At 48.3% G+C, this 72,089-nt stretch overlaps 1 protein-coding gene across 1 annotated transcript; it reads right to left on the bottom strand.

Moving 5' to 3' along the window:
- Positions 1-14,992: 14,992 nt before the first annotated feature.
- RNF126 (ring finger protein 126) lies at positions 14,993-69,651 on the bottom strand. The gene is made up of 9 exons (XM_069216691.1): positions 69,481-69,651; positions 33,022-33,080; positions 30,829-30,892; positions 30,036-30,280; positions 28,733-28,801; positions 28,568-28,637; positions 24,512-24,605; positions 18,703-18,818; positions 14,993-16,135 (listed from the first exon to the last, which is right to left on the bottom strand). The coding sequence occupies exons 1-9, from the start codon at positions 69,553-69,555 to the stop codon at positions 15,986-15,988; spliced, it is 942 nt and encodes a 313-aa protein (XP_069072792.1). The 5' UTR covers positions 69,556-69,651; the 3' UTR covers positions 14,993-15,985.
- Positions 69,652-72,089: the final 2,438 nt, after the last annotated feature.

The raw sequence follows: 72,089 nt of genomic DNA, 5'->3' as shown, positions 1-72,089 counted from the left end.
ATTTCATCTGCCAGCAATGCCAGCACAAAACATAGCTGCACTTTGATGGTAGGCAGTAAACGTATAAAGAAAGTCTTTCAAAACTCAGCTTTTTGAGACACAGCCAAGATGGTAGAGGAGATGGAGTCTCTCCACTGTGCTCCGGCGTCCACCCTTGGAACCAGCCGGAGACATTGAAGGGCTCCCCTCCCATCTATATAAAAGGGAAGTGGCAGCCACACATCTCGCACAAGGGGGCGGGGAGATGGAGTGAAGCGTAAGACACTAAAGGAGTAAACTCAGCTGTGCCAGACTGCCGATGACATGGTGACCTACCGATAAGGAGTGCTGGTGCTGACTCACTGAGGTGCATGGGAGAAGCTATCTGGCAAGAAACATTTACCTATAAAGGAGAAGGCAGACCCTGCAATGGAAGGAGATACGTGTCCAAGGATCGCAAGGAAGGTGTGAGATTTGCGGCAGCCTCCCCAGGACACATGTGAGGGGAGGACGCAGTGAGATCACGAAGCCACCGCAAGGCATGGTGTCAGAACAGCCTGGAAGCAGTGAGAAGGTCCAGATACGGCGAAAGGTGGAAGATGGAGACGAGGCCAGCAAAGACAGGAGGGTAACTGCACAGATGCTCGCACCAGTGGGGTAGTCACTGTCTGAAGAGGTAAACTGAAAGCCGGAAGGGTACACTGGTAGCTGAGAAGCTGTTTAAGGAGTCAGTCCTCAGTGGCATTAAACCTTCCAACAGATCTTTCAATGGGGAGGGAGCCCAGGCCCAGCACTGGCTTAAGAAATCACTAATAAAACTAACAGAGTCTGACAACACTCACTGGTAAGACTGATTGACAAAAAATGAGCACCAAATCAGAAACTGCAAAAGATAGTGGGCACCTGCTTCTCCCACTCTGCCATAACTCCTTGGAAAAACAGAACAGGCCATGTCAGCAGTTACAAGAAACCTGCTTCCACAGTGTCGAATCAGAGAGCATCCTTGGCAATGTAAGGATTCCTGCACCCGGCTGCACTTGGCAGGGACACAGAGGATACTACATAGATAGAAACAGAAGAGTAAAGCAGAGTCATGAAAACTTATCAGACAAGCCAGAAAAAGACACAAAAGAGCACAGCACAGTAGTATCTGGGGTTACTGAGGGTAAATGAGGGCATTATCCACAGAGAAAAAGGAAGCATCAGTAAAAGAGGTTCTCGCACACTCCTGCACCTTGAAAAAAGAATCAACACAGACGTAGCCGACACCTCACCAACCCCCGGCTATACGGAGGCAGAAGCCTCTACAGCCCAGAAGAACGAGTTACTTACCTTCGGTAACGACTTTTCTGGTGGATACATTAGCTACCTGTGGATTCCTCACCTAATGAATACTCCCATGGCGCCAGCATTCAACGGAAATCTTCTTCCTAGTCTCTGCACGTCGACGAGGACGTTACTCCAGCCCACGCGACGCCGTCTGACGTCATACAGGCAATAAGAGGTCCTCGCCGACGTCAGTACCAACATTTTTTACGTGCATGAGAACAACAACCCAATGCAATGAAAGAGCAAGGCAACATCCCATAACATTGTGAAATACACAACATTGCAATAAAATGGCTGTAAATTTAATATAACTCCTTTTTTTTTTTTAAACCAACAAATATATGCAAATCATGTATATACACAAAGATATATACATATATATATATACATATAAATATATACAAGTATCCATATATACATCTATTGCAACCTTGAAGACCAAGAGGAGCGCACTCAAGGATTACTTGGTAAGACCAGAAAGGCAACGGGGAGGCGGGTGGGGCCGTGAGGAATCCACAGGTAGCTAATGTATCCACCAGAAAAGTCGTTACCGAAGGTAAGTAACTCGTTCTTCTGATGGATACAACTACCTGTGGATTCCTCACCTAATGAATAGAGTCCCCAAGCAGTACCACTCCCGGTGGTGGGTGCCGAAATGGTCAAACCAAGAAATCCTGCAGCACTGACCGTGCAAAATGGCCGTCCCTTCTGACCTCAGAGTCCAAACAGTAATGTTTCGCAAAAGTGTGAAGGGACGACCAAGTTGCGGCCTTGCAGATGTCGACCACAAGAACACCCCTGGCCAAGGCCGTAGTGGCCGACTTAGCTCTGGTGGAATGAGCTCTAATGCCATCAGGAGGATCCTTCTTTGCCAAAGAGTAACAGATTTTAATGCAAAGAACAACCCACCTGGAGAGTGTTCTCTTGTGGGCTGCCTTTCCTCTCCTCTTGCCCACGTATCCGATGAACAGCTGATCCTCCAGCCTGAAGTCCTTCGTTCTATCAATGTAGAAGCTTAACGCCCTCTTTGGGTCCAATCGATGTAGTCTCTCTTCCTCCTTTGAAGGATGAGGCGGAGGATAGAACGTGGACAAAGTAATTGTCTGGGCCAAATGGAAGGGTGAAACAACCTTCGGGAGGAAAGCAGCCTTGGTCCTCAACACCACCTTATCCCCATAAAAAGTTGTATAAGGGGGTTTTACCGATAAGGCTTGCAACTCACTCACTCTCCTTGCAGATGTTATAGCTACCAGGAAGACTGTTTTAATAACCAAATACCTTAAGGGGCAAGAATGCATAGGCTCAAAAGGGGACCCCATAAGGAAAGTGAGGACCAAGGACAAATCCCATTGAGGCATAACAAATGGTTTTGGAGGATATTTATTTAGAAGACCTTTCAAGAATCTGAGAACAATAGGGGATTTAAATAACGATGGTTGATCTGGAAGACAAATGAAGGCTGACAGGGCAGACAAATAACCTTTAATGGTAGCCACTGCACAACCTTTCTGCGCTAGAGACAGAGCAAAAGACAAAACATCTGACAGATGAGCATGTAAGGGATCAATCTGTCTCTCTCCACACCACATAACAAATTTAGACCACCTATTAGCGTAAATAGATTTAGTGGAGTGTCGCCTGGCCGCTAATATAACATCCACTACATCAGGCGGGAGAGAGAAGGAACTCAGGTTGCCCCGTTCAATCTCCAGGCATGTAGGTGTAGACTCTGGAGGTCGGGGTGTAAAACCTGCCCCTGCGACTGCGAGAGGAGGTCTGCCCTGAGAGAGAGACGGAGCGGAGGGCACAGCGAGAGTTGGAGAAGGTCGGAGTACCACACCCTCCTTGGCCAATCCGGAGCTATTAAGATGACTTGGGCCCGGTCTTGGCGAATCTTCCTCAACACTCGAGGAATCAAGGGTATGGGGGGAAACGCGTAAAGCAACTGGTCGCACCAGGTTATCAGAAACGCGTCCCCCAATGCTCCCTGCACCGGATACTGGAGGCTGCAGAATAACAGACAATGCGCGTTCTCCCGAGTGGCAAACAGATCTATCTGAGGAAACCCCCACATCTGGAAGATTAAACGGACTTGATCTGGATGGAGACGCCACTCGTGGTCGGCCGAGAATTGGCGACTGAGACTGTCCGCACGTACATTCAAGACCCCGGCCAAATGATTTGCTACCAAGCAAATCTGATGGTCCTTTGCCCAGGACCATAGTCGAAGAGCTTCTCTGCAGAGAAGGTACGACCCTACTCCTCCCTGTTTGTTTATGTACCACATCGTGGTAGTATTGTAAGTCAGGACCTGTACCGACTGACCACGAAGGGAAGGGAGGAAGGCCTTGAGAGCCAGACGTACAGCCTGTAACTCTAACAGATTGATATGAAACATCTGTTCCTCTGGAGACCAAAGTCCTTTGATCTCCAGATCCCCCAGATGAGCTCCCCACCCTAGAGTGGAAGCATCCGTTATGACCGTGGCCACTGGTGGCGACTGCGCGAACGGCTTCCCTTGCGAAAGATTGTTGCTCGCAATCCACCACTTCAAGTCCACAGCAGCATCTCTGGAGATCTTGACCGCACCTTCTAGATCTCCCTTGTGTTGAGACCACTGCCTTCGGAGGCACCACTGAAGAGCCCTCATGTGCCAGCGAGCATGCGTGACCAACAGTATGCAGGAGGCAAACAGACCGATCAGACGAAGGACCTTGAGGACTGGAACTACCGCTCCATTTCGAAACATTGGAACCAATCCCTGAATATCTTGAACCCGCTGAGGCGGAGGAAAGGCTCGATTCAATGTTGTATCCAGTACTGCCCCTATGAACAGGAGGCGCTGAGAGGGCTCCAGGTGAGATTTGGGCACGTTCACCGAAAAGCCCAGGTCGAACAACAACTGGGTTGTTGACTGCAGATGATACGACACAAGCTCCAGGGACTTGGCTTTGATCAACCAGTCGTCCAAGTAAGGGAATACTGCTATCTCCTTCCTTCTGAGCTCTGCCGCAACCACTGACATCACCTTCGTGAAGACTCGAGGTGCTGAAGTAAGACCAAACGGGAGGACCGCAAACTGATAGTGCTGCGACCCTACCACAAACCGAAGATACTTCCTGTGCGACTTGAGTATCGGGATATGAAAATAAGCATCCTGCAAGTCGACAGACACCATCCAATCTTCTTTGTTCAACGCCAAAAGCACCTGTGCTAGGGTCAGCATCTTGAACTTTTCCTGATTGAGGAACCAATTCAAGATCCTCAGATCCAGGATCGGTCTCAACCGACCATCTTTCTTGGGAATCAGGAAGTACCTTGAGTAACAACCTCGACCCCTTTCCTGCTCTGGAACCAACTCCACCGCGCCCTTTGAAAGGAGGACTTGAACCTCCTGTTCTAGCAACAGGAGGTGCTCTTCTGAACAATAAGATGGGCGGGGCGGGAGGGGGGGCGGAAACTCACGAAAGGGAAGGGTGTAGCCTTTCTCCACAATACTGATAACCCAAGTGTCCGTTGTAATAGTCTCCCACTTGTGGAGAAAATGCCGTAATCTTCCCCCTACAGGAGAGGAGTGAGTGGGAAATGGTGGAAGCCTAAGGCTGCTTTCCCTGCTGCACCCCTCCAGAGGACGAGGAAGAGGCAGAGTGCTGCTGAGAGGCTCCTCTGGTGCGGGCCCTACCTCTCCCTCTAAATGATCTATAGGGGTGAGAAGAGGCGAGTTGCTGGAATTTCCCCCGAAAGAAAGAGGAGGAAGAGCCACGTCCAAATCCATGAAACCTCCTGAAAAATCTGGAGGAGGTAGAAGGGGCTTGTAGTCCTAATGATTTGGCTGTGGCCCTGCTTTCTTTGAACCTCTCCAGGGCCGAATCCGCCTTGGCCCCAAACAGTTTGTCCCCATCAAACGGGAGGTCCAACAGGGTCGACTGCACGTCCGCAGAGAACCCTGAGTTGCGAAGCCAAGCCTGTCTCCTCGCAACCACAGCCGTGCCCATTGCCCTAGCCACTGAGTCAGTCGTATCCAACCCAGATAGGATAACCTGGGTTGCAGCAGCCTGGGCATCGGAGACGATATTCAAAAGCCCTTGGGGAAGCTCCGTATGTGAAGATGTTATTTCGTCCATAAGAGCATAGATGTACGTCCCCAAGATACATGACGCGCTGGTGGACTTCAACCCCATGCTGCAGGATGAGAATATTTTCTTGGACTGTGAGTCCAACTTCTTGGAGTCTCTATCCCCCGGCACCGTCGGAAAAGATCCAGGTGCGGATCTAGAAGAACAGGAGGCCTGGACCACCAAGCTCTCCAGCGTAGGGTGTCTGGACAGAAAGCCAGGGTCAGATGGTGCAGCCCGATACCTCCTGGCCACAGCCCTATGAACTGCCGAGGAAGATACCGGCTTCTTCCACACCTCCAACACCAGATCAAGCAAAGCCTCATTGAATGGTAAAAGAGGCTCCGCTGCAGTAGAGGCCGGATGCAGGATCTCAGTCAACAAATTCTGCTTCGCCTCCGCTACCGGCAAAGGCAATTCAAGAAAGTTAGCTGCCTTTCTTACCACAGTGTGAAAAGTGGCTGCCTCCTCAGTATACTCCCCTGGAGATGACAAGTCCCACTCAGGGGAAGTATCCAGCCCACTAGCTGTATCCAGTCCATGAAGACCCTCGCCAGAATCCTCTCTCTCTCCTTCCTCCAAGACCCGTTGGTATTCCTGCTCCTCTAAGAGACGGAGAGCACGCCTCCTAGAATGTAGCCTCTCTTCAATACGCGGCGTCGACATGGCATCCGCCGAATTCAAGGAACGACGCCGATCGCCGGATCCATCTGACGCTATGTCCGACACCACAGGCAGCTTCGACGCCGAGGTAGGAGCCGGATGCAGAGAGGCGCGTCTCGGAGCCTCCGATGGTCCTGTCGGAGTCACTGGTCGAAACCCCGAAGTAGACGGGATGGAAACCTCCGGGGCTGAAACCTCTGGGGCCACCGGAGTCGACACCGGCGCCGAGCCCACATTCCCTAAGGGGAGAAAGGGCATGAAGGGTGCTGGCAGTAGCGGCGCCGGAGCACCCAAGGTGAAAGCCAATGGCCCCGAAGGACCAGTTGGAACACCTCCTGGAGCCATCTGCTGAAAGATGGTATACATCGCATTCAAAAATGCGGTATTATCGGCTCCAGCGGCAGGAAAAGCCGGATACTGGGGTGCCTGGATCGAAGGCGACCCCGACGCCAGCCTCGACATCTGCGACGCCGGAGAGAACACCTGAGGCTGCGTCACTTCAATCACTGAAGATGTCTGCCCAGGCGAAGTCGGCGAAGCCGGAGAAGGCAACGGCGTCGATGGATGTGGAGTGACTGTGGGACTGACCTCCCAAGTCTTACGACGCCGAGCCGAAGGCGACCTCGATCGAGACCTCTGGCTGGAATGGCGCCGTGAATCCCTACGGCGCCGGGAATCCCGATGAGTCTTCGGCGAGGAGGACTTCCTATGATGCTTCTTCTCCTTCCTCTTCGACTTCGCCATGAAGAGTTTAGCCTCTCGCTCTTTTAGGGCCTTGGGATTCATGTGTTGGCATGAATCACATGTTGCGACGTCGTGGTCGGAGCTTAAGCACCATAAACAGTCCGAGTGTGGGTCCGTAACGGACATCTTGCCCCCACACTCCCGACAGGGCGTGAAACCAGACTTCCTCTGAGACATAGTAACTCTCAGATAAAAATCACGCAGCAGAAAAACACACTGTAACTTCGAAAGCAACAGTAGCTCCCTCGAAGATAACCGTTTCGAATGCACGGAAAAAAGGGACCTGACGTCGGCGAGGACCTCTTATTGCCTGTATGACGTCAGACGGCGTCGCGTGGGCTGGAGTGACGTCCTCGTCGACGTGCAGAGGCTAGGAAGAAGATTTCCGTTGAATGCTGGCGCAATGGGAGTATTCATTAGGTGAGGAATCCACAGGTAGTTGTATCCATCAGAAATAGTCATCCGGGGGACATGCAGGACTTCATGGCGTGCCTAGAATAGCTTTTTCAGGGCCCAAGGAAACAACGGACAATACTTACAGAAGAACTGGTTAAGGACCTTCAAGTGAGATCCAATATTTGGGTGAGAGGGTGAATCTTTTTAGAAGAGCTCACAGACAACAGTCGGAGTACAATTTCGGGAAGACAAATGTAATAGCACTGTAAGAACAGACCATCACTGTTCCAGAGAAGGTGAAGGACCTCAAGAAACAAGAGATTAGAGTTGGACAGGCTGTATAGAGCAGTGGATGTGAGGCAGCCGGCCCCAGACATCTTCATTAACTACACTACAGTGCACAACTTTAAAATGAAAGCCTGGCTGCAGCTGGAGATCAGTTTTTCCCCTATTTGAAGGCTTTAAAGTCACTCCCTAAAAAGATCTCTTGCCCGTTACAGTACTGGAGTGAAGAATCTTCTGCCCTGTCACTGACTCCATGCACATAGATGGAGCCGCCTACTTTGTATCACCTTTAAGTGAAATAATCAGCAACTTCAGGTCAAATCACTCAGAACAGCCAAGAAAAATCTTAACATTGAAGATGGTTCCCAGAAGGGGAAACAATGTCCGGCATTACGACACTATCAGTAGGAGAGAAGGATGTAGAGAAATAGGACAGGTACCAAATATCAGGCAAGGACAGTCTGTCTTTCCTCGTAGGGAGGAGATCTTGAAGACCACGAACCATCAGCTGGAACAAGTGACTGACCAAGAGGTCCCAATGTCAGAAAAACCCCAAACAATTTCCTGAGTTAATGTCCAAGTTTTAGGTTTCTCACTGATAGGAGAAAAGACAGAAAACTGCAATTTGAAGACACTGGTTTATCATTTGGAACTGGGGGTGTAAGAAAGACTGGGAATTAGTACGGGAGTGACATACTTCACAAACCAAAATATATTCCAGCAACCAGGAAATCGTTAGGCCCCAATACATTTAAACTCAACTTTGAGGATGGAGAAGATTTCCCACAATATATTGAGCAGAAAACAGATCAGTGAGGGATCCTGCTGGACCTGTTTGCACAAGAGGTCAGATCTCTTACCTGTCTGAGAACTTTGAGGGCGCCTCAGATTATTCCACATGAGCATACTATGCATAATCACTCAAGAAAACATGCTCACCGGTATTTAATATCCGCCATCCTCCCCCCAGTCTGTACAACCCTGACATTCTTCAGTATCTAGCCACATATAAGCCCTACCCATGCGCGCTGACAGTTATCTGAAGAACTCTTTCATCCTCGGACATGGAGCCCATCGGTAAGTTAAACGAGCCAGTGTGCAAATTACTACATAGGGATCTTTTTAGAAGGAAAAGACCGTACCACAGAACAGGGAGGTGGGACAGTCGTGAGTAATGGGAGGGTCCCTACCAGAAACAGTGCTACGGATGGTAATTAACATGTTCTTTTGATGAATACTCCTAACCGCAAACTCCTCACCTTGTGAATAGATACCAAGCAGTACCCTCCTAAGGTGATGGATATGGCTCAGACTAAAGATTCCTCCTGTAGGACTTAACGGGCAAAATGCTCATCAGGTCTGATCTGGTTGTCAAGTAGTGCTTCATGGCTGTGCAGTGATGCCCATGTAGCTGCCTGAGGGACATCAAGGACAGGCACAGTGGTAGCAGCATGGCTCTTTTGGGAAGGGCCCTTTATTTTTCTGAAGGCTGCTTGTTGGTTAGTGTGTAGCAGATCTTAATGCAGAGAACTATCCATCAAGACATGGTCCATTTCAGAACTGCTCGGCCCCTCTTTACCCCAGAGAATCCCACAAACATCTGATCGTCCATCGGACATTCTCCGATATGATCGATGTAAAAACTGAGTGCCATTTTCAGAGTCCAAACAATGGAGTCTCTATTCTTCTCTCAAGGAAAGAGGAAAAGCATAACAAGGCCAGCAGTGTGATATCTTGCTAACATGGAAAGGTGATGCCACCTTTGGTAGGAAGGCAGCTCAAGTCATTACAATCAGTTTGACTGGTGGAAGATGGACCAAAAGGGCCTGAGTTAACTCACCACTCATGCAGATGTCATCACAACTAGGAAGACCATTTTAAGGGCGAGTAGGAGCAACGGACAACTGTGCATTGGTTCGAAAAGGGGTGCACATTACAAACGCAAGAAACAGACTTAAGTCCCACTGTGACATCACAAAGGGTTTAAGTGGAAACATGTTATGTGCATACCTTTTAGAAAACACATCACAACCAGGAGTTTGATAAATGCAGTTGGTTAAGCAAACATAAAAAAGGTCAAAAGGCCCAACAGGTAACCTTTAAGTGTGCCTCAAGAAAGTTCTTGCCAGGCTAAAAAGAAAGCAAACATCACATTCAACAATTTTGCCTGTAGCGACTCCAACTGACAGGCACCGCCAAGCCACAAACATATCTCAGCATCCAACATACAGACTTCACTGAATAATGCTGGGGTGGCGAAGTGACATTACCTAAGGAGGGAGGGAGGGATCAACTGCCGCTGCTCAACCTTTACACAAGGAGGGGCCAGTTCCGAAGGCTCGAGTGCAGGGACCCACCCTGCTGTTTCAGGCTATCCTCCCAAAGAGGCAGCCCGATCAGAGGATGGATGCTCAAGCGCAGAAACTCCAGGTACCACACACTGTGCACAATCTAGCACCAGCCCAGTCATCCAGTTCATTTTCAGGACTCTGGGAAAGAATGATAGAGGCAGGAAGGGCTGTAGGAGTCCTGAGCGCCACACAAGATACAATAGGTCTCTGAGCGAGCGCTTTCATGGGAACTCCAGCACGGACATTGTGCATTCTCAGCAGTGGTGAAGAGATCAATCCAGAGCTCTCCCCATTCTTGGAAGATACCTGGGCCACATCTGGCTGTAACTATCATTTATGATTAGCCTGGTGCCGCCAGCTGACTTTTTTCACCCGATGTTAAAGAGCTGCAAGGTGGGGTATCACTACAGAGATTCCATATTGATTCAGCCAGAGGGGAAGAGCCTCTAGGCACACAACCTAGAAACCAGAACTCCATGTTGCCTTGTTTGTTGAAGTACCACTTGGCGGTGGTGTTGTACATGAGAACCTAGACCAATTGTTTCTTTATGGAGGGGAGGAAGGCCGTCAGCACAAAGAAAACTGCCTGCAACTCCAGTAACCTGATGTAGAGGCGGGATTCTGCTGAAAACCTGAGTCCTCTGATCTCTCCTCTCCCAGATAGCTCCCCAATGCATCAGTCACCACAGTCAACTTTGTATGGGGCAGGGAGAGGCGTCTGCTGCTGGTCCAAATGCAGCTGAGCAGCCACCACTGCAGGTATTTTGCGGTCTCCTCCAAAACCTGGATGAAATCCGACGGGTTCCCTTGATGCTGGGCCCAGTCAGACTTCAGGTCCTGCAGTTAAGGTTGCATGTGCCACCTGGCATGGCCAGCAAGTAGGCCCAGAAACCTCAAAGACATCCTTACTGAGACCCAGGACAGAGAATGAAACATCAGGATAATCGCCCGAATATCCTGGGTTTGTTAGCCCATTGGGAAAGCTCGAGAGCCACCACATACAGCATGCCTCTGATAAAGCAGGGCTTCTGCGAAGGAGTGCAGTGTTGCTTCGGAAGGTTACTTGAGAAGCCCACAGATGTAAAGAAGTTTTCAGTCATCTGGAGGTGCTCCGCAACTATCTGTGATGAGCATGCCTTTAACAGCCACTGGCTGCTGCAGAAAGGCTGGAACCCTCGAACTTCGAAGATGCAAAGCAACCAGTGCCATCACCTTTGTGAACACGAGAGGCCCTGGTGAGAACAAAAAGAAGCACAGCAAACAAAGTGCTCGTGGCACAGAGTGAACTGCAGGTAGCATCTGCGGGTGCGCAGGATGGGGATGTGACAAGCATCCTGCAGGCCCAATGCCACCATCCAGGATCCAAGGCAAAGAGAACCGAGGCCAGGATGAGTATTCCGAAGGTGTGCTTGGGCAGAAAGGTACTGAAAGGACAAGGATCTCGTATCAGTCCTTCTTCGGCACAAGGAAGCAGCAGGTATAACATCCAAACTATTTCTGGGGCCGACACACACTCTTATGGCTCCTTTGGCCGAAAGAGACCATGCTTCCAGGCCTAAAAAAGATGTGATTCTCCAAGAGGTGGTCTGAAACAAGTGGCAAAGGTGGTGGGGGTCAGAAAGGAATGGCAGGGTGTAGCCCCACTGGACAATCTGTCTGACCCGTTTGTTAGATTCAATTTGTTGTCAACCTCGGAAGGATGTGGCTGATCCTCCCTCCTACTGGAGAAGAAGTGCACTGGTAAGGGTGCAGTAAATGGGCTTGTGTTACCAGAGGGGCAGAAAATTGGAATGAACACGGTCTCTGGTGGACAGGTTGCTCTGTTGGGCCAATGGAAAGATCTCAAAAGGGCTGGGAAGCCTGTTGTGTATCCGGAGGATTCCAATATTATCAACACACCAGGCCACTGACATATCCCCGAAAAGGATGACATTGTTTGGTTGGGGGGGGGGGGGAGGGGAATGACTGTATGGAGCTGGAAGGTCCAAGGAGTCTGCCGTGGCCCAGCTCTCACTTTAGACTTGAATGTGCATTCTCAGTCAGGAGGCATGGAAAGGCATGCCCAAAGACACCTGGACATTTCCTGAGAATTCACTGGACCTCATCAAAACTCCATCTTGGTTCCCATAGCCCTGCCTAGAAAGTCTATTGTGTGCAGGCCAGAGCCGATAATAAATTTGGTCCCATTCACACCATCTCGAATAGTTTGGGCAAGAGAGGCCTGTAAGCCTTCCCAGGACCGCAGGCAAGATCTCACCCACCTTTGCTAACTGACTTCAAGGCGAGGCTGGCTGCAGAGAAAACACTTTCCAAATGTGTCCACTCATTTTGACTCTCCCTATGCATGTCTGGAATGGCTTTGCGGTTCTCGCTGACACCTGTACCACCAGACTTTCAAGTTTTGGATGCTGTGTGAGGAAAATCTGTGTCGCCTGAAGCAGGTGTATGGCAGTGGGCGACCTGTTGGCTGACTGGGTGGCCAGAGCATGATTTGTAGGTGCATGATTTGTAGGGAGCAGTGTGTCAGTGAGGGCTTCACTGAAGGGTAGCAGGGATTTGTTCAGTGCCTGACCAGGCTGCAGGACCTCTGTCAGTACTTTTTTTTTCTTTTTTACCTCTAGTGGGGAGGGTCAAGCATCTCAACCACCCTCCTTAAAACGTGGCAAATGAAGAGCTTTCCTAAGCTGGTGGCCCAGGTGGAGGAAACGTTTCCAATACCAGGTGGGGTGTCCAGCCTGCTGGCATCCTTCAGCTCCATATACCAGTTATCATCATACAATGAGGAAAATCCTTCCCTATTCTCAACACTGTCTCCATAAGGTAGCTCATAAAGCTGGTGTAATGTCCTGCACAACTGCACTGCAAGGTAATAGTGTGCGAGACTGATGGGTTAGGCATGGGCTGTGGAACATCAAGATTTGGACAAGGCCATTTTCTAGGTGATGCAAGCTCGGGGTTGGACACCACCAAACGCTGCGGTTCTTCCTCTGGCAGCAAAGGTGTCACAGGTTGCATCAACACTCGAGAAGCCGGAGCAGATTTCTGCACCAGTCCCAACGCCAGCACTGAACTTGAAACAAGTTCATGAGGCCCAGACAGCACAGAGGGCGAACCCGCCAACTGTAACCAGAGTAGGAGTAACTGCGGAAACCTTGAAGCCCAAAGATGTGCCAGAACTCGTTGGAAGCATGGGAAACCTGAACACCACGGCTTCACAAAAGGCCTTTACCTGCCGCAATGTCGCTGTTGGACCGGGGAAACTGGGATCCATCAAGACCACAAATGGAACTGGCTCCTCGGAGGAACATGAGAGGCCTGGAGGCACTGCGATGCCCTTGCACATCTCTGGAAGTCAAGAGAAGCAAAATGGGGAAAGAGTCTCACCAAGACATCTTGCGTTTCTTCTTCAACTTACCTCAAGACATTGAGTGCAAGAAGATCTGACTCTAGAACGACTTGGGAGCGTGAGGGGTTCTCAATTCTGACCTGGAGCAGGGCTGTTGCCTGCTGGTGTTTTTCCATGTAGAGTTTTGCCTCACTGTCACAGGCTGCCTTAGGGTTCATCGCAACATTGTCACCACAGGTTGTGAGGAGAGCCTAAACACCAGGAGCACATCCAAGAAAAACAGTTTGCGAAAGTCCTTGCAGCTTAAAAACATTTTGAAGAAAATGTTCTTAACAGAGTGAAGAAAAAAGGAGCAGCGCTCTGGATCTGCATCAGAAGACACTGAAAGAAAGGAACCTGCGTCAAGGCATATGGGGGGGTGGCGTGTATATTCAGTTGTGTTCATCACTTCCGAAGGGGAATGGTATTGATGCAGAGGAGCATGGTGCCACCTAAACCCACGCAGGAGTACTGCTTTTGAGATAGAGTGTGCCACCTGGGGAAAATTCACAAAGGTGAGGAATTTGCAGTTGTAAAATAAGCAGTCTATTGGGAAATCAATAATGCACCCCTGCAAACCTCCCTACAGATTGAAAGAAAAATCCTAGAATGAGACTATCTCCCCACAAACTTAAGAAAAGGTTGATAATTTGAAAGGAAGTCAGAAAAGTATTTTGACAATGAAATGTGTCCCATCATTGTCAACATTGTGGGAATCACTGCACACAGAATTCCTGTTTCTTCTGGGGACCCATGATCATTTTTATTGATTTTTTTTCCAGGAAACAAAAAGAAATTTGAATTACATTTTCTTAAAAAATAAAAAGGCATTTAGCATTCAGCATGGCAAGTAGCTTTTTCTACATTTACGAAACGGGGAGAGGCCCCCTCCTGAAGAGGGGAAGGTTTTCCCAGATCCCAGCCATCAATCAAAATAAACAATACAAAATGTTCTATTGGATACCAGCGAATTACGCAAACGTGGCCCCAGGGTTCATGGAAACCAGAAGATGAAGACTGCATGCACTATGGTACACAACACGCACACCAAGTACAGCAGGACTATTCAAGTTGTTGATTCACGCATAAGGACATATCCACCCTGAATACCCTGAAAACTAAGTGCACAACATTTTGAGGTAGTGTAGCATACAGAGATCATTCGGCATTCATGACTCGGTGCCCCCTTTCTGTGTTTTACCCACCGCTATCCACCTGACGCCTGTTTTACACCAGGTGCTACTTCAAAGGAGCAGGCTGCTGCTCCTGGGTCTCTTCAAACCTACAGCCTCACCCACATGGCTCCGGACCTACCCTTCAGAGCACATTCCTGGAACACAGAGCAGAGATTAACCACCACTGACATCCTGCAAATGGACTGAAGCATATTAATCTCAAAGGGGCTCTCCTCAAACGTGGCCCTTGGCACAAGAAACATCCCCTTCAGTTTCTGCAGACCTCTTCCCAACAACCACGGCAACCACGCAGTGGCAATTCCATGACTGTACACAACTTCAGACAGGTAATGCTGGGGGTCTTGGGTTAAGAAAGGTAGGGATAGACTGGTTCTTCGAGGTAAGGGTTCCATGTCAATAATGATATAAAAACTTTGAGGATAAATAAAACCAGGTCACCTTCCTATGTCCAAGCTTTAAAGAATACGCATCTTCTTCTCTGATGTGGCAAAATCCAGCAGCGACAGCAAAAAGGATGGTTAATTATGTGGGAAGTAGCTCAAAGGGACATGTCTTTCAAAATTGCATTTATTGTTAAAAGAGCAGTTGGTTTTTACAGCAGGTTGCCTGGTCATTACAGCAAATCGCATCCAGTTGTGGTCCAGTGCCGGCTCTCACAAAATGTGCAAGTGGACTGCGCTGCTGGTGGGCGCAGAGTGGGTGCGTGGCAGGGGAGCCGCAGCAGGGTATGGAGGACCCCGCTTTGGGCCAGACTTTCTGTAAAGGAACCAAAACTGAACAGGTCCTCCCCATGCACTCAGCTCTAGGGGGCGCTACCATTGCCAATCACTGACTGATTGCTCCCAGCATTACTGCAATTCTTCTGTGCTGCTCCCAATGGGCCGCAACGTCCGTCCTCAGAGCAACAATAATAATTTAGGTCATAAATCCACCTCTAGTCCTGAACTTGTGAATAGGGGTGTGGAGGGGAAGGGAGAGGTAGCCTACAAAACACCTAGGGATTGTGTGTTCAGAGGCCAGTGCAAAGTGTCTACATTCACCAGACACTATCTGGGTGCATCTCAACTGTTACACTTTAATTTAAAGGTTAAAAACTTCAACGCATAAAAAAGAAAGGGAGGTAGGCTCTCGAATTTACCACCACATGGACCAGATTCCATTAAGTTCTGTCTTTCACCTTTTCGGTTGATAACTCTGTATTTGCGGTTAAAATGGGGGGGGGGGGGGGGGGAGGGGGAAGAGATTTAGCCAACTTCTGATGCGGCGTCATGTTTTCATGTGTCCGTTGGGGGAGAAATCACAGAAACAGCCATTGTCATCTCAGAGGGACCTGGAGATTGCAGACAAGACACGAGCTTGGCCTATGGCAGCCACAGAGCTGCTGCAAAAGATTTTGCGTATATGACTGCTTCCAGTTTCCGTATGATGACGTCTTAGCTGCTCAACATGTTTCAGAAAACCAGAGGGCACATACGGGAATGGAGGAGAGGACAAAGGGTAACGAGGAAAGGGCTAGGTGGGAGGAGGCAAAGTTTGTCAGATTCATGAGTTGCTGGTAGAGTTCTCATTACTGGGTGAACTGGAAGACGATGACGACGATGATGAGGAGAAATTCATCCCAGTCAGTCCAGGGGGGTTTGTGGCTGTGTTCTGTCCAGTTAAACTTTTTCGACACACAGGACATGTGTCATGCTTCAGAAATGTAATAAGCCAGAGAAAGATGTAAGGGAAAAAAAAAAGAAAAAAAAAAGAAAAGAAAAAGGTTAAGGATAAAAGTTTTAAAAATCCAGGTGTAATCTACAACTCTGGAGCTATGTAAACATGTGTACCTACACAAATGCAACCTGTAATTACAGAATAGTTTCTATATCTAAAAATTTCAAACAATGTCACAATTTCAACTATTTAAATTTGAAAAAAGGTTGACGTCTGACGTGGGGGTCCACTTATGCATCAGCTCCTCTAGGCTGTTGCTTTATGGACTTCTGCATCACATTTGATGGTACGGATGATGCTCTAGCCCTAACTAGAGTGACATGGAAGTGAGAAGGTATCTCTATTGAATCAATGAGCAATTACTCTAAAGCAACTGGACCTCGGTTCAGATAAGCAGTAATCAATCAAGGACTTGTACACTGCTGCTTACCACCTGGCAGGGTAGCCAGGCGCTTGCCGGCCTCGATGGGCATATACAAACAGCCAGGCCTAGAGGGCCTTTTACTCCACAGAACAGAGGTAAATAATCGGAAATGACATGATTTAGCCCGTCTTCGGTGGGGATACAGAGTGCAAGGTGGGAAACTGCTACATAGCAGTATTACATTAAACCGCTAATTGGCTCCACTCAAGGCTTATTGGCCTCCAGTCTAGCATAATAGTTTCTGTAATTATCTAGTAACTATTGAGTTAAGTACAAACGCCAAACAAAGAAAAATGTTTAATGGAAAGCATAATACAGTGTTTATGAAGTGGGCTGCAGGTACAGAGTTCAAGAGAGCGACCTCAAATATGTTAGGCATAGTCTTCCCATAAACAGCATTCTTTAAGTACACAGCAGTATGAACAGACATGTTAGTTAAGGTATATAAAGGCAAGTGAGAGAATTCTGCAGAAGGATGACTTCATCTACTCCATCCTGTCCATGAACACCATGCCCCACCTTCCTTCTTCCCTATACCAGGTCCATTTCAGTGGGCATTTCGTTACAAAGTATTATTTATAGAATGTCCCTGCAGGGAGTACCGGCTGCCCTTAAACCTTACCTGGGCTTCCCCAGCCTCGCTATGTCAAGAAGGCTTTAGAAGGAAGTCCTGGCTGCGCGGACCTTAAAGCTGGTGCCCCTATACTCCTGCGGTAAGAAGATCACCAGATCTGGCAGAGAGAGTTAGGCGATGACTCCACGGGTCACTTATTTTGTGCTAGGTTGCCCCAGTACTAAACCCTAGCTCACCTCTCAGGAAAGTGCACCCTTGATTGCAGAACCTGAATGAGCTTGGCACCGCGTTGTTTTTCCTGTATGCCCAGTCAATACAGACTTCTAAAATGAGACTGGCCAATCACGTCGTCTCGACATACTGCCACAACTGAGATCCTGCCACAGCTCAAGTGCGGCTGCAAGTGGTAACCAACCGAACTGGCCGGTGGATTCTGACAAGTATTTACAGAGGAGGCAGCTGCTACACTGGAACAACCCACTCAGCAGTGAAGTCTTATGAAACTATGTCTCCTAAGCTGACAGCTCCCTGGAGATGAACTTGGGCCAATGCTGACAAGCAACCCCAAGTCAGGGTCAGTGAAGACCAGCTTCAGAGGAGCTGATACCTTAGACAGACTCCTGCTCCCCTGAAACCCCACAAATAAGCATCAAATATCACAGGTTGGATCTTCTTTATTCTAAGGGTTTAGGTGTATATATTTTGGTTATAACAGGACTGCCTGGGCATGGCTTGTTTGTACCATTTTACAAAACACCTGACTTGAGGGAGGTTTTTCCATGGAACTGCTGCCTAGAGGTGAGCACAGCTACATTTTAGGAGCAACTGTTTCTCGTTGTGTAGGACCGGCAGAATCTAGCTTGGAAGGAGACCTGGCCTAATGCTGGGGAAGAGTATCCCACACCTCCCATTTCCTGAAGGCTGACCAAGGAAGTTACATTTACAGGGTCATGAATAGCACATCTTCCAACCTCATGCAAAGCCTTGCTACAGGGACACCCTAGGAAAAGCCACAGAGAAGTGGGCTGGCAGTGCGGGCCTCCAGATCCAGTGGGATCTGCTCAACCTGGACTGCAGCATCTACTTGTGATCTTGTGACAAATTCTAAGGGCCGCTGTTCTACTGTGAAATGGTTAGTGCTGCAGAAGAATTTTCATGGCTAGGAGGACGAATGCATCCAAGAGGGTGTGAAATCACATCTGGAAGGTATAGTCTCCTAGGGCACACGGTTTAACCTGGATCAGCAATAGAAAACATTAACAATGAGTCAAACTTACAGCTGCTGTCCGGTGTTTGAGTCACTATTCCAGACACAGCACCAACTTCATGGTTACTAAACCACATAGTACAACACCTACACAGGAACTACCACAAAACATGCTTAGAAAAGAGCACATAGCACAAAACAAACAAAAAAAAAAAAAAATCTTTGATCCATCTATGGCTTATATCAGATACTAATACAATCGGGGGGGGGGGGGGGGGGGGGGGGGGGTTGTCACACTTGTCATTATAGATTATATGTTCAAGGTAAGTAAAGCTCACCTGTTCCAGCCAGGGCACTATACAGTCGTTGTGGAATAGGTGATTGCAAGGCAATTGCCTTACTGTTTCCCCCTCGTTGTAATCCTCTTTACAAACCGGGCACTCCAACACAGAATCTGAAGAGCAAGATCAAAGAGCGGTTTAAAAGTCTTCACATGGTCCTCTACACTGCCTCTTCACTACTGCACAACTCGTGATATGGGGGACGGGGCTGTGTTAGGGACGACTTTAGCTGTCAGCCGGAGCTCATGCAATCACAAAAAAGAAAGGAAGAAACAGAGCAGGTGGAAGGAGTTTTGATGTAACTGGACAGTAGTTTGTTGCGTGTTACTGTGCACTTTGCAGAGCTGACTTTCTAACTACCACCCTGCCCGAGCTTTATACTGCTGCCTCGCTTCGCTTTACTTACTCCTCCCTTTGCACTAGATCAGTCAAGCACAGCCTCAGAATACACCCCTCATTATCACTCAAAACTCCACACTCAAAAGCATAAACTGGTAAATCAGAAAAACCCAAACAACGAAGTTAATGCAAACGACATGTTATGTACATCTTGTGACTGGCTACCACAAAGGGACCACTGTTCCCCTTGGCCTGCAGATCAAGAATGCCATGGCAATATTCACAGATGATGTAAAATATCAGAGTGACTATTGTTTTATTTCCAAACAATGCTATAGACACCGGATGGTGTAAGAAATTGTCTCCATCTTACAATACACTGAAAGACACAATACGGAGATCGCAGATCTGGAAAGGGTGATTCTTCAGTAACAAAGCCTGCCCAATGCCATAAAAAGAGTTCCAAACCTTCCCCTTGCACAAGAAACTGCCCACATTACAGAAAGATATCCCCCAACTACAATAAAACCATCACTTATCCCTACCCTTCAGATGAGCATTATGATACTTCTGCATAAGGACAGCATGCTGGTATATGCCCAACACCGCAGATAATTTGGGAGCTTTTCCAAACTCTTTGGTCCCAGCGATTCAGAATACAATACAGGCCACCATCCAGGCACCAGTGGAAGCTCATTACCACTCTGGCCACTACCAATTTCATCAACTAACCCACATTTGTTAAGGACAAAAACAGGTTCGTGAAAAGGGCCGAGGTGGAAACAGCATCCTCCCAACCAGTGGAATCAACAGACCAGACAGTATTAGCAATACTAACTCCTCCTGGCACTGGAGTGGCTCATTTTTGTTTAATCCGCCTACCTCTGACCACCAACCAGATTTAAATCCTAAGAAGAGGTTTATCTTTTACTTCTGCTACTAAACCCAATTTATTCAATACCAACTTGAAATGCATAGACATTTAAGGAAAATAATAGTAATTTTGTCCTTAAAGAGAGAGATCCACCTCCGATTTGAAGGTTACTGAAGTTGACCTCCATTCACTGTTGTCTGCGGACCCAAATGACAGCTTCTGAAAACATCATGTGAAGGGCTTTGATGCTACTGTTTCTATCAACAATCTTATGGACAGTGCCCAGCATTCAGTACTGTTTATCTTTAAGTTACATTTTTTTCAGCAATTACTTGTAACATCCAGTGAGGGCTTAACTTTGCCGTCCCATCTTGGATTAACAGCACACATTTCGCACTTCCAGTTCGTTGCTCGAATCTACCGTACAACACCATGTGCCCATTCCATATCATTTTTCTCAGACTGCCTGAATTTCCCACAAGATTTTGACTTTAAGCTTCTCAACAATCAGAAACACTCAACAACCTGGAGCTCCCATTGCTGGGTTCTCTCGGTCCTCCATTTTCCATTGATGCTCGTCATCATTTCTGGCACCCAGCCCGGCTCTTACATCAAGATGGGCAACGACTGCTGTGGTAGTTTGAGTGACGACGGTAAGCGTGCCTCACAGTCAGGCTGCCTCCTGATGGTTCCAATCACTGACACTTCCCATTTATGGTTATTTTTCAACCTCAATGTCTTAGACTTTGTCCTTATGATGACCTTGCCAACTCGCCTTTAAAAGGTGTAAATATTGACGTGCTTATAACTTTGGACTGTTCTGTTTTTTCTGATGGAGGGAGCACGAGGACCCAATTACTGTATGTAAGGAAATGCCTCCTTGGCATGGTTACCCCCTGACTTTGCCTTTGCTGACGACAAGTTATGATTTGAAAGTGTGCTGAGGGCTGCTAACCAGGCCCCAGCACCAGTGTTCTTTCCCTAAACTGTACTTTTGTTTCCACAATTGGCACACCCTGGCATCCAGGTAAGTCCCTTGTAACTGGTACCCCTGGTACCAAGGGCCCTGATGCCAGGGAAGGTCTCTAAGGGCTGCAGCATATCTTATGCCACCCTGGGGAACCCTCACTCAGCACAGACACACTGCTTGCCAGCTTCTGTGTGCTGGTGAGGACAAAACGAGTAAGTCGACATGGCACTCCCCTCAGGGTGCCATGCCAACCTCACACTGCCTATGCAGTATAGATAAGTCACCCCTCTAGTAGGCCTTACAGCCCTAAGGCAGGGTGCACTATACCATAGGTGAGGGCATAGGTGCATGAGCACTATGCCCCTACAGTGTCTAAGCAAAACCTTAGACATTGTAAGTGCAGGGTAGCCATAAGAGTATATGGTCTGGGAGTCTGTCAAACACGAACTCCACAGCACCATAATGGCTACACTGAAAACTGGGAAGTTTGATATCAAACTTCTCAGCACAATAAATGCACACTGATGCCAGTGTACATTTTATTGTAACATACACCCCAGAGGGCACCTTAGAGGAGACCCCTGAAACCTTAACCAACTACCCGTGTAGGCTGACTGGTTTTAGCAGCCTGCCACACTTGAGACATGTTGCTGGCCACATGGGGAGAGTGCCTTTGTCACTCTGTGGCTAGTAACAAAGCCTGCACTGGGTGGAGATGCTTATCACCTCCCCCTTGCAGGAGCTGTAACACCTGGCGGTGAGCCTCAAAGGCTCACCCCCTTTGTTACAGCACCACAGGGCATTCCAGCAAGTGGAGTTGCCCGCCCCTTCCGGCCACGGCCCCACTTTTGGCGGCGAGGCCGGAGGAGATCATGAGAAAAACAAGGAGTCACTGACCAGTCAGGACAGCCCCTAAGGCAACCTGAGCTGAAGTGACTGACTTTTAGGAATCCTCCATCTTGCAGATGGAGGATCCCCCCCAATAGGGATAGGAATGTGACCCCTCCCCTTGGGAGGAGGCACAAAGAGGTTGTAGCCACCCTCAGGGCTAGTAGCCATTGGCTACTGCCCTCCCTGACCTAAACACACCCTTAAATTCTGTATTTAGGGGCTCCCCTGAACCTAGGAACTCAGATTCCAGCAACCTAAGAAGAAGAGGACTGCTGAGCTGAAAAACCCTGCAGAGAAGACGGAGACACCAACTGCTTTGGCCACAGCTCTACCGGCCTGTCTCCCTCCCTTCTAAAGACACTGCTCCAGCGACGCTTTCCCCAGGACCAGCGACCTCTGAATCCTCAGAGGACTGCCCTGCTCTAGAAGGACCAAGAAACTCCCGAGAACAGTGGCCCTGTTCACCAAAGACTGCAACTTTGTTTCCAAAGAAGCAACTCCAAGGCAACTGCGTTTCCCGCCAGAAGCGTGAGACTTGCAACTCTGCACCCGACGCCCCCAGCTCGACTTGTGGAGAAACAACACTTCAGGGAGGACTCCCCGGTGACTACGAGACCGTGAGTATCCAGAGTTGCCCCCCCTGAGCCCCCACAGCGACGCCTGCAGAGGGAATCCCGAGGCTCCCCTGACCGCGACTGCCTGACTCCCAGATGCCGACGCCTGGAAAAGACCCTGCACCCGCAGCCCCCAGGACCTGAAAGATCGGAACTCCAGTGCAGGAGTGACCCCCAGGAGGCCCTCTCCCTTGCCCAGGTGGTGGCTACCCCGAGGAGCCCCCCCCTTTGCCTGCATCGCTGAAGAGACCCCTTGGTCTCCCATTGATTCCAATCGAAAACCCGACATGTGTTTGCACACTGCACCCGGCCGCCCCCGTGCTGCTGAGGGTGTACTTTCTGTGTGGACATGTGTTCCCCCCCCCCCCCCGGTGCCCTACAAAACCCCCCTGGTCTGCCCTCCGAAGACACGGGTACTTACCTGCTGGCAGATTGGAACCGGGGCACCCCCTTCTCCATTGAAGCCTATGTGTTTTGGGCACCACTTTGAACTCTGCACCTGACCGGCCCTGAGCTGCTGGTGTGGTAACTTTGGGGTTGCTCTGAACCCCCAACGGTGGGCTACCTTGGACCCAAACTTGAACCCCGTAGGTGGTTTACTTACCTGCAAGAACTAACAATTACTTACCTCCCCTAGGAACTGTGAAAATTGCATTGTCTAGTTTTAAAATAGCTATATGTGTTTTATTTGAAAAGTATATATGCTGTTGTGATTATTCAAAGTTCCTAAAGGATTTACCTGCAATACCTTTCATGCAAAGTATTACATGTACAATTTGAACCTGTGGTTCTTAAAATAAACTAAAGAGATTTTTTTCTATACAAAAACCTATTGGCCTGGAATTGTCTCTGAGTGTGTGTTCCTCATTTATTGTCTGTGTGTATGTACAACAAATGCTTAACACTACTCCTTTGATAAGCCTACTGCTCGACCACACTACCACAAAATAGAGCATTAGTATTCTCTTTTTGCCACTATCTTACCTCTAAGGGGAACCCTTGGACTCTGTGCATACTATTCCTTACTTTGAAATAGTGCATACAGAGCCAACTTCCTACACTGTACCTCTTCTCAAATAATGTAGTAAATCTTTGATGGCCCCTGTATGTGCTGCACCACCGGCCCCAACAACTTGTATAAGTCTGACTCGCATAAGCGCTGCACTTTTCACTTCTGTGGCACCATTTTGGCAATTGATCTAGGACCAATATAATGTACCTGCTTACTTTTCTTTTGCACTTTACTCCTCTTGAGAATCCAGTATGTGTTTTTACATTTGAGATGATTCAGATGTAGTTAAATGATACACAGTCATCCTTTCACACACTCACATCGGCAGCACTCCGAGAGACTTCCTGCTACACTACTGGTAGCACTCACAACCAGGACAAAATACCAGCAAAGCCAACCTCTCGTCCACACACATCGGAATAGGTAACCACTTTGGGACCTTGAACGGAAGAGCGATGAAACACCTTTATAAATGCTGCAAAACATTACAATAGGTGTGGCTGATAAAGAGCCTCTTCACTGGCTTCAGAGTTGCATGAGTGGTATTATGGAGTTGAGAGAGCATGAATGCAAGAAGGAGTTAAAGGGTGGATGAACAGATGCAAGAGGGCAACTGAGTGATTGAGTAGAGACAGATGGATGAGTGACGGCACAGATGGAAGGCTCTTGGCACTTGGGTTTGGTGTTTAACAGAAATACCCTCGCCTTGTGAAAGTGGGGATGGTAGTTCATCAGCCTCTGCACCCTTCTAGTCAATCACCCATTCAAGTTTGTAGGAGCTTGACTACTCAGGACTCTATTCCTTTTCAGATTATCCATTCCCCAGATGGAGTGGGTTAGTTACAAAGGACTAGAGCTTCCCTGACAGCATTAATCTTATATGGCTATGCTTCTATAAAACATACGAAAATGAATAACTCTCAACACCCCCATCACTGCCCAACTACGTTCAGAAATAAAAACAAACTGGCTCGTCTTCTCAAAAGGAAAGTGCCTATGTAACAGAAGACATGGGTACTCCAGCACACCAACATGGTCACCATGCATGTAATCAGAGGCACAAAATGTGTGCTAAACAAACACCTGCTGCAGAACGGTGGGCTTACCTACGTGCTCCTTTGTGATCTGCACAGTGGGAAGCGCCTGGATTCTGTCCTTGTCCGCTGGCGGGGGGCCAGTGTTCTCAAACTGGTTTAGCAGCTGAAAGAGAAAGAGCAGATGCAAAATAAAATACTCCTGGCCTCACAAAAAGTAAAACTGACAACTCCCCAAACCAGACACTTGCACTAAGAGAGGATAACGAAAGGTCGTGTCTAAACACGAAGACCCCTTTTCAACAGCTCCAGGCTAGCCAGACCTAGACACGTACTCACGTCTTAGAAAAGAGTAAATTAGCCCTGGAGCAGAGTGCAGCACTCTGCACTACTAGCATCAGCGTGAGAGACCTCACCCTACCATCCTCTTGTTAATCTACAGCATGAAGAATGTTTATTGCTGCATTACAAACACGTCGGAACGAAGACTTGTTGATTTAAACACTGCCACAGCTATCTAGTGTTGGGAAGGTCTGCAACATCAGCGTGGCCTTAAATTATTCTCAGGCTGGTGCACCGTTTACCATTTAAACTAATATTAGTATATGTTGTGTACAACCCTTTGAAATGGTGGAAGGGAAGTAGGAAGCATTATATGAAAAAAGTGATAGCAGATGCCACTTATTGCAAGTTTGACCTGGTTACTTTAGTGCAAAACTCTGATTGTGCTCAGTTTTACCTACCATCTGACATTGTACTCTTCAATGGTCTATGTCCTTTGACTGACTTGCTGCTGGTGGGCTGGGAATCAATTGAAGAAAACTGGTAACACAACCACAAAACCTATATATCTAAGGGCTCAAAATACAGCAACACTTACACACCCACAACCTAAATCTTTACAGGTCTCATGATGGGACGTTCATTAAAATGTTACTTATCTGCCCACAAGCGTTTGGAGAAGAGTTCAAATTAAAATACTGATGTAGTCACTTTAACTGATTCTGGTTTAACAAACCGCCCTCATCCTCGGTTTCTCCTACAATCTGTATTAGACGCCCTCTTGTCTAAGATGTACCTTGTATTGCTCCATAATTGTGGTACATTTCTGGGTTTTTTTTGGAGTACAAAAAAAAAAAAACATCAGTAACAAAACTCATCCTCTCCACACCCAGTACAGCAAGCAAAGACACAGAAAGCAGTCAAAGCATACCCGCTTCCTCCAGTTTCAATACAAATGACTCATTACAAGCAAGGCAGTGTTTGGAGCGAGATACTCGGGCCAGTAATCTTGAGTTATGGCTAGTATCCGTGTGCAAAATCCAACCACTACGGGATAGTGAACCCGGGATGGGGAATAACCTGCAGGCCCAGCTTTACCACTTCCTCTTCCCGAAGGAAAATCACAGTTCTGCACCCATTACTGGGATCTTTTCTGTTGCAAAACAGCATCTGCTGCGAGTAGGTGGCAGAATACGGAGATGTTCACAATGTTGGGGTGTGGGGGGCTGTCAGGAGGTAGGGAGTCTGCCATACACTTTGGAGTGCTTACAATCCCCCCCACCCTTCCCCCCTGTGAGGGAGGAAGGGAGCTTGGAGCCAGGCTCAGCAAGAGCCTTCAACTCCACTTCTAGGTCTCGGTCTATTGTTCTAGGCCTGGAATTCTGATATTCGAAGTACTAGCAAACTGCACTATTCAGCATTCTTTAGCAGGATTTCTGGGGGTTATGTCTAACATGTAAGGAATGCTTCTAGAGTTCAGTGGCAGGGTGCAGAACATTTGGTCTTGTACTTTGACCTCAGATACAGGTGCCTGGCTGATTATTTTCTCTCGTTGTCCTGGAAACGTCGAATTTCAGGCACTGGGTGTTCAGGTTTAGAAAGGGATGAGAGATGGAGAAGTTAGTTCTGTTAGAAGTTCTTGGGGGGGTTAAATGAACGAAATGACGGAAGACTGATCAGTTCAGGAAGCAGTGCTCATTGGCAAAAGAAGGGAAAAAAAACAATCATTTAACAGCCCTGCGAGGTGCTCATTCATTGCAGGGTTCTGGGAATCAGGAAGTGTCAAAGAATTCATGAATGAACTTTCCCTTCAGTCTTGGAGGATGGAATGCCTAAAGGAGCTCCTCTCCATGCATAGCCATGAAGCTTGCAGGGAATCTGCTCTTTTTGCAATTAAGAGGGAAAAAACCTGACAACAGAACCTTGATTTCTGAGGCATGTGCCAGTATGTAGGGTTAGCCTGCTTTGACAAAACAGTACTCCGCAGGAAGCTCTTGCACTGAGCTCATCCAGTCGGACTTGAAACGACGACCAGGACGGACTAGAGATACTGATCGTGTTCCCAAGCATGCCAGGGGGACCAACTGCTCAAGGAAAGGCGCTGTGCCCAGAGAACTCTGATATCACTATAGCGATGTTGAACAGTGACTCAAGTGTCTATGGAAGTAAATAACCCATCACAGAGAAGGAAGAAGCTGGAATGTGCTGCATCATTGCGGGGGGGGGGGGGGGCAAAAAGAAAGGCAGCACTCAGGGATGGAGGTGGATTCAGTGACCGAAATGCTCTGGAAGAACCAGAGATCTATCACTCCTAATTCCCTGCAGCAGAGAAAAACTCGATAAGACACTGGTCTTGACATGGATACATACAGAGCTTCTACGTGGCTCCCACTACTGTCATGTCTCTAGGAAAGGGCCCCAGGGACTACACCCAAAAGAAACAAAAAAGCTGTGGACTGATTGAGACCAAATAGACCACAAATCGGTTCAGAGAAGGCCACTAGAGTGCCCGCCCCTCAGTCTGGGGTCGTGCGGGCAGCCACTAAACCCATTCCTTCAAAGTTTTTAGTGGCATTAGGTTTAGTAAATGTTTGCAGTGGTGAAGTCCTGCACTTCTGCTGAGCCAGGAGTCTGGAAAAATAAAGGGACATGTATCCTTGAAACTATGTAAAGATATAATTCAGAATACTGGAAATAACTTTTTGTTGTAAGGTCAGCCCGCTTGGCAAGATCACAGTTTGTTGGTGGAGTTAAGGGAACATCAAAATCTGTAAACAGTGCAGATTACATTGTGAAGAAACAGACATGGATGTGCAGGAAGGAATTTGATGCAGAGGGTCATACTGTGATAAAGACAGGAGTACAACATATTCTGATCATGTGAAGAGACTAGTGCCCTCACACCTGCTGATCATGTAAGAAGGGGACCAGAACCCAAAATGTACAAATCTTGCAACAAGAGGATGAGAACCAGCATCTCACAGGCCAAGTGAGGCCATGAATCATGACCCTCACATTTGCAGACCACACAAGAAGACACTGAGAATTTGCGACTGCAGATCACACAAGAAGAAGAGGCTGATATCCAACACTTGTAGACCACACGTGGAAAAGAGACTGAGGCCTCGCATTTGCAGACCACGTGAGAAAAGGCTGAGACCTAGCACTTTCAGATCACAAGAGGAAATGAGGCTGAGACCTCGAATCTTCAGACCATGCGAGAAGAGGCGGAGACTCCGCCTCTGCAGACCACACGATAAGGGGCTGAGATCGCACATTTGCAAACCACGTGAGGAAAAGAAGCTGCTAACTCATCTGCAGGCCATGCAACAGGAGGTCGATACCTCATGACTTCAGACCATGCGTGGAGAAGAGGCTGAGACCTTGCATCAGCAAACCACCCGAGAGAAGGGCAAGACCTTGCAGCTGCAGACCATGTGAGGAGAAGAGGCTGACATCACACCAGCAGACCTTGTGAAGAGGAGCTTGAGACCCATACACCCAAAACCATATGAGAGCAAGCGACACAGACTTCGCATCCACCTACCATCTGAGATGATGGTGAGGTATCAACCCCCCACGTTCACAGACCTTGAAACATGGGGGAAGCTCCAAAATTAGTTGAATGAAAAAGAAAGCTGCATGCCAAAGTCATTCAGAATGTGGAAGAGGATAGGGCCTACAACCAAACGTACAGAAAACGAGAGATGAGAATGCAGTTATGAGGTTATAAGTACGTTGTAAGTAAGAAGCGGAATCTTGCAACACCCATATTCATGCCTGCTGAACTTTCTCTTGAAGGTCACATATTCCAAGATGCTCACCATCACTCTGTGTAAGTCTTACCTGCGTAATGATGGCATCCAAGCCATTGGCACCCCAGGCATAGTCCATCGGATTCGAATGCAAGACCCCCCTGGAGGAGGAAGGAGACGAGCAGAGATTAATGTCCAACAGAGGGGCTCCCATCAGAGACCACCCTCCGAATGGTGCCGGCAGCCTGCAACTCACCAAGGTCCCATTCCGAGGTTTGGCATGGCCGTCGGTGCAATGATTCCATTCACCAACTGCTGTATGATCCTGAAAGGCAGATGATGGTAGGTGAGGGGCAGATAAGAGGTGCATCAGAGCCATATAGAGACAAACCCTCGAAATGTGCAAGCCCTTCCCAACCCAAACACTGGCCCAGAATATGGGGGCGTTTAGTCTAATTTGCACCTTGGTGTTTTTATTCCTAGTACCCCCATACTTTAACTATTTTCTACATGCATTGGATTTCACTGCATCAACCCAAAGGTGACTGTTGCATTTACGCACCAAGTGCCTAATGTCCTCCCAGATAATTGCAATACACTGGGGAGAAAGGGAATGGAGAATCGTTAACCAAACAGGCAGTCGTAAATATTAGAGGCCTTCACCTTAAACGGTACTTGAGCTTTACTCTGCTGTCATTTAAACGCAATAAGAGCAATTTCTATTGAAAACAACCTCTGGAGATGTCGGATTCTTGTTTTAAAACCAAATCAATAAAGTTTAAATGTGACATTGGACAAAGATTATTAAAATAACCAATTCCATAAAATAATAAAGGAGGAGTGCTTAAGAAGACAGAACCACGGCTGAAACACATGCACAGGAGGACATAGGCGACACTCGATTCTCGTAACACAGGCAGATGAGTACACTGGCTTTGGACGTGTCATTAAACACTTACCATTTCCACTTGTACTCTCCACTGGCTACTGAGAGTCAACATGTTTCCCCCAAGCTCATTTCAGGAATCCTATCATCAGTTGTAGGTTATAAGCTCCCTTTTCAATGCTTACACATAAAAGCCAACAACTACAGAGTCCAATATACAGACAAACCTAGGGAGCCCAGACTGCATGGAAGAAAAGACATAATTGGTAACTTGTGACCTGTCCTTCCAGATTTCAGATCTTTAGAATTAATTGTACCTCAAAGAAGTTAAAGGGAAGTCCGAAGAATAATAAATCAATGATCAGCACAGATTTACCTGCCCAACAGAGACTGGAAGCTCCAAACTCAAGCTCGGGAATGTTAACTGGAGTCCAATAAATTCTGCACCAATGTCTACTGCACAGGATGCAAACGTGAGCCCAGCTTTGCATTAGAGATATCACAACATATATTTGCGATCTCTCTAAGGAAAAACCATGCTCACAGAGGTCTTGCTTTTCTTAAAAAACTGCTTGTACTGGGGTTTTCTTCAGCCCATGAGAGACATGGAAAAAAAGGGTTCCATTCACTCCTATCCCATTGATTTGTCAAAGGAAATAAGAAACCATCTCACCCTTCCAAAGTGGGGACACCCTCTTGTCGGCCTGGAGTACGGCGTGCAGTAAGACGTGCCCGCGGCTGCCTGGCGCCATACCGCTGACGGGATTGGTGTTCCCGCTCTCTTCGGTTCTCAGTGTCCCGGTTGTCCTCAGGATTCGTGCTGGACCCAAAACCAGGAAACTCAAATGTGTCGTCAAATATGCCAAAGGCAATCTGTCCATAGCCCTGTGGCAAACTGAACATGTGCTGGTCCAAATTCTGGGGAGAGAGCAATGTGGTTGTATGCTGCCATCAGCTCTTTTCAAGAAGTTAATAAAGGATGTCCAAAGTCACAACTGCTGCCACAAAAACACCTATTCATGCCATCCCCACCCCACCCCCATAATGATGGATAATAAAACAGCGAATGTGTCAAAGTACGGATACACACACAAGTGCACATGCACTCGGTAGGGTGAATGTATTGGTTTGGCTCCTGTACAGGCGCTATCTACCTACATGTTCTGTATGATGGAGAAGGATGTTGTCTAGGCAGTGTCTTGTGCTGATGGCATGCAACAGACAACACAACAGTGTCAACTTCTACTAAGTGTATTGCAAAATAACTTTTCTAGTTGCAGTCATCTCGGACTGAAATGGAACAATTTGGGCAAGACAGTCTTAACACATGAGGCTGCATCACAAATTAAGTAGCTAGACACACTCATCGTCTGGAGGCTAAGAACACAAGATCCCACTGAGGGGTCTGAATTCTGGACAATGGGGTGCAGTATTTTTCCAGAGCTGAGAGGACATGGAACGCATACCTCAAATGGGTGCCGATTCTGGTCACTTCCTGGGGCCGATGAGCTGGAGCCATTTTCGGCATTTCTGAAGAAAACATATGTTAGGCAGTCTCATTTAAGTGAGGGGAAACATTAATCCATGTAAGAGGAAAGTCGAAGAGAGGGATCGGAGAATACTCCAAAAAGGTACAATTAAAAATATTACTCACAAACAAAATTCAGAAAGCAGTTTCACCAGCCACTCATCCCCAAAAAGATAACCATAGCAAAGGTGCTTGATTTCAGCATGTGATGTGTGGGAAATCGTCTGTTTGGGCCTGTGCCAGGTGTATGTTTACAGGAGGTTCAACACCATCATTATCCTTCCCACAATCAAACTCCAACCAGAAATATACTGAAAGAGTGAAACCAAACAAGGGTGCATGTATGGGGAAATAGGCCGTATACACCACTATGCTGCGAAGGAACATCCAAGTCTTTTATCTAAGGAAGAAATACAAGAAACAGTGACGGACTCAGGGAACATCTCACATCTCAAACTACTGAGACTGGCAAGTACCCACTGGAGGATATATATGCAGATAATGAGGGCTGTAGGGAGTGTTCAACATTCTACAGTGCTTAACTCGGACCCAAATTCATCCGCCAGCTCTTTTTCAAACATTGTCCCAGCTTTCATTTAACCCACTCCATAGAGAGGTCACTGGCACTCTATACCATTCACCAGATGCCTATGCTTCAGTTTCTTTCACCTTTTTCCCCAACAAGTCTTGGAGTATGAAACTTTTGTAAATCACTACTTCCTCCAAGACCTTTGCTCCTCAACTACTGAAATGATCTGCTTAATATAAAGAGCAACACTGTCACATTGCTTGACATAAAACTTAAAAGATCTTACAGTTCCTTTGACCGTGCACCCACGTCTTCATAGATTTCTTGCACATAACTTCAACAACCATCTAAAAACAAGATTGCCAACAACTATGTACTCACAATAACACAACAAAGTGAACATCTTGACCTAGTCACAGCACCCGCCGAAACTGGCAACATAGTGAACATATTTCAGATAAAGTCAATAGCACTTCAAACCACAGGAGAAATCAAACATTCTGAGCACACACCCTATTGCCATTCGGCTAGAAAGCGTTCCCTCTGCATTGACAAAGATAACATTAACGTCCTCCATCCCTGAAACTCCTCGTAACCTCATCAACTATTCCAAGAAATCTCTAGACATTATCAACATACTGCACCCCAAAGTCATACAAAAATCACAGCCCTTAGTATATGAAACTAACTACCGCATAGCCACTGCTCAGAAGCTACAAGAACACGAAGGAAGCAACAAACTACTGAAATGCAATTTGATCAGAATAACCAGATGAAACATCAGTAAAATCTAACTCTCTATCCAACTCGCAACATTACAAATCAAAATCAGCAAACCCAAAACTACCCTTCTGGAAAACTCAATGTTCTGCCCACATGTTTCAGGACAACCTACTTGTAACTCAGCGATCTGCCCTTCAAGAAAGAGACAACCCGGCTGTAGGATCTAGAAGACACACTGTATACTTGACAATTGAAATGTCTCTTTTCTCCTCGATTTACTATCGTTTCCATACATACAGGGTGCTGGGATATGATTTGTCCTGAAAAGATCATCTGATTTATGTCCATAACATTCACAGCTGGAATTTTTCCCCTTTCCATCTACTGCCCCAATCCTACAGGGTACGATAGCTGAGAAGTCCCTCCCCAAGCCATCCTCTTTAAGGAACATTCGAGTGTTCCAATGGAGAGAAGGGAGTCAACAACCATGACCATGCTTGGTATCAGCAGCTTAACCCAAGACGATCTATTCTTCCAAAAACTGAAGGCTCCAAGAAACAAAAACACAGGAGGCTACTGAAAGATGTGTGTTTCAACTGAAAGTGAATTGTACCTAAACAGAACTGCTTCTCTGCTCCAAAGATTCCCGCACCACTAGGCCAACTTGCTCTCCCTTCAAGCTCTGTAGTGTCCCACGCCCTCCACATTAAGTGTGTACAAAAAGATTACAGCTAAAGCAGCTGAATTACTGATTTCTGCTATTTATTCATTCATTGATTCTACCGGACAGAAAAGGTGAGCCTGAAATCACAGTTGTCAGGTTTGGTTTACACAACATAGTCAATAACTGCAGGTTAAGGAAGATCGAGCTATTATTACCTCGTCTCTTCAGGAAGCTCTTCAATGAAACCGGACTCGCAGGCCGGGCAAATGTACTCCTGAAAGAGACAGACAAGGCCACGAATTAGGACAGAATGGCAAGACTTGCGGATAGCAAAGCAATCACTTCCGGACATGGTGTATTGGTCTCTTTAGTGTGGGATATTAAACATGGCTTCCTTTGCTAGACACTTAGCCAAGAGTCACACTGCTGTCCCTTTCACTGCAAGGCTTGACAAGCACTCCTATTGAGAATGCAGTAACCTGCACCCCCTTGGACATAAAAGACCTGTTTTGCCCCCCCAGAAAAAAAAAAGCATTGTCATAGCTCCACCTTCTGAAAAATGGCAGGTAAAACAGTTCCTATAAAGGAGATGTGCGTCGATAAAAGATAATGTGGAAAACAAAACTTGGTGGTGAGGAGGGCAGCAGTCCTCCCATAAGTGAGGAGGTGACCTTGGTTCCGGAACAGCATCTCCGTAGTTACAGATTCTTTGAAGGAGTTTTGCAGCATATTTGTTGCTCACAGACCCAGAAGCAGATACTTGCAAACCTGGCTTTAAACAACATCCCTTACCATCTGCGCCTTGTACGGGAGACCACAGAACCTAGCCAGTATTTCACTTAAAGCACAGTCTGATCACGGAGGCTGAAATGCCAGAATTCAATACACCAACAACCATCTAGGACTGGAACAGCAATGTCAAGACAACTAAATTACTTATGAAAACCATCAAGTGATTACATGCAAATGTCACTCCAATATGTGCTGCCATTTAGCACAAATGCCCTCATCACATCTGAAAAAGAAGTGCAGATGCTATTTGACAAAGCACACACATAGTCAAGTACTGTAAAACTGTAGGGGTTTAAATGGTGAAATGAACAGGGAACGTAGAGGGGAAAGAAACATAGAAGATGGGAAGGAATGTGGGGTAAATTTTATAACAGCTTTGGTGATCCTTGAATGCTGGAATAGGACACTGAGCTACTGTCAGTGCTCGAAACTATTTCAAGCATTCCATGACACCCAACGTGAAACTGGTATGGCAAGACGTGGGTCCAGCGCTCACTACCATTCACTCAGGAGCCCTAAGTAGGCAGAAACCAGTCATGGCTGCTTGTGTTCCGGTATGGAGAGAACCAGGCCTGGCAGCTCAAGCAGGACTGTCCCTCTGGAGAGCAGCCGGTCCCTGTCTAGAGTGGCACAGCGGACAACAGACATAGGTCTGGAATCCGGCCTGAGCTGTCAATAGTGACTGAGATTAATTCAACTAACCCCTCCATTACTTTGGTCTTTGTTTCAATCTATGGATGACAAAGAACTATCTTATTTCCAACCAAGGTAAGATTGGGATTGAGCTGTGATGCAATACAGCTGGAGGCATGTCCCCTTTGCCAGGGCCTGCCAGCATGGGCACATGACCCTTCCAGGTGAAGGCCGCTGATCGCCTAAGCATCGTCTTTCAATATTTAGCGTTAAATGCTGCAACATGTAGCCAGAATAATTCTGTCACATCTAGCTTAGGTATGCTTGGTTCATAGTACCTGCTCTACGCGACAGTTCCACTGGATATAGATGCAGTCATGATGGAGGGGACAGCAGTACATCACATACAGCAGGAAGCAGCAAATAACGCTCAGTGTCCAGTCAGTGCGCATCACCTCTGCAAACAACCAGACTCTTTACAAGAAGGAGACATAAGATTCATAGAGCAATCGGGGTGCTAGAGCCTCCCAGAGCCACGTGACACCCTCCAACACCTTTACATCATTGTGTGTCACATCTTTAGACTAGAAGGTCATGCAGCCATGCTGCCTTCAGATGTCGGGTGATTTACAATGGTTTTCATTTAAAGATGCTCGACCCGGAATAGCAATATGAAATATGTCCTACTTGGACAGACCACTCAGGAGCCAGAGTGCAGGGGTGCTAGAAAAGGAAAGTAGTAACTAATGCTGGATCTGATATGTGACCTATTTTCTTAGTAGGCCTGGATACAAGGATGGACCACCCTGGGTTGGCGTCTATGCAGCTATAGACCCCACAAATACACTAAAAACTACAACCTACAAACCCATCTCCCTAACCAGAAGATGGAACACATGCTTGGAAAATTGTTCAGGGCGCCAAAGGCCAGTTCACAAAAATCTTGACGTCAAAATTTTAGGGGCTCGGAGGAGTCAAGTAGTTAGGGATTCGGTGCAGGGGGTATCAGTCACTATTTAAAAATAAAGATGTTGGCAGTTGGGTGGCACTTAAATATGGAACTGCTACAGTGATCTTTTACAGCTGAGTGCCAGTTGTCAACTTTATACACATCACAACTACTTCGAGGTTAACAACCTCCAAATCCTTGGTGGGGAAGCAGTCTTCAAGTGTTCCACCATGTAAAATCTTCAAAGGCCCCTCTTACCCCATAACAAGGGTTATTTCTGCCCATAGTTGGGAAGTTAGGGTACACGGGTTGTGTGTGTGTGTGTGTGTGTGTGTTGGTGTTGCATTACATGCCCTCTGTATCTAGTGTCCCGGAGGACACAGCATGTTGTAAATCAATTCTAGTGGTTAACCGTTTTTGGTGGTTGCAAGCTGTTTGCTTGGCAGTGGTAAATCTACACCTGTCCCACTGCCACCACAGATACTCCGTAGCCTGGAACAAGAATGCAGAAGACACAGCGGACTATGAGTAAGGCACACTTTGTACGCACCACATTAACTAGAGATTAAGTGCCACTGACAAACAGCAGAACAATCATGGAGCACCCTCACCATGCTTGAGGCTCGTCAAGTCAACTGGAGAAATAGTACATAAGATGCTTCTTGAATAGGGCACCTTCACAAAATACTTGGTTCTCTTAAGTGCTCAGAACGTGCCCGAGGTTGCGTGTTTGCCTTAGAAGAGTGGCCCTGCCCCCATGGGGGGGCGCTCACCGACGTGCCCTGCCCCATGGGGGGGGCGCTCACCGACGTGCCCTGCCCCATGGGGGGGGGGGGGGGGCGCTCACCGACGTGCCCTGCCCCATGGGGGGGGGGGGGGGGGGCGCTCACCGACGTGCCCTGCCCCATGGGGGGGGGGGGGGCGCTCACCGACGTGCCCTGCCCCATGGGGGGGGGGGGGGGGGGGCGCTCACCGACGTGCCCTGCCCCCACTGGGGGGGCGCTCACCGACGTGCCCTGCCCCCATGGGGGGCGCTCACTGACGTGCCCTGCCCAATGAGGATTGTAGTGTGGGTAAGTGGAGGGTTTCCTCTGCAGACGGACACCACAGGCTGGACCTACCATCCAAGCGATGTATAGCCGATGTGCCTGGGTTGTGTCTGCAGGGTAAGATACAGCAGGGTGCAGGTCGTGTGACCCTCTTCCTAAATAAGAGCTGGCTGTGGAGTGCAGATCAGTCATCAAAGGGGGATACCAAATGACTCAAAACGAACGGGCTGGAATAATGAGTTTGTATATGTTGGCAAGCGAATGTGACGGAAGGCAGTGCATGTTCTTCTGTCGTCTGTTTGTTAGCTAACACAACTGGAATATTGAAATGGCATTATCTTCCTCTGGATATAGGATTAATTGGTAAGTCTATTTTAGCTAGATTACCTGAAAGCTTCTTAGGCCGTGAACAGTATCCTTACTAAGTCTATGCTCTTAGTTCCTGTGATTCCCGTTCCCTGGACCTTACCTACCCCCAAGAGGCACAGCCCAGTTCTAATTCTCAAAAGGATCTACTCAGTGGTGTGACAAATTATTCCATAGTTGGCGGGATGGTGGACCAAGGCCACAAGAGTGGTGCGTGCAGTGTGGAGGAGGGCAAGTAGCCAGTACTATAAGGGACAAGGAAGGTGAGCAGAAGAGAGTGCAATCTTGGAAACAATAAAATCTAATGAGAAGCTATAAGAAAATTAACGCTAAATACTACAGCTACTGCATAGCCTCACTCTGGAAAGAACGGTGCCCACAAGCTGAGTCATCCCATGGGTAAAACACACGAAAGGCAATGCTGACCTCCATAGCCACAAATACAACAGAGGGTAACAAGCGTTTGCTTGAGTTATTGCTATTGGTGTTGTAAACGCATAACTGGACTTTTGTCACATGAATTGGTCAGTGCTGCTGAATAATTTGGTCCTCTGACGCATAATTCCAGTACCCTAGATATATCTAAAGCACTTCCATCTACCTTCTTCCTCTATCTGCAGCTAAAGTGAAAACATTGTCATTATTATATTTCTTTAATATTATTATGCCTTCCCCCCCCCCCCCCCCCAACCTAGTGTGGTGACCCAGAGGTGACCTAGACAGAAAGATATTCCGAGTTCAGCAAATATTGTAGTATTTTAACTGTAATGCTCATAACAGCCCCTAGAGGACACCATAATAAAAATAGTATTTTTAAGAAACATGGTCATGTAACCATATAGTCAACCCCTAGAGGTCACAGCAACATGAAAACAGAATGGCAGAAAGTAATGCAGTGTAACCATATATTTAGCTCCTAGAGGGCGCAGTGCATTACACATTTTCAGGCCTTATAGAATAATTTTCCAAAAAGGCCCTTAAAAACACAAACTTCTCCCAGTGTAAAAAAGAAGTTCCAGCCATGAGAGAACTTAAAAAGACACTGACTGGTGGGAAGGGTTCTTATTCGGGGGGTCCCCCAAAGCTAGTGTGTCGTGCTGGACGTGAGTTATGGGCAAAAGTTTTTGTAAAAGGAAGGCCCTGCAGAGCATGAGGCGATTTTCTGATAGCCACAAATATTGCAGTACCTGGACTGTAATACTCAGAACAGCCCCTAGAGGACACCATAATAAAAACAGCATTTGGTTGTGTAACCATAGTCAGCCCCTAGACAGCATAACCACGTGAAAACAGAATGGCAGAACGTAATGCAGTGTTACCATGTATGTAGCCCCTATAGGGCGTAGTGCCTTACACAGTTTCAGGCCTACTGCAATACTATTACAAACAAGACCTTTAAGACAAAATAATTCCAGCTGTAAAACACAAGTTACAGTCATGAGAGAGCTTAAGACATTGAATGATGGAAGTGGATACTATTCTGGGGACCTCCCCCAACCTAGTGTGGGGAACCAGAGATGCCCTAGGCAGAAAGTGTGACATGCTGAACATTTTGATGGTGATCCCATTGTCCTAGGACCACCAAATGGGGAGTTATGGGCAACAATGTTTGAAAAAAGAAATGCCCTGCAAAGCATTATGGGGCGAGTTTCCAGGGTGCAGTGAATATTGTAATATCGGCTCTCCCACTGAGCCAGGGAGAGCCGCTTTGAGGATTTTTGTGGGGTTTTTCCTGCTTCAAATGCTCAAGTTTGTATATATTTTTCAACTGCTAACCTTGTACCTAAGTGGTCCTCATGTAAAGCGCACCTCAGATCGAGGTTGCTATATACTGAACTTCACAGTCATGTTAAGCGCTACTCTGATCATGTTCGCGCTATATGAAACTTCAGGTCCTCATTTAAAGCTCTCCTCCGATCGGGTTTGCGATATATGAAATTAAAAATTAAAAAAAAAAAAAAAAATTCTCTCCAGCTTGCAGCATTTGTACACAGGCACCACAAATAAACAACGGCATGCCAAAAACATGAAGAGGAAGAAACATATGGCCATGCAGAGCAAAGCAAAAAGTAGTGCACCACACAGTAAGGTATATGGACGATCGTACAATGAGCCATGTACCAGGGTCAGTCTCCAAGACGGTAACAAAGCAGCCTCAAGGCAGGAGAAACGTAAAGCATTTACTTAAAAAAAAAATAAAAAAAAAAAAAGGGAATTTCCAAAGTCAGCCCAAGGAACGACTGAAAGTGACGACCATTGTGCAAGACCACAGATGTAGATTACATGTCGAGACGGCACTTTCGCGCTGCCAAGGCTCAACCTAAAAAGAGGCACAGCTTTTCCAAGCCATGCTAAGTACCTCATCACTTTGCCACCGTCCTCATAACAGTCTCCCTCACTCCCATCATGAACCGAACAAACCAATAAGTTTCTCTCTGTACAGCACCAATCACCACTGTGCCTCAATATACTCAGTGCACTGTACCCTACACAGCTCTAAATACCCAAGACTACAACCCTGTCCTCCTCGGATTACCACCTCTGCTTGCCCACTCTCATCCACCTTTGGACACCACCATTGCTACCCCTGTTCTTCCCTCGCAAGCACGCCTTTGTTCTTTCTCAGGGGCCGCCCCAACACAATATGCTTGCTTAACCCCTCCTCTCCCATTACCAACAACTACTAGATAACCAACCACCTTTCCTGTCCCCCAACTGCGGCTCAGTTATCTCCAGCACCACCCCACATTCTGCTTGTGCACATCTACCTCTGGGTAAAATTAATGGCCTTCCTAATCACCAGTAACAAACGAAACCACTCTCAACCATGAATCCTTCTCACAACACACCAGCCAACTCCCTACTGCTTCTATTCTCCCAGTTTCTTGCCGCACAGCACTGTCCTTCCACAGGCCAGTGTCTGTTAAACAGTCAGCCACCACAACTACCCAGACCTGTCCAGTACTGATTAACTCGAGTTTGAGCTCCCCACTAGGACTAACAAAAACACATGCTTCGGACAACATAGACACAGTGTAGATAACAGCTGGGAAACACCCACAACCCTCGCCGTATGATCCTTGCTTACAAGCTTATCAGGCATGCGCCAGACTCCCCTTTTTGAGTACTCTCCACCAGCCAGTCAACACAAAGCAAGGCGTCCCAGAAGACAGGACGCCAGGTTAAAACACACTCATGCAGCACAAGCAATGGTAAACCTATAGCTTGCAGTGAACAGCCGCATCCAAGAGTCAGAACACCTTAAGAAAATGTCATTAGTGAGCATTACCTGACATGACAAAACAATGGCCTCTTATTGACACGTTTCAGATGCTTGGAGGATAGTTCGGCACCGTGTGTAACATAAGAAACCTCCACTAGCGAGCAATATTTGGCATACCACAAATTTTAAAAGGCAGGGCAAATTTTTAATTACATGGGTGAATTTACATACAAAGCTACATTTTGCAATATGCAAAAATCAAAACAACTTCTTGTAACATGCTGAAAGCACGTGTGTACCGCACATTCAAAAAATAAAATAAACCCCTGCCAGATACTGATGAAGACTGGTTCACGCAGAATAAATGTTCTGCCCAAAGCAGTTTTCTTCCGGTTCTGCATGAGGTTTGAGCCAGGTGCGCACCAGCACAGCACATTTTCATAATCTTTTCATGTAATTTCTCAAAAAGAAAAAAACGTTAAGTTCTCAAAATCTTGAATGATCATTTTTTTTGTAGGCGCACACACTGGCTGATGTTGAATGCATTCCTCATGTACCCCTGTGAGCTTAAATGTTGCCAGCAGTGAACAGAGTGTTTTAGTAATCACATTGATTAAGTGGACAATCCGTGGACCATCCAGTCCTCATTCAAGTAAGAATGCAGAGGACAAGTCTTCTGACCCAAGACAATATAATGCTGTCTGTGTACACTAGTCGGGTAACTCCTGCCTAAAGTCAAACCAATTTTTATAATGTTCTTCCAGGTTCCCAAGGAATGACAAGCCCTCAATTTCCCCCTCAAGGAGGTAAAAAACAGATGGAGCACTTCATTCTGTGTACATTTAGACTGTAAAGCCAGTCCCCAATGTACACTAGTTATAGTCAGTGCACAGGACGGTTACCAGTGTTCACCTGTACTGAATAGGTCAAAACAGATTCCTTTTCAACTTCCAAAAGCAAGCTCCAGCAAGGAAAACTACAAGTCTCTGATATCCTATAGCTGCCATTTCTCCAAGCTTTGCACTGGATCAGCAGCGAATCGCACTTTCTCCAAATCTCAACATGGCCAAGAAACCCAAATCCAACTGGTCACCAGGTCAGGTTTCTGTCATGCACCCGTGGACAGCCTGGCAAATCCCTCGCCATCCAACCTGCTTAGCAACACACCCCCGATGAGAGCAACAAACAATGCATACCTTAGGTAAGGTCATGAGAAGTCAAGCGATGCACTGTGCCTAGTAGACAAGGACACGTGTAATCTCACACTAATATCACCTGTGCAACAACACAGGCTATGCACACACACCAGGACCTCACTGTACTATGCAGTGCTGGGGCTACCAGGCCGCCAAATTTCAAAATAACCCTAGTTATGACCTACAGTGTACGCCAAAAGTGATAAAATAATTTCAAATCTATGAACACTGGTGTTTTTAAAGTCTCCCGTAAGTTATTGTCTCTTATTTCTAATTTCGCTCATATCATTTGTCAAGGGCGGAAGGCTATTTACCCACGACCAGGGATGTGGAATTCCTATCGCCCGACGCCCGGGACATCTTGTTTGGGGTCAAGGGCAACAAGTTTTTATGTTTACTTTGTCCTTGGGACAAGTAGACCCAACCCTCTGCAGCACAAACCCTTTGGCTGCCTGTTTACAGAGTGGAACTCTCTGCAGTTGAGGTAATGTGTTTCCAAAAGATAAGGCTGTTCGAACTTGTATTTATGGTTCATTATTTGAAATCCTTCATTATTAGGGTGAGTGCTGTAAATAAATGTTTTAAGGTCACACTTCACTACGGACGTTGGTTCCAGTACAAAAAAAAAAAACGTATATACACATGTTTGAAAAGTTTAGGCTATGAGGCTAAGTATAATTCTCCCACAATGCTCTCTGATTAGATGCAAATGAAGTGTCATTTAGTAAAATGTGTTGGTGCATGCTAGTATTTCCCAAAAATATTTGTAATGGAAAATCAGTGTAACCATTTTCAACACGATTATGGGAAGCATGAAAATAAACAAACACTGACAAAGCCAACTGATCTGACATATTTTTATAAGTCTTTTAGTTTCATCAATGCGTGTCTTGTTTTGACATGGCTTTTGTAACACTTTATTGTTGTGGGAGCTATCAGGCCCTCAACACTGTAACAAACACTGGCAAAAAAAAGTTTTTGAACTCTAAAAGCACACGTTGCCACCAGTGGCATAACAAAGGCCCCGCAGCTGCCCTCCTGGGGGCCCCTTCAGCACAGCACCTGGCCTGAGTGAGTCTGGAGAGGGGGCTCCTCCATGTTCTTTGCAGCAAAGGGGCACCCTCCAGTTTCGTTACGTCACGCGGGCGCAAAACAATCGCAGTTTGCACCCATTTCAAATGGGTGCTAACACTTTCGCTAAAGGGAAGGGGTCCCCATGGGACCCCTTCCCCATTGTGAATGTCACTGTAAACATCCTGCGGAACACTGCCTGCTCTGAAAAAATGAAACGAAAACGTTTCATTTTTCGTTTTTGTAATGCATCTTGTTTTCCTTTAAGGAAAACGGACTGCATTACAAAAAAAAAAAATGCTTTATTAAAAAGCAGTCACAGACATGGTGGTCTGCTGTCTCCAGCAGGCCACCATCCCTGTGAGGGCTGCCATTTGCGAGGGGGTCGCAAATTGCGACCCACGTCATGATTATTCATGAGGTGGGCATTTGCGAAGCCCTTGCGAATCACAGATGGTGTCAGGGACACCATCCTACATTCGCATTTGCGACTCGCAAATTGCGAGTCTCTCTGACTCGCAATTTGCGGGTCGCAAATCTGAACCTACTGACGTGGCCCCAAATTCTTAAAGAAAGTCACAAAAGTGCACCCATGGTATATGTCGTACCCCTATAAAATTTTTGTGAACTGTATTTTAGCATGGGTAAATACGATGTGTAGATTTGCTCATGTGAAAATCTATTGAGCATTTGCAAGTTCATTTTCCCTCCAGCCACTTTCTTCCCAACCCTGGAAGAAGTTCTAATTCTGCCATTGTCAGGAGTAAATGTCCAACCTTTCCTATTATGGGAAAATATTAGAGAGAAGCTGGTGAAAATCTTTAAAACATGCAGGTTAGTAGGTTTGCAGACTCAAAGGCATTCCAGCCCTGGAACTATTGCTTACTGCTTCCTCCAGTATGCAGATCTGCAGAAAGGTGGAAAAATAAGGAAATTGCTACAGTAGGGATTGAAACTGCAAGTATTCAAGCCCTACTAAGGTAGTAGCCCTGGCATAATCAGAGAGCCTATTATCAGAGCTCTTACATAATGAGATTACTGCCATAATTTGTTGCCACACTACATGGCACCAAAGGGACAAGTAGATCTTTTTACAGGACAAGTAGATTTGAGAAGCAACCTGTCCCCTGGACAAGTAGATATTTTAAGAAATTCCACACCCCTGCACGACTCAGCTCGGGAGCATGCTCTAAACGAGACATGAACCTCCAGCAGGTGCCTCTGTCAGGTGAATGCTGGCCCAGTCACTGGCATGTGATGAGAGGCCTGGCCCGCCCCGGGCCCTGAGGGGTGAACATTGCTAGGTGGCACGAGAGTGAACAATACCACTGGAAGCGGCGTCCTTACACACCCAACGGTGAACAAAGGAAGGGAAACCTCCACAGAGGACAGTGCACAGCGCAGCGCCCAGAAGCTTCAACACGGGAAGGGTCTCGACGACCCCAGTTCCACTGAACAATGCCGAGTACAATGCGGCCCAGCGTACACGTGAAGCGCCTCTGCTGCTCGTGGAAGTCTAGTGTACCCGCTGCGCTCCGCCTATTAAAAGCTGACCTTCCCTATGAAAGGAGGCACTGCAGCCTCTAAGCACTGCACAAGTTCAGCCCTTCCTGCCCAGTAGTGCCACATTATGTAGTACTGATTTATATTTTTTGGGTGGTGTGTGATGTGTTGCCTTGTGACCTACTGCAGAGCTCACATATACCTAAAGAGAAGCGCTGTGCAACGGCAGTTTAAAGTCCAAAGGTTTTGCAAGGCAAGTCCATGGGCTGGGGTTCTTCCACTGCTAGACTAGGTAGGTCTTCGTCCTGAACAACCCAGATCGTCGAGGTTTTCTGAATGGTGGGTCGTTCAATTCTCCCGTCCAGTCCAGACTCCGAACCTCAGCAATGTAAGATCCTGGCTGATGGATGGAAATGCTTCCAGTCCCACCTTCCACGGGTCGCTGGTTTTCTGGGGCTCCTTACAAAGGGTGGAGACGTGGCAGAGAGACCCCATTCCCTCCCAATAGGTCGCCCATGCTGGTCTGTATCTACAGGTGGCTCTTGTCCGTCAGTGGAAGGTTTGGGAACTATTTTACGTTCGGATTAACTGCTGTACTCAAAGGTGCAGAAAGAGAGCAAACATGAAAAACGTAAATACTGAACGGATCACAGAGTAGAATAAAAGCTCCTAATATGCAGCGTTTATAAGTTGCCGAAGACCATCCTGTGCCTCAAAGGCATTCGAGGAATCTTGCTGCCTCTGCATGTGAGAAACATTGAAAGACCACTGTACAGAATGACTGCCCGTCTCTTCTCAGCATTTCACTCAGACCACTGGCATTGGACGGGCACCTCACTGAAGAGGGGGGGCAGCCTGATGTACTCAGACAAGGACTGAGCACTCGGCTTCCGGAATCTGCATCTAAAGAAATGAAACAATTATGGAGAGATGGACCAGCTGTGGGTAGGAGAGGTTTTGCAACCAAAGAGACGGTGAATGGACTGGTTGGTATATGATGTTACTGCAAACCTAGGGCAGCAAAACCAAAAGAGAAAGAGGGTGACTGAACGGTACTTCAGGGGAATATCAGAGTCTCTAACCCCCACGTCCCGAGCAGCTCGATGGGGCTCTGGATTTCAGGTTAAGCCATGGTGTGGCATTGCTTTGGGTAGAATGCGGAGTCATTTTAATTCCTTAGACAGCTGGGGTCATAGGTAGCAGCATTATAAAATCCTTAAATCACTGAGGAACTTTAGAAGACAAAAAATGAATCAAATGACTAAGGTAAGGCAGGGTAAACTGAAGAAGTCTCAGCAGCAGGTTTCTGCTGTCACACTGCTGAGAAACCTTTGTTGCTCCACAGAAAAGAACATATTTCTCCAGGAAGTTGCATAGTACAAGAGCATTTCACAAGCAAGGGGAATCCCTACAGACGTGCTGCTGTCATCAGCTCCTATGAAAAATGCTACAAGATCCAGTGCTTCACATACCCGGCATTATAACAACTTGAGCTCAGCAAGCTGCTAATGCCCCGTGAGAACCCATGCTCTCAGAACCCTACCCATGCTCTCAGAACCCTACCCATGCTCTCAGAACCCTACCCATGCTCTCAGAACCCTACCCATGCTCTCAGAACCCTACCTATGCTCTCAGAACCCTACCAACCTCTGCGATAAGTTAGAAGCAGTGCGTCAATGTGCGAAACAAACATTGGAATCCACATACTGCACCTGAAATACTATCTAATGAGTGAGAGCGCAATCAGAGGTCTCCTCGCCAACTCTTAGAGATCCTCTAGAATGTGCTCAATCACGCCATGGGAGGGGAAGCTTATGCTACAGACAATTCATAACTATACGAAACACATCATTCACAACCCCTGCCACATCATGAGGAAACTGCGCCCAGACATTAGTTAGCTAATGTCAACACCACATCGATGTCTTCTTGTTATTCTACCTGTCATCATATCAAACAGGCGAACTTAAGGGAAGCAGTAACAAAGGACGCACTGACTCCAATCAACGAGCACCAAGTGAAAAGGGCACCCAGAAGTGAACAGGATGCCTAGATTCAGCAGACGTGCATACCTAAAACTCTTCAAATGCAAAGTGTATAAATAACTACTCTACATATCATTTGGTTGCAACTGCAAAAAGGAACTGTACAAACCAAGAGAATTAACAAACCAAGAAAGGGGAAGACATCATACTGCCCTTTCACAGGGTCTTCACTTTAAAATGTCGTCTTCCTGTTCTAGTGTCTAGAAGCTGCTGAGTCTGTGTACCAGGCAAAATATACGAGCTCCTCCAAACAACTCCTTGATGCATTACTGTGCGTCCCTAAACTGGGCGCTTTTCCAGGTCCCACTTTTTTTCTTTTTGTTCAAGTACTCTACAAGAGTGCATGTGTTTTCCATCTGTCTCTCTAGTGTGCTTCTCTTCCTACTCCGTGCCGCTTACCAGTGTGCTTTTCTCCTGGCCCAATTCGTGATGCGCTTGCCCTCTTGGCCGCTATGGTCTGCATAGCCTTCTCACTCACGCACTTCTATGCCCTCATATTTCCAAATACTGCAGGGCCCATCTGCTTTCTCCCCCATGCTCCATATCGCTCTCTCATGTCTTTCCTTCTCTATCTAGTCCCGGTTGCTTCCGCTCTCACTGCCCCCTACATGTTGTTTCTGCTCCCCTTTTCCCCTTGTGTTGTTTACATGCCCTCACTGCTCTTTGTTGCATCCCACCTGCTTAAAATATATATCAATTTTTTTTCTTCTGCTCGGTAAGGTGAAACACATCCCTGTCATACTGCAGGTGCATGCCTGATGTATAATGTGCACGCTCACAAAATTATGCTAATTAATTTTTTTCCATTTTGCCATGCTGTACAGCACACCTAAAGCCACTGACAAAGCTAATGAGTCAATGTTAACAAGTACTGGCTTTGCCCATCATTTTTTTGGCTTAGGAGCTGCCAAAGGGTTGGAACCACAAAAAGAGTGAAGTTACATCTGTGGGCTTGAGAGGTTCTGCAAAATCACAGGTCATAGTGCAGTGTATGAAGATGGGCCTGGCTCCTCTAGAACCCAACTAGCGGAGGGCCAGCGAGCGCATGGGTGGAGGCACAGGGGGAAGATTGCACTGGACCACCCCGGGCCCACTGCAATCTCTAGATCATGCTGCTATGGTTGAAGATGGACAAGAACCAGGGAACCCAGACACTTTAGGCTCGTAGGAAATTATTAGGTGGGTGATGTACAATGAATCATCAAAGTACAGATATTATCCTGATGGGTTCACCAGTTAGGTGAGGCTCCACTCCATTTGCCTACGGGGAGAGGGCAGCACAAAGCCATTTAAGCAGCTAAGATGCACCCTCGAACCAAATGGCCTAGGAATGCCTGGATCTCAAGTAACAGACGAGTTCAGGAGGAAGGCCTTCTGGCACCCCATCCAGTTATTCATTAGTAGGCACCTATAGAAGGTAAAAGAGTCCTAAGAGACTACAGGCACAGTGAGGGTACTCTCAGTGTGAGGCGTGGTAAGTCTTCGGTAATGGCTAATTTGTAAAGCAGTAGAAAGCTCAATAGGCCGACACAAATTGTTACCCACCATAAGCCTTATCATGTGTTACTTTGGGCGTGGCCAGGACTCCGACAATGGCGGCCGCTTAAGAGCTCGGCTCCGGAGGGGCCAGCTCGAGAACCCCAGCCCAGCACGCCAGCACAAACCGCCTGTGCGCTAAATCGTCCGGCTGAGCTGCCGGAAAGTGGGCGGAGCGGCTGGACCCCCGGGTCGGGCCCGGTGAGCGTTGCGGGGCTGCCCGGACAGTGAGGAGACCTGCGGCCTTTCATCCCCTCCGAAGCCACGGCCTCGCGTGAGTGGCAGGCCGCGGGGGGGGGGGGGGGAGCTGCCGACAAGAGACGGCAAAATCGCCCGAGCCCCGGATTTTGGAGGCGGGACCCAGCGACGCTGTGGGGGCACCGTTGGACCTGCTGGTGCAACCCCTGAAGGGGCGCCTCGCCCAAAACTGGTTAAACGGGTGTGGCCCGGTTTCCAATGGGGCCGCCCCGTGAGCACAAGCATATGCCCCACATGGATACTCTGAGCGGCGGCAGTATGCAGCAGACGGCCCTCCCTGGCAGCAACCAGCATGAGGATGGCCGGAAGGGTGAGTGACGCCCCCTATCTCCCCCTTTGAGGAGGCGCAGTCAACATCGTACCACCATTTGGGGGCCCCCGCGATATCCTGGTACACCACCGGCCACTGTACGCACGTATTACGCAGGCGAGCGAGCACGCTGGTGCTATCGGCGAAAAAGTGGGTACACTGAGCGGGGATCGACTTCGCCCTGGTGGCGCCGCGCGCCTGACGCCGGCTGGTGCGGCAGGCCCTGCCAGCAGGGACAGGCAAGGGGGTTGACGCTGCCCGGGGCGGCGAACACTTGCAACTAGCCACGCCGGAACCCCCCCCCCCCCTGAAGCAGATCACTTCCGGCCCTGCGCCCAGGGCCCACCCAGTGAAGAACACGAACAGCACCAAGGCTGTGGAGCCTAAAACGTGGTGTGATTCCCGGCGGCGACTCCTACGACAGCGCCCAGGTTGGCATCCAGCCCCCTCCCTGGGTCAACCCTCCTGGTCGGACCGATGCCCTCTAAAGGCCGACATAAGAACAGAACCATGGAGCCCCCAACACCCCCCGGGGACGGAGCAGCAGAACTGTTGAGCCAGCCACACTCCAAAGTTCAAGACACTCTAGACAAAATACTGGGGGCTATAGAGGACACAAAGTCAACACTGCAACGAGAAATCAACCAAGTCGCGATTGAGGTGGGTCTCCTGAGAGCCGAACATCACAAGCTGGCCGACAGAGTCAAAGATACGGAGACTACGCTGGCCGACATCACCCCAAGGCAGAAAGACATGGCGGCGGAAGTAACCTCACTGGCTGACAGAGTAGCAAGACTTGAACAACGCGCCGAAGACGCAGACGGGAGGAATAGAAGGAACAACGTACGAGTGGTGGGCCTTCCTGAGGGGTCCGAAGGAGAGAACATGGTAGAATTCCTGGAGAATTGGTTGAGCACGAAGGTTGCGCCGGGATGCCTGACTCCCTACTACACGTTAGAACGCGCCCACCGCGTGCCATCAAGACCACTGGCTCCTGGCAGACCGCCCCGTGCCGTAATAGCTAAACTACTGCATTACAAGGACAGGGATATTCTCCTACAGAAAGCCAGAGAATCGGGCCCGTTCAAGGTAGCAAACGGAGAAGTAACACTATTCCCAGACTTTACACTGGAGGTCCAGGACAGGCGAGCCTCATTCTTAGCGGTCAAAAGAGCATTACGAGCTGAAGGGATCCAATACTCGCTCTTATACCCTGCAAGGCTGAGAGTGATCGTGGATGGAAAGACCTCTTTCTTCCAATCCCCGGAGGAGGCATGGGACTGGCTCGAGAGGCGCGGGGCCCAAACACTACGACCAGCGCTGACGGAGGTTGGAGCTGGCGGAACCCGCCGAGCAACTAGGCGGAAGAGGCCCGAGGATCGCCCGCGCCTGGCCCGACGAAAACGCAGAGGGAAACAGGCAGAAGAGCGGCCCTGGAGGCGGCGGCCCGGTTGCGAGGTGTCCTCCCGTGAGGGCTCGGAGGTGGACTCCGATGGCACGATAGTGTCATCCGCCGAGGGCTCTGGGAGCCCGTCCCGGGCACCAAAGGTGACTCCGCAAACAGCTGATGAGCTTGGCTGACCTGGCTGCACGACTGGGCCTGAAGTCATAACGAACTGAACGAATGATTGGCCCCTCCGGACCTGGCCGCTTCCCCCCTGACTATACCTCTCGCCTGCCTGGCTGGCGAGTACTATAACTATGTGTTTGGTAAAGTTGCACCGTTGCACGTTTTTTTGGGCTACCCATAGTTCCGAGGGTGCCCTGGGGAGGGGGAGTTGGGGTTCACAGTTCCGAGTTAATCCAACAGCATGGGCAATTAAATGTTATCACAATGTAGGAACGAGCGCAACAGTGGGTAGATTGAAATGGCGGGCGCACTGGTCCTCCAATTGTCAGATGCCTAGAACAGGATGGCAGATTACAATATCATAACCTGGAATGTCAGGGGGATGGGTACCCATGCCAAAAGACACAGAATATTGTCATTCCTAAAGAGAAGGGGGGTGCAGATAGCAATGCTACAAGAGACCCACCTAGCCCCAGGGGAGGGAGAGAAACTCAGACGAAGATGGAGAGGGCGAGTGTTCGCTACGGAGTACTCAGCCTATGCAAGGGGCGCAATGATATGGATCAGAGCAGGTGTCCCCCTGACAATCGAAACCGCAAACATAGACAAGGAGGGCAGGTTTGTAATATTGGAAGGTAAACTACACGGGACCCCATTAGTTTTGAGTTGCATCTACGCCCCTAACCAAGACCAGGTTTCATTCATGACAAACCTATCGCGACACCTTACCCGCCAGCAAACAGGGGAGGTACTAATAGGTGGGGACTTTAATGCAGTACTAGACATAAACATGGATAGATCCACCCTACCGCTACAGGGAGCTATATCAATTAAAATAGCACAAAACTTGGTCAAATGGCTTGACTCATGGGGGTTAGTGGACATATGGCGTGTCCACCACCCAATCGACAGGGACTACTCGTTCTACTCGGGCCTCCACCACGTCCACACCAGAATTGACAGGGTGGTCTGCACCCCGGGCTTGGCCCGTGGGATGACACGTTCTGAATACCTAGCCCGAACAATCTCAGACCACAACCCACTATTATTAACACTGAGGACATTGCAGGATAGACCCCCCCCATACCGTCATGGCGGCTTGCCCCCGCAGCGCTCGAGGATCAAGCGTATAGAGAGGCACTACGAGACTACCTATCAGAACACATTGAGATCAATAGAGGAACCACCTCCTCCAGGGCAGTGGAGTGGGAGACACTTAAGGTGGGGACGAGGGTTTTTTGCCTGGGGCAGTCAGTAGGGGTGAGGAAAACACTAGAAAAGGAGCTCACTGCATTAGAGAAGATCATACACGAGCGCAAGCTAAGTCTGGGCCTTGCAGCACACGAGGAGGAAGAATATAACCGTGCCCGCAGAGAACACTCCAAAGCCGAAGAAAAGCTAAGATGTCACAGCATGCAGAAATACCTGGCATCCCTGCAATCAGAGGAGGGGAGGTCGGGCAGGCTTCTGGCATGGCTGGTGCGCCCGGGCGGGAGCAGCGAACCCATCACTAGTGTAACAGACAAAGAGGGAAACCGTAGACTTAGCCCAGGCCCCATCAATGATGCATTCAGAGATTATTACATGCACCTGTATGGTAGACCTAGCAGCCTGGAGCCAGTGACCTTTGACAATTATCTGCGACAGACCCCGATCTGGGAACTGAGACCAGAGGACAGAGACAGCCTGGGAGGGGCAGTGACCATAGAAGAGATCAACGATGCAATAGCGCATCTGGCTCCTGGGAGGACCACCGGAACAGACGGTCTTCCCATGGACTTCTACAAAAAATATAGATCCTTGTTAACCCCAAGCTTGGCGGAAATGTATGCGGAGGCGTTGCGGTGAGTTACCAGACACGATGCGCGAAGCACTAGTAGTGCCACTCCCTAAGTCCACCAATAGTGAGGCCTCGGTGACAGATTTCCGCCCACTGTCAATGCTGAACAGCGACTTTAAGATCCTTAGCAAGATCTTGGCCGATCGCCTGCTCCCCCCATATGCCCACGCTGATCCACGCTGATCAAAACGGCTTCATTCCGGGCCACAGCATCTCCCTAAACTTTAGGCATCTTTTCTCTATCATGCACATGCCCCGAGAATCGATTCCACCGACCGGGCTCCTGTTGGCGGTCGACTTCGAAAAGGCTTTCGATTCAATTATGTGGGACTACCTGAGGTCGGTGATGAGGAGGATGGGCCTAGGTGAGAACTGGGTGAGATGGGTTGACCTACTATATTCGTCCCCACTAGCAAGAGTGAAGACGGGTAAAATCATATCCAGTGTTTTGTGGAACCAGACAGGGATGCCCCGTCTCCCCGCTTCTGTTTGCCCTAGCGATTGAGCCTCTTGCGAGTCGACTGCGGGAGGAGGGAGCAGGACGGGGGGTAATGTACGGACCAACTGAACACATTGTCTCCCTGTATGCTGACGACATACTAATATACCTTGGGGACGGCAACAGCAACCTCCCCTGGGCCCTCAGTGTCTTAGAGAACTTTGGCGAGGTCTCCGGACTTCGCCTAAACCGCGGCAAAACGTACGTGTTCCCTCTGTCTCCTGAAGGCGTGCGTCCTGCTTCATGCCCGATGGACATGAACTGGGCCCCCGTACTTTCAAGTATCTGGGTATCCAGATATTCCACGAGCTGGGAGATCTCAGGGAAGGTAATCTGGGCAGGGCACTGCGATCACTGAGGTCCTCGGTGGGATTCTGGCGTTCTTTGAAACTTACAGTAATGGCTAGAGTGGCACTGTCCAAAATGATTATGCTTCCCCGACTCCTCTATTACTTCGCAAACCTACCACTGCTGATCCCCCCCATCATGGTTCCGCGACCTGAACATGCTGCTAAGGGAACTAATATGGGATGATGGTCGTAGGCGCACCGCACTTACAACCCTCTGCAGACCGACTCAAATGGGAGGACTGGGCGCCCCCAACTTGGAGGCTTATTACTTGGCATTCCAGCTACAATGGGTATCTGGTTGGATGTCAGGCAGAGGACCACTGGACTTGTGCACACCTCAGGGGACAATAGATGCAACATGGATTGTGGCACGCATGATAGGTAGGAAGATAGCCCTACCTGGTAGCAACATTATGACGAATGTTGCATTGGCATGTTGGGAGAGGTGCATGAAAAGAGTGGGAGTGGGCCCCCCCCTTATTCTCCGTCCCTGCTGGTTTTGGCACTGGTCCTGGGAGCTGGGGGACTGTGCCCGGGAAGCCTCGGACTTGGCCCATGGACTAGAGCAGGGATTGTGACATTGAGAGGCCTCTTTAACGGGGGGTAGTGAGGGATTTCTCTGCCCTAACGGAAGCGGGTGTTCCCCAGGGCCAGTTCCTGCTCTTCGGGAGGCTGGTTCACGCCCTGAAAGATCACTGGTGCACGATAAACGCAGAGCCCGCAGTCCACGGGGTACTGCACCTTTTGCTGACATCGGGGGATGAACCCCACCTGATAGCCAAAATTTACCAGGCCCAGGTCCACGCAGCATTGGACCCCTTGCAATCCCTGAGGGAGCGATGGGGAGGCACCATTGGGAGGGAATTAACTGAATCGGAATGGAGCAAAGTACTAGCATACCCCCGGGTGGTCTCATGCAACTACATTACATCCAATATAATTACCTACACAGAACGTACCTCACACCGCACCGACTATTCCGAATATACGGAGGTACCCCCAGGACATGCCCAAGATGCCAGGGGGCGAGGCAGATTTTGACCATATGGTGTGGGCGTGCCCGGTGGTCCAGATCGGCTGGAGGGAGGCACTGGCTGCCTTATCCCGGCTACTCGGAGCGGAGTTAAGGCCCACCCCGGACCTGTGCTTGCTGGGACTCAGGCCGACTGAGTTAAACGGGAAAGTAAGAGGGCGTTTTCTAGACCAAACGCTGGCCCTCTATAAAAGGCTGATCTCGAGGGGCTGGAGGGCCCCAGTCTGCCCATCGCTTACCAATTGGAAAAGGGATGTTACGAAATGGTCCAGGGCCGAACTACAGGTCCTGAAAGCCGAGGAAGCCAAGGGCGTCCGACTTGTTCCTACCGCCCCGACCTGGGAAGAACTGGTGACGACATGGGACGCACTAACCAAGGGAACAACAAACACCGAGGTGGGGGAGGCCGGGGAGCGGCATGCCTCAGGGGGTGGTCCCGGTTGGTGCCCTGAGGTCCCTGTACTGACAATAGGACCACATGTAGAAACGATAAAGAAGCCACACGAACCGCCACCATTCACAATGCCTCAAGAGCAAGGGGGAGGAAGAGGCGGATAGAGCAGACACCTGCCCCACTCACACACTGGTGCGCCCCAGGCATGGCCCCCATAAGACTGTCATAGCGCACTAGCTCCTTAATGAACATTAACCACAGGTATCACCCACACAATGCTGTAAAGTTGACCCTTCGGTTAGTTTGACTACCCTTCCTATCCCCTTCCTAGACTCCCTTTCCCTCCCATTATCTCCGATCTTCACTTCCTATGATCCCCTCTCCAAGTTGCAAATAGGAATGTTTTTTTTTTTTTTTATCCACAAATTTGTTACATATAAAAATGGCATAAAACCAATACATTAAGACCAACGATGAACTCGGAGCAGTGGGTCAAGGGGCTTAAAGCACTAGAGTCAGGACCCGATAACTACACAAACAATACTAGGGGCTCCGCAAGAACCAGCAGTGTAACACGAGTAATGTATGCTACAACTGTGACCAGCTTATGTGTTCATGTATAACTGATGCAAGTGATTACTCCGAACCGACACACAATGTTAATAAAATATGTTTAAAAAAAAAAAAAATCATGTGTTACTTTGATCAAGCTGTATAGCTGGCCATAGTACCTTTACAAAGTTAGTATGTTTATTGGTCCTGTTTAGAAATGGGGTCTCTAGCTGGCAGTCGGTTTGCACCTGTCCAAGATTGCTCAAAAATACAGTTCCTTGAAGTTGATAGCGCTACCTGGGGCTATCACGGCACTGTGATCAACAAATCCAACAGTTCAGGCCGGCCGATGCGTAGCGGGCCAACTACTGTGTCGCGAAGACCCACAAACAGTACCTTTGGAACTGAAAGGCGTTGTAATCCTCGTGGTGAGCTCCAGAGAGCGGCGTCACGGTGTTGGTTCATGAGTCAGTGCGGGAGTCGTTGGGCCCTTGAAGTCACACATGTTGCAAATCGAAATCCGGGCTGATGAAGTCAGGAGCGTTGGTGTGGATGGCGTCGGCCTGTGGTGTGAAGTGGGACGATGCGATGTGCGGTGCCCACAGGCCACGGTGCAGGCAGCGGCTCAGTGGCGGTGTTCAGCAGCGTCGGTGAGACCAGGGCTGCGGTGTGAAGCGGGGCAGGCGGTGCAACATGCAGTGTCACCAGATCACGGTGCAGGCAGCATCATCACTGAAGCGCTGTAGTCACCAAGCCAGCAGTGCGAGACGGGGCTTCGTGACAGTCACGAGCGATGTCCACAGGCCATGGTGCAGGCAGGGATGCCTGGTGATGACACTGGAGTTGATAGTGCTGGTGTAGGTGGACCAGGGCTGCGGGATGCGACGGTGCTTCGTGTACCTCATGAGCGGTGTCTACAGGTCACTGTGCAGGCAGAGGCGCCAGTGTCAGCAGGAGAGGCGCCTCTGGGCTGCCCAGGCTGCGGTGTGAGCAAGGCGATGCCGGATTGCGGGGCCCACAGGCTGCGGTGCGTGCAGCGGCTCAGTGAAGTCGTCCGATGACGTCGGTGAGACCAGTGTCATGATGCGAAGCGGGTAGTGCGGCGTCGGCAGGTCACGGTGCAGGCCAGTGGCATCGTTGGCTCTAAGAGCAAACTCTCCTATCCTCAAATTGTCTAAAATGCCATAATCAGATGGGTGGCCATACACTAACGACTGCACCTAATCACATGCATCCTAAATACTATTCACTAAGTCCACGTGAAGCCCCCCCCCCCATTAATCTCAGAGGCCGACAGTCCCTGAACCATATGTGCAGTACTGAGCATACACACACAATACCTCCAGACACATCCTTTGCAAGTCACCATCCTAACCCTGCTATCTGTTCCAAAGCACACAGCAGCTATACTTCAGAGACCTCTTTATCATAAAGGGTGTCACCAGAAGCTGCACGAGGCAAAGGGTTAGAAACTCCTCTTTTCTAATCACCATGCACTATTGTTAAAAACCTAAGAGAGGAATAGAGATAATTTATTCTGCTGTACTTCACTCGTTCATTGCAAGAGCACGAACCACAACATAATTGAGTGTGTGTTTAATAATGACTGAAGTACTGCCCACTGATTCTAGTAACCTGATAGATCAGTATGGCCGCACAAAAAGATATCACCCTGAAGATACAGATGAATATTAACAAAAACTATGTCTTAGACCACTCAAGGCAGCAGAGGACCCTGCAAAGTCAGTAAACCAGAGCAGCTTAGGACTTTCCAGGCCACTTTCTCTTTCACTCTCGTTCTGAGATTGCGCCTTCTTTCCTCACTTTCAGCATGACTACCAGGAAGGAGGACTGGGCAGCATTCCAGCTTTCCCTTTAACTCTTAGGAGATGGCCTCTTCTCTCCTTGATGTTAGTATGACCGTGGCTTTCTGCCCCAATCTCCTTATTTCATCATCACAACAATCTTAGCAAAATACATCCCTTCAAAAGAACATACTTCACCTTTTTGGCTTTGGCAAACAGTCCCCCCCCACCCCCCCCTCGAAAATAACTTACTAGATCTTCTCCATTAGCAAAGAACAGGTGACATCAACATAAATGCTGAACTTACTTCACACTGAGCGAGGCAAAATGAATAATGACAACAACTTGCAAAGCGAGGCGATTTTGAGTACTAGGGATCCGATGTAAAAAGCACCATTAACCTGTAGACAGACCTCATGTGCAGGAGCAGAAGAAGATATCTGCTATAGTACGCTTGTCACTAACTTTCCATAGTAAGCAACCTGCTCAGCAACACGACTGTGCGTTCAAGAGAAGACCAGTTTCAGGCACATCTGCCGGTGAATGAAGAACAGAATCAGGCACATCTGCCGGTGAATGAAGAACAGAATCAGACACATCTGCCTGGGCATGAGGACGGGGACCAGACACATCTGCCTGGGCATGAGGACGGGGACCAGACATCTGCCTGGGCATGAGGACGGGGACCAGACACAGCTGCCTGGGAAGCGGGACCGGGTCCAGACACAGCTGCCTGGGAAGCGGGACCGGGTCCAGACACAGCTGCCTGGGAAGCGGGACCGGGTCCAGACACAGCTGCCTGGGAAGCGGGACCGGGTCCAGACAGCTGCCTGGGAAGCGGGACCGGGTCCAGACACAGCTGCCTGGGAAGCGGGACCGGGTCCAGACACAGCTGCCTGGGAAGCGGGACCGGGTCCAGACACAGCTGCCTGGGAAGCGGGACCGGGTCCAGACACAGCTGCCTGGGAAGCGGGACCGGGTCCAGACACAGCTGCCTGGGAAGCGGGACCGGGTCCAGACACAGCTGCCTGGGAAGCGGGACCGGGTCCAGACACAGCTGCCTGGGAAGCGGGACCGGGTCCAGACACAGCTGCCTGGGAAGCGGGACCGGGTCCAGACACAGCTGCCTGGGAAGCGGGACCGGGTCCAGACACAGCTGCCTGGGAAGCGGGACCGGGTCCAGACACAGCTGCCTGGGAAGCGGGACCGGGTCCAGACACAGCTGCCTGGGAAGCGGGACCGGGTCCAGACACAGCTGCCTGGGAAGCGGGACCGGGTCCAGACACAGCTGCCTGGGAAGCGGGACCGGGTCCAGACACAGCTGCCTGGGAAGGGGGACCGGGTCCAGACACAGCTGCCTGGGAAGGGGGACCGGGTCCAGACACAGCTGCCTGGGAAGGAGGACCGGGTCCAGACATATCTGCCTAGGAATTAGGACGAGGTTTAGACATATCTGCCTGGGAATGAGGACAAGGATTGGACATACCTGCCTAGGATTGAGGCACCGACGCAAGCAATTGAAATCTAAAGAGACATCAGGAGATATTTCAGACATTTTTCTATAATACTTTCAAATGAACTTGGAGATTCCGGTGACAATTTAGTTCTCATTCATGTTGCCAGATCACTGGTCGCCTCCTAAAATCCTGCAGGTGCACTATGATGCAGCATAGAGTACTAGAATGGAAACCAAAGTGCTAACTGCTTCTCACAATACCTGCTCACCATGCATCAAACCTCTTCCAGTGGAGGGACGACCATTCAGCTTCCGTTGTCAATCCCAGGCATCACTAATGAAACAACCAAGAACGTGTACCTCACACAATTTACACTTGGCAATCAAACTTTGGGCACATTATCTGGGGTTTAGTAATCAGTAACAAAGATTCAGTAGGCTGTCAGTCATAAAAATAAAAAAAATGCCAGTTCACAACATTTGACCGAACAAAGGCACCTCACTCAACTCAACAGTTTTTGGAATAAAGGTCCAGCTTGGGGCCCCTTGAAGAATTAAATGGCCGCCCCATATGATGTATATCCACGCATATATGCAGAGTCAGACTGGCCTATAGGGCAATCTGGCAATGTATGGTGGACTGGTCGGACAGGTCAGTGTGCGGGGCAGCCTGTTTTATGGTCTGCTGGGCCGGTTTTTACTGTTGGTTTATCAGATATCAAAAGAAACATTTTCCTGCAGCAAGCTCGCGCCCATGCAGTCTCCCATACATTGCAAAAACAACAATTATAAAACATGACATTACAAGTTCCAAACTGCCCCGATTCGCAAACATAGGCTATATTGTGGCTTTCTTTATTCATTAATATGGGACACTTTTATTCTGATGCCCAGGCCTCTTTTCTAGCCCAGTTCGACCCTATGTTCATGAGAGTTTTAGAGCACAAATCGTAATCAGTATTTTCCAAAACCTCACCGCTGCAGTCACCATGGCATGACCCCATCAACACTGTCAAGGTCAGTGATTGCAACAAGTTATCTTGTTTTTCCCTCCTAAAAAGGAAGTCTAATTCACACCTGCTAGCAAACCCACAAGGCTCTCCAAACTTTATTTTCTGTGTTTTCATTTATATAGGCGCTTAGCTTATTTTGTCATGAAGACATTCTCTTGGATTACTTTATGACTGTTTAAAAATACCAAACATGTGGGTGCTATCTTTAATCACCTTTAGTCTTTATCACGATCGTTTCTGCAACTAGCACAGCGTCAGTAATGCTCAACTGCACTGTGGCAGTTCCACCAACTTTAAGCACCGAGATTTGGCGCACATTGCACTTTACAAATAAAAACCATTCACCACTAAATTATTGATCTAACCAATGATCACACAAATCCCCATTACAGCTTCCAGGAATATTGCTGCAATAGGCAGCAGTTATCCAGTTTCAAGCCCAGGCACATCGCAATCTAGAAAAGTTGCAGATGGACTTCTAGGCCAGCATAGGCATGGGGTCCAGTTTTGTGGACACCAAGAGGAGCAGGGTGAGTGACAGTGATGGTGGTGCAGCGCTGATCCTGAGCACCCTCCTTCAAGCTTCGACCACATGATACTCCTGGTGTGTCTGAGACAGATAGGAATTTGCAACCCTGTTCTTTGGTGCAATCAATCCACTGCAACACTCCAGATGATATTCCAACTTGTGGATCCACACAAAATATCAACATGAAAGTTCCAGCTTTGTGTTGTCGGATGACGGACAATGCAGAGTTCGTTCAATGCATGGGTGCGATTTCAGTAAATGTGACACTCATTCAATAATCACCCTACGATAATTTCACTTTTACCAGGTACTGAAAAACATCTCTGCTCAAACAGATGACGACACTCCTCAGGACAACCCGGTTTTTGTCTCCTACCAGACAGAGTGACTCTGGAACTGCTCATCAGATGAAAAAGCAGGGGACCATCAATTCTGGTTTTAACACCCTGGACCTAACTGCTGTCACGGTTATTTAGAGTTTCATCTGTACTACTGCCTCATTATTTTAAGACAAGTAACGCGGTCTTTAAAATATAATATGTGATGATATCCCTTATGTAGCAACTCCTTTTTCAGGTTCTTTAAAAGCAAATGCTATAACAGCTTTGAAACTTTGAATTATGAACAAATGTCATTGTTTCTTTCTAGGGGAGAGAAAACCTTATCAGGTCAAAAAAACAGTCTATAGAAATGTCTGCCATGTAGAATTCAATGATTTAAGAACAGTGAGATGTTTGTAGAACAGTGGAAAATGAGTGTTTCTTCAGTACTCAGAGGTTATTTTCAGTTCCGGTGAGCTGAAGTATTCAACAGCCCTCTGAGGCCTTAGGGTAATTAAGCACTGTGAAAATACTTCAACATTAACCTTCCCCCAGTTCAAAGAATGGGGGAAAAACATGCAAATGAAATAGTTAACAGAACTACTCCATGCCTGAGGGCTAGGTGACATCAAAACAATTTATGCTGAGAGAATAAGGCATAAGTCAACAGAAGATCATCCCAGGACATTCCCAGTTAGTAAATAGTCATATGATTTCAACATTACTCACTATCATTGCACCCTGGCCGAGCCTGGTACTCTCTTAAGATGATGGGTGGAAATAAACTATTACGCATCTCATGTTTCAAGTGCTCCTGGAGGCTGCAATGCTCATCGCACGCATAAGGTCACAAAAACCCACAAAATCCAGGCCAACTCTCCCAGAAGAAATAAGTGTAACTAAACAACCCGCACTCACCATAAAAAAAATAAAAATTACCAGCCATGTTTCTAAAATTAACTGACCACTGCTATTTGCAAAGTAACTGTCAACATGCGACACAACTGCACCAGAGATCCAGAAACCTTGTCTATCAGTTCATTATGAACCTTAAAAATCAGGCCAATCCACCTTGAAAACTACACTGGTGTAGCAGGACTAAACATTACACATGGAGAGAGGAAGAGGGAGGAGGGGGGATAACTATGGAGGAACACTCCGTACTTAGCTCCCTATAATTCAAAGTACACACGAAAGTACGGGGTTCTCTAGAAGCGGACGTCGCGGATATTAGCGTAGTCCTAGGTTGTATGTATTCCTATTTGGAAGGGTAACGTCAGTGGAATGTCAGTTGGAAATTACCGAGTGGAACAGCGAGGGGTGGGAAGAAGGGAATTTCCTTTTACGGACTAGGTGGTCTCACACACTATATAGTGTCATGCTTCATCATTTGACCACCTAGACCCACCCAGGTAGGACATTGCCACCTGGGCGGACTCAACCTCACTGTTAAAGGAACAGGAGGGAGTGCGTAAATAAACTTGTTTCTGGAAAGATCGGGATCCAGCTAATCTACTGAAAAACTAAAAACACCTAAGCAGACACCTGTGAAGAGCAACAAATTTAATGGTGGTGTCTGTCTGGTGTAGTTAAAAAGGGGGGTTGGGACACCTCTGTGAGGACAAGGACTCACAGGGTCACCTAACTAATTACTAGCCAACATGTTTCTGCCCTCACAAGTGAGCCAATGAAGGTCTCGGGGCATTCGTCAGGGCCTAGGATCCCTACGTCTCACGTTGGAGGAAAATACTCTATGGGGAAATCAAAGAGTGAGAAAATGAAAAAAGAATGATCTACATTACCCAAGGAATTACCTTGAGGCGGCCTATGGGGAAAAAAACAATTAATTAGCACTCTGGTGGCACACAGCACTGCAAAACCAACCAACTACACACGTGTCAAGGGGATGCATTCATGCACGAAACACATATGTTCAAAAAAGGTAAGATACATGCGTGGAGTGACTGAGTGGGTATATCTACACAAGTGGACAGTCCTATCACTGCAGGGAATTATAGTTCTTACCCTTTTCTTAGAGGCAGCTAGCCTCTGGTATCCAGGAGGGGGAGTGTCCCCTTATAGTCACACACTAAGGGATAGAGATGAACATAAAGACGAAGTGAGGAGAGGAACAGAAGTAGGCAGAATAGATACAGAGGGAGCGATAGGGGGGGGGGGAAAGCAAGTTCCCAGTAGGAACCCACTATTGCTGGTAGAAAAATACTGGTTAAGAGAAACCGAAGTGACTATAGACAAAAAAAGTAAGATTAAAAGCAATAAGGGCTTATCTGTGTTGCCTGTGATCCGGTATGCCACTCACTACATCAAAGGGGACGCTCGCCGTGCGCCTACTTCGTCCTCTCCTTGGACCGCTTGTGACAAGTGGCTGAGGGAGAACGGTCTATTTATGGCTGTAAGAAATTCCAGGTGCGCCCTGTTAGCGCGTAAATTGGAGTTCAATTAATGTTAATCACCGCCGCGGGCCTCTTTGCGTTACTAGCCTCGATATGATTGCCGTAATGGCGGGCGCACCGGCCAAGCCGGGGCGCCGGCATGAATGTGATCGAGTTCAAAGGCGGGCCTCTTTAGGTTGATGGCGCGATGTGCTTTGCCGCACCCGCGGGCGCCCCAGCAGTGCTGGGGCGCCGGCATGAATGCGGGCGAGTGCAAGGGTGGGGCCCGAGCCGGAAGATTCCGAGGTTATCCGAGGCACTCCTAATTCAGATAAAAACGAGTGAGAATAACCTTAAATCAGGGATGAGCATTCTCTCCTTTAAAAAGAAACTAGAGGAGGTTAACAAAAATATGAACGAGCATAAGGAATATCTCACTCAGCGAAAGATTTCTAAATTCCAAAAAGATCTCGATCGGTTCTCCCACGAGAAGATATACCCTTATACCAAATCGGATTATGTAGCGAAAACTAACAACATATCCGACACCTCATCTGGTGGTAACACCAGTTCAGATAATGATAGTTCATCATCAGATAATTTGCGGCAACGTCGCGGACGACGTGGGCAACGCCGGGGAAGGTGGAATCACCCACCTATGTTACCCCCCTGCCCTCCATACCATAATCAACAATGGGGTTGGCCTTCCCAATATGGACTCCCACCTCAATACCAGGCGCCCTTTTTCCAACACCCTGCACAATGGTCTTTTCCTGAGCCACCGCAGCCTTTTTTAGACAGAGGCAACGGGAGGGGAAAAGGAAAAAGGAAAGAGGTACATTGGAGGCCAAGAGAGGACACCCCAGAGAATACTGCACAAAGGGAACCCCTCCCAGGGACAAGCAAAACACTGTAACGAGCCTGACGGATAATCAAACAGATAACATTATCAATCTGAGTAACCGGGTTCTGAGTGAAATTGAAACTAAGGCACTAAACAAGGGCTTAAACTTTGTGCCCACGCCCAAAATTGACTTATTTAAAACCCGAACAGAACTAGCGGGTTTGTTTCGAAAGATACGCTTGAAAACGTTCTTCTTGGAGAAACATTACGAGGCTTCAGACAAAAACACTGGCCTACGCCCAAAGTCCACCTTCTGCCCAACTACGGGACAGATGCCCCCCGAGGTCCTGGCTTTTGAGAAATCAGTATCCCTAAAAGTCAACGCACTTACTGGGACCACCAAAAAAACATACCAGAATATGAGTACGGCCGAGCTTTCAGCTCTGAAAGGCCTGACATCTGACCCCACGATAATCATTAAACCAGCAGACAAAGGGGGAGCAACGGTAATTTCTCCACTTAAAATGTATAGAGATGAGTGCGAACGTCTGTTGGGTAACACCCACCATTATAAACGCTTATCTCGAGACCCCACACCTGATATTCAAGATGAAATTTCCTTTTTCGTGATTAAGGGCTTAGAGAACGACTGGATTACTCGACATGAGGCAGACTTCCTGATACAGGCTAACCCTAGGATTCCCTACTTTTATATTCTCCCTAAAATGCATAAAGGGAAAATTCCCCCACCAGGGAGACCTATTGTATCCGGGATCGGATCGGTTCTAGAACCCCTGTCTCAATTTGTGGATTTCTTCCTTCAGCCATTGGTCAGAAGAATTCCTACTTACCTAAAAGACACGACGGATGTGTTAGTCTTATTAGACTCTGTGGCTTTTGACACAACTAGAGAACTGTTGATCACCCTGGATGTAGAATCCCTATACACCAACATTCCCCAGGAGGCCACTCTGCAGGTCATTAGCGACCTTTTGGAAGCCAATAGAGGAGAGTCACGTACACCGCCTGACTTCATACTTGACTTGGCACATTTGGCTCTCACAAGGAACTACTTCAAGTTTGAGGATAACTTTTTCCTGCAAATACAGGGTACATCTATGGGTAGCACTTTCGCACCTAGCCTAGCATGTCTCTATGTTGATCACTTTGAGAGACAGGTAGTCAACCACGATGACAACCCGTTTTCCCAGCAGATTAAACTCTGCAAACGATATATAGATGACATTCTATTGGTCTGGACAGGAACTAGAGATGAGGCGATGAATTTTGTAAATTGGTTAAATACAGCTAACCCTTTCCTGAACTTCACCATGACCATAGGTGACAACCAACTAGCATTTCTTGACCTATCAATCTATGAAAGCAATGGGGCTCTAGCCACAGAGGTCTATTATAAACCCACAGATCGGAATAACCTGCTCCAATTCAAAAGCTTCCACCCAAGGTCCCTGAGGGAGAATCTCCCGGTTGGTCAATTCTTACGTCTACGACGGAATTGTTCCACCCTCACAAACTACCGCAAACACGCTGAGAAATTGGTTAGTAAGCTGCAAACCAAGGATTATCCCACACATCTGGTGAAGAGAGCATACAAAAGAGCGGGGAATAATAATAGGGACCAACTACTACAACCACGCACTAGGACGTCTGACACTGAACAAATTGTGTGTGTGACTACCTTTAATCCACTATCCAATAAGATTCAGAAAATCATCAATGATGAGTGGAAAATCCTTATATCTGGTGGTTTACCTTTTCAGCAGCCACTACATGCGTTTAAAAGAGCCACAAACATACGGGACATGGTTGTCCACACAAGACCCAAAGAAGAAAAAAACAATTCCCTGACGACACTAACCACACTATGGGGCCTCCCACCACCAAGAGGACACTACCCATGTGGCAACTGCAGTGTCTGCTGTTTCACCAAAAAGTCAACCACAATAGACCTAGACCTTAAGACTCCATGGGCTCAAAGATCCCTAACCAACTGTAACAGCAAAAACGTGATATATTTGATTAGATGCCCCTGTAACCTTAAATACGTGGGAATGACATCTAGAAAGGTCGCCACGAGAATCTGTGAACATAGGAGTACGATCCGTTGTAAACGAGAGGCTACTAAATTGACTAACCACTTCCTTCTGGAAAAACATTCGGCAGATGACTTACACTGGACGGTCATTGAGCAACTATCTCCATCGTCCTCCAATATGACACAGAGATTGCTCCAGACCGAACAACGTTGGGTCTGGAGATTACACACGGACACCAATGGTCTTAATGATGAGATCCCTTGGTTCACACTCAATAAATGATTTCTCTGACTAATTTATGAGTCCTCCCTTCCGTCCGCTTCTGCTCTATCTTTTTCTTCCCCTTCCCCCCCCCCCCCCCCCCCCCGGTTGCATTTCTTCTACAATATCCCTTCTCCCTCCTCCCTTTCTTTCGTTCCCCCCCCTCTTTTTCCCCCCCCCCCCTCTCCTTCCTTTTCTTTATCCTTCCCCTCGTTTTTCCTCGTTTTTTCTTTCTTTCTTAGCCCTTTGGGCTACGGGACCGCTGGGAACTACATTTCCCAGCGGCCACTGTAAACGCGAGCCTTCCGCTGGTGGCGCTCGGGCCGGAATCTTCCGGCTCGGGCCCCACCCTTGCACTCGCCCGCATTCATGCCGGCGCCCCAGCACTGCTGGGGCGCCCGCGGGTGCGGCAAAGCACATCGCGCCATCAACCTAAAGAGGCCCGCCTTTGAACTCGATCACATTCATGCCGGCGCCCCGGCTTGGCCGGTGCGCCCGCCATTACGGCAATCATATCGAGGCTAGTAACGCAAAGAGGCCCGCGGCGGTGATTAACATTAATTGAACTCCAATTTACGCGCTAACAGGGCGCACCTGGAATTTCTTACAGCCATAAATAGACCGTTCTCCCTCAGCCACTTGTCACAAGCGGTCCAAGGAGAGGACGAAGTAGGCGCACGGCGAGCGTCCCCTTTGATGTAGTGAGTGGCATACCAGATCACAGGCAACACAGATAAGCCCTTATTGCTTTTAATCTTACTTTTTTTGTCTATAGTCACTTCGGTTTCTCTTAACCAGTATTTTTCTACCAGCAATAGTGGGTTCCTACTGGGAACTTGCTTTCCCCCCCCCCCTATCGCTCCCTCTGTATCTATTCTGCCTACTTCTGTTCCTCTCCTCACTTCGTCTTTATGTTCATCTCTATCCCTTAGTGTGTGACTATAAGGGGACACTCCCCCTCCTGGATACCAGAGGCTAGCTGCCTCTAAGAAAAGGGTAAGAACTATAATTCCCTGCAGTGATAGGACTGTCCACTTGTGTAGATATACCCACTCAGTCACTCCACGCATGTATCTTACCTTTTTTGAACATATGTGTTTCGTGCATGAATGCATCCCCTTGACACGTGTGTAGTTGGTTGGTTTTGCAGTGCTGTGTGCCACCAGAGTGCTAATTAATTGTTTTTCTCCCCATAGGCCGCCTCAAGGTAATTCCTTGGGTAATGTAGATCATTCTTTTTTCATTTTCTCACTCTTTGATTTCCCCATAGAGTATTTTCCTCCAACGTGAGACGTAGGGATCCTAGGCCCTGACGAATGCCCCGAGACCTTCATTGGCTCACTTGTGAGGGCAGAAACATGTTGGCTAGTAATTAGTTAGGTGACCCTGTGAGTCCTTGTCCTCACAGAGGTGTCCCAACCCCCCTTTTTAACTACACCAGACAGACACCACCATTAAATTTGTTGCTCTTCACAGGTGTCTGCTTAGGTGTTTTTAGTTTTTCAGTAGATTAGCTGGATCCCGATCTTTCCAGAAACAAGTTTATTTACGCACTCCCTCCTGTTCCTTTAACAGTGAGGTTGAGTCCGCCCAGGTGGCAATGTCCTACCTGGGTGGGTCTAGGTGGTCAAATGATGAAGCATGACACTATATAGTGTGTGAGACCACCTAGTCCGTAAAAGGAAATTCCCTTCTTCCCACCCCTCGCTGTTCCACTCGGTAATTTCCAACTGACATTCCACTGACGTTACCCTTCCAAATAGGAATACATACAACCTAGGACTACGCTAATATCCGCGACGTCCGCTTCTAGAGAACCCCGTACTTTCGTGTGTACGTAGCAGGACTAAAGCCATACAAAGCACAGTGACAAGAACGAAACCTGCTAGGGATGTGGTGCGAATGGATAAAAGGCTTCCAGGCGAACAATGCATTTCACGCCACGGAGCAGTATCAACAAATATGTAGATTAAACAACAATATCCATCTTTTGAAGTTAGAATATAGGTTTACAAATTGAATAACCTGCATCAAATGAAATTAGCTTTTCACTCCCCCAAAAATACTTTTGCCTATAACTTCCTAAAGTAATGAACACTATACTTCCTCTCTGGAATGTTTTCTGAAATACAGGCTAACCATGCCCTCAGACAAATACACGCACACCAATGTGTTCTTGTTGGGCTCTTGAAGAACGAATCCTGCCCTACAACAGTCCAGTGCCCATGACGTAGCAATGAGTCTTGCATCGCAAAAATGCAGAAGCTATGACAGTCGATGGATAAGGTCCTACAGGAAGCACAAATGGATGGACTTGTTAGAGACCTTAATATCGTCCAAAAGCAAGGGGTACAGGTCCAATACCTTAATAAGGTAAATGGGTGCAACCACTCCTTTAATGGCTGGATGAGCTTCTTCCTAAAATGCAGAAATAATCGAGTAGGGATTTTAAAAAAGTCAACAATTTAAAATGAATCCACTGTGTGTGTCCCTCTAGAATCTTTCCTCCTTTTCAATGGGTATAAGCTTCCATTACACGAGATCCTACAACTGCACAGATTAATTTGTCAAATCCATGCAGTCTCAACTGCCTCAGAAGTAGGTAGGAAATAAATCAATCCATAAGTTTGATAAGCAACACCTTCTCATGCCTTGCTGAGAACTGCTTGAAGAATGTCTACAAGAAGTGAGTTTGTTTTTTAAGGCTTCAAACTCGGTGAACTGTATTATAACAATTCCATTAAGTAGGGTTAAATGAAATAAACACGTAAATGCCATCAAAATCAATAGTTGTGGGGCGATGATCAAATCAACTAAGAAGCCAAGTCAGTCCACAACAACCATCACTTGACAAGCAGCACTCTTTCTGTAACTGTGTTACCATTTTAGTTTAGACAAAGTCTTCACAGTTCCTCTGTCACAATGTGGAATAGAACTAACACCAACAGGCTTTGCCTTACATGTAATAAGGGCAATGACTGGTTGGTGTTTGTCCAGAGACAATAACTCATGATTTTAATGTAAACTGGATACCAGCTAAGCAGTTGGATTGTGTAGTGTCCGGTACATTAGACATAGAAAAAGGTTGACATTCTGACTGCCTTATCGGACATTTCGTTTCTTACAGCGGTACGTTGAGCTGGTTCCCAATGAATGACATTTATCAAGCAGAGCTCATATAAAGATTCAGAAAAGGTGGCAATAAACCCATATCCAAATCATTTACGGTATCATCCCTTACGCCATGATCATCAACCCTTCACATGCCACACTATCTCTCCACCACATCTGCTGCGGTTCATCTAAGGCGAACGTCCCCTTTTCTGTCAACAAATCTGTCATCATGCTTAAGTATAAGCTCGGGCTTTATCTCCTGTTTCGCAAGCGCCTCGTCTTCCCCCTTTTGGTCACCGGCTTTTTCCACTATCCTACAGATCAGGTAAGTTGTCCCTGTGCACCCTGTACCGCCATCTACCCTCTTTTCTCACTCGATTAACCTCTTCTAAGGTGTGCCATCACTCTCTCCACTGTGCACCCCCTAGTCGTCAGGTTGCCCTCACCGCTCTTCCGTCATTGTACTCTTCTGCTAGATGTGGCCTCGGCTACAAAGCCCTGCTGGTCGGCATCTTCCTTCCTCTGCGAAGTCTCCTCAACCGCCCTACATCATCCTAGTCCTCAGTATACCCTTACCAAATATGGCCTCTACCCACCCTTGCTTTATCTGCTTTTTTAGATACCATGTCCCCACATGCTCTTCTTGGTCACCTCCACTCGGCCCAGGTACTTTCACCTCTAAGAGATCAAGCCCCATACACACCCCGAGCACCCCACTATGACATCCTGAAAACCCGTTCTCCAGCTGTGACTTCCCCTACTCACGGACCTCTGGCCTCTCCTCTCTCAAGAGACGCCTCCGGAGACCCTGTTAGTCTTCAGCTGTCTCCGTCTCCAAGATCTTCGACAGCTAAACAGAGACCACCCCACTTAGGGCCTGTCAGTAACCCCAGGTTTCACCTCGCCCCTCCCTTCTCTGCTCTGTGCACCCCTTCGCGCTCTCAGACTCACCTTGAATGGCCCTGCTGGCCATAAGCTTTCTCAGCCTCAGGGTACTTCTCCCAGACATCCACCCCACTCCTCCAGTGACACCCCGAGTAAACTCCCCTCACTGCCCCATGACCCCTGCTCTTTCAGGCACTCCTCCCATGACCTTCCTGGACACAAGCTCTCTCCACTGAATACCCCACTCCCCAGTGACACCCTACGAGTACCTACCCCTCCTCATCTGTCACCTCAGCCCCCCCTCACTGCCCAATAACTCCTCTTTCCTCAGGCTCACCTCCAATGACCCTGCAGTACAGAAACTCTTTCCCCCTCAAAGCTCTTTTTACAGCCCCCCCACCCCACCCCCCCAGTATCACCCTGTGAGTAACCTCCCCAACCCCCACTGCCCCATGCCCTCAGGCTCACCTCCAATCACCCTGCTGGACACTAGCCCCATCTCACAGGTTTCCTTTACTGCGCCCCCCACCCTGAGCACCCCAACCCCCAGGGACACCCTGCGAGTACCCACCCATGTGTTACCCCAGCCCCCCTCACTGCTCCACGACCCCCCTTCCCTCTCAGGCTCACCTCCAATCACCCTGCTGCACACAAGCCTTCTCCCTCTCAGAGGTCTCCTTCCAGCCCCTGCCCCCTCCCCGGGCTCCAGTCACCCCCTCCCCAGCCCTCATTATACCCACTCCCCCCCAGCGAGTCTCGGCCCCTCCTGCCCCCTCCGCTGCCCGCCCCTCCTGCCCCCTCCGCTGCCCTCGCCTCCCCGGGGCTCACCGGTAGCCGCGGGCTGATCTCCGCCGCGCAGCTGTGGCAGAAGTACCGCCCCGGCTGCGGTGAAGCCTCCGCCATCTTCCTGAGCAACCAGCGGCGCCTGACGCAACCGTGACGTCAAGACGTGGGGCAGCGGGGTCTACGGGGGCCGACGAGGAACTGAAACCTGGAGCACGGCTGGCAGAGCCGAGCGCGCACGCGCAGTGGCGCCGGCGAGGAACGTCCTGCGGAAGGGAAGCGGGCCAGCGCCTGTCGGTGACGTCACTGAAAGACCCAGGGCCCGCCCACAATTTGACGTCATTGTAACCCCAGGAAGGAAACGAGCTGCGCCTTCAGTCACACGTGGGGAGTGTGGAGTGGGCGGTGACAGGACTGCCCATCACTAGCTCAGAACCGGCAAGCCTTCCAGCCCTGGATGCTCTTTTCACAACCAGGTGCATTATGGGAGTTGTAGTTTTACTGTTCAGTTACACAGCTCCAATTTTCTCAGGCACGCACCGTGGTGCTCCAGGTCATGTTTTTCATGTGGAATCTGAGACTTTTAGTCCCGTTTTATAATGGATTAAACAATGCCACCAGTCCCAGAGTGCAGAGATAAGCCGGAACTGGGGCAGCACATTATGCGCAGGGTTGCCCCATGCGTGGGTTGTTTTGTGGGTCCAGTTACAGCCACAAGACCAGGAAGAGAAACAAACGGCCCCTTCATGCTGCCCAAAGGCCAGTCCCACACTGATCATCTGAACGTCAACAAAAGGAGGGACTCAAGTCCTCACATTCTGCAACGAGGGGTCTTCTGCATTCAGAAGGGAACAATCTTGCAACAACTTTTCTCCAACATTGATGGGCTGGTCCACTTGAACTTTGTATTCAAATGATAGCATCTTTTAGACGTTCACAAGAACTTAGGCCCTCATTACAACCCTTGCTGTTTCGTCGGAAGTACCGCCAACAGGCTGGCGGTGCTTCCCATGGAATTACGACTGCAGCAGAAGCGCCGCGGTCGCACCGCCGGGACCGGCGGTTTCCCGCCACTTTCGTCCCGGCAGTTGTAATCCCCCAGGGCAGTGCTGCCCAGGGGATTACGAGTCCCCCTCCCGCCAGCCTTTTCATGGTGGTATGAACCGCCATGAAAAGGCTGGCGGAAAAGGGAGTCACGGGGCCCTTGCTCTGCCCTCTGGCAGGATTGGCCGCAGGGCAGGCTGGGAGCCTGTGCCTGCAGCGAAGACGGAGGAGCAGACCAGCGGCATGGCATTCAGGTACTTTTTTTTTCTTTTTTTTTTCTTTCTTTTTTAATTATTTCATTTTATTTCTCCCCCTCCTCCTGCAGCTCTGCCCACCCCTTTTCCCTTGCACAAGCCGACCACTGCATGTACACAACCAATTCAGACGGGAGACTCCCGGTTTGTGAAGCCAAATGTCTTTATTTTAGCTTTCGCCTGCTTAAAATGGACTCTGCTTAAGCAGAAGCCATTGGGGAAAATACGGTCTCCCATTTCTTTTCTTCAAAGTCTCCCACTCTGCTGTTCTAAAATGTTGGCTTGTATGCTGCAGTGGCACTGGGACCCAGGGAAGTCACTTAACACCACTGACTATGGTATTTTATTGTTAAACCAACAAATACGGGCCAGGGGCTTCGCTTCAGGGAGTGTTTGGGATGTTACACCCTACAAATAAATGAACTGTCAAGTTAAAAAGTTGGGTCCAGGACTCTGAGTTGGGTCTGGCTGCATCAATGCTGGGTTTCCCATAGGCCCATCACAGAAGAGTCCTATGTCCCTTTGTATCTAGGAAATACTCATATAGAGCAGCCCTTCACTCTCTGACACACCACACGTCAAAGATACATAAAAAATAGCCTTGAGGTTGTGCATGTGCACGTGAACGCACACACACATACATGCAACACTTGTTTTGGGCAAAAGGTGCGTTTGAGCACCAATATGCCTTACTGGCATTGGAACCAATGACCTGAACGTTGTTACTCACAGACCTCTGTAGCAGGCATGCACTCTTCTGAACTGTTTAATAGGAACATGTAAAGTGCAGGTGATAGTTTTCTACAGACAACTGTTCCCAAAAGCATATTCCCAGCTTGAACAAAATAAACAGATTTGACGTCAAGATTGTTGATTCATTTAAAACAAGCATTTGCAATGCAACAGGTCTCACATTTTCTGGAGTTGGAGCTATTGGCATTGTAACTTCATAACTGGACTTTTCTTGCCACATAAATAGGTCAAACCTGTCTCATAATTTCATCTTTTCCTGCCATATAATTCCAGTGGCCCAGCAGTTAACTAAAGCACTTCAGGTTACCTTCTTCCTCTATCTTAAAACATATACAATTCTCATATAAACCTTAAGCAGAAATAAACTTTTGGCAGTAGAGTGTAATGCTCAAAACACCATAGCAAAAATGGCATTTTGAACGGATTGGAGGGTGAAAAAAGAGGGAGTCAGGAATAAAAATGAGAGAACAAGTGGCATAGTAATGGTATCATGGGTCCTGGAGTAAGACAGGAAAATGCTTGACCTCAATTTCAGTAGGAAAATACAGCAGTAATTAGAGTTGAGTGAGGTTCATAGGTCTCTGGGCCCCGGTGCCACTGCAC

Source organism: Pleurodeles waltl, chromosome 12 (genome assembly GCF_031143425.1).
Source record: "Pleurodeles waltl isolate 20211129_DDA chromosome 12, aPleWal1.hap1.20221129, whole genome shotgun sequence".
NCBI classification, from domain to species: domain Eukaryota; kingdom Metazoa; phylum Chordata; class Amphibia; order Caudata; family Salamandridae; genus Pleurodeles; species Pleurodeles waltl.
This window is presented reverse-complemented; position numbering and strand designations above follow the sequence as displayed.

Bases quoted from the DNA above. Each gene is read 5' to 3' on its own strand.
- RNF126 (XM_069216691.1), bottom strand. From the start codon at position 69,555: ATGGCGGAGGCTTCACCGCAGCCGGGGCGGTACTTCTGCCACAGCTGC. The intron at 30,281-30,828 runs GTATGCGTTCCA...CTCTCTCCCCAG, and splicing joins AGAATCGGCACCCATTTGAG to AATTTGGACCAGCACATGTT. The intron at 18,819-24,511 runs GTAAGCCCACCG...CTTGCTCTTCAG, and splicing joins GATCACAAAGGAGCACGTAG to ATTCTGTGTTGGAGTGCCCG.